Here is a 72,089-nt window from a genome sequence, read left to right as displayed (position 1 = left end):
GATCGCTTTACAAGAATTATAAATGGTACACTCGTGTGTGGCTGATGGGGAAAATGGATGGGGTTTGAGTGTTGGGGAGGGGAAGGCATGGCAAGGAAGGGTGATAATCTTAGGTTTTTTCGGTAAAGTCACGTAGGTAAAAAATTAATAACTAAGTAATAAAATAATAATAAAATATAAATAGTAGAAATAATAGAAATAAAATAATAAATCACGACGTTTCGGAGGCAACACAAGTCTCCGTCATTAGGTGGGACCGTCACAGCTAAATTTACTGTATCACGTGAGGCAAAATTCCAAGAGACAAGCTCTTAAATACAAGTTAAGGGGGGAGGAGGGGGGAGGGGCTTATCTGAATGGAACGTGTTGGGGGGTTGGGGGGGCTGAAAGAGAACAATAGGTGCACATGCTGTTGTACTACCCGGTGTTGGTTGACAATGAAATACAAAAAGGAGAGTACTGTTAAACGCTGGGGATGTCAACACTCGGTAAAGTAGAATAGTACCTGTGAAATAAGATGGTACAAATGTGTAGTTAAAACGTTTTTTGCATGGTTAATAAGGGTGATGATAGGTAAAAAGACGATGGCGAGGTTAGGGAGGGGAAGGGGGTGGGGGGTTAAGGTTTTAAGAAAGAGGACAGCAAGTAGGAGAGGGATAAGCTATTGAAAAGCGATGAGTCTTAAGGCAGGAACGGAACGTCTTTCGTGGAGTTGCCTGTTTGATGTGGAGTGGAAGTTTATGCCAATGGAGGGCAGCCAAGAGGGAAGAGCAGCGGAAACGCGACTGAGTACAGGGAGGGGAGAGGGGGCGTAGTGAAGGAGACTCCGATGGTATTACCTAAGGCTAATAGTGCCGACTGCAAGTCAGCCTAGCAGCGTTTTGAAAGGAAATATCGATTGAGAAAAAAAATCTCCTGACATCACCCTACCATACCGCGTGTATGATTATACAAACTCAACAGAGGACACATTGTGGCCACATTAGTTAGTGTGGCAGGATGGCGATACGACAACTGCATACTCTGTGTCTCTACAAAGGTCGCATGCAAGAGGTTCACGGTTCGGTTTCCAGCGGCCGCCCTGATTAGTACTGCCGGTGTAGTAACCATGGCAACACTACGCGCCGTCTGCTTCAGTGACGTCATTCGCAAAAAGTGGGCCATTGCGTGCCAAATTAGCGAAATTCGAAACAACCCCAAAAATTACTCGATTTGGGTTAGACATCGCCCCCTACTGTCAGACTTATGCCCCAGGTCACTGTTGAAAAATGAGTCATCGCCTGGATAAGCACAGAACAATACAATTAAAACATGCAGCGGGGTTCACGCCGCTACAGCCAACAGAGGCGCTACTGAAAAGAAAAAATAAATCGACACTTGAGCCGAAGAGTGACCCTGAATTCATGGTAAGTGGGGAATCGTTCCACCCTTTCACACCGAACGCAGACCACGTGCAGTCCACGTGTGCACTGAGTTAAATTCACCATCATCACAGCGCCCCAATGTATTGCACACGAGCACACGTGCACATGCGTCGCCAGTGTATGATGCTTGCAAAATGAGATTGACATTCCGTGATCTCTTGAGGTCTCACCTGGTTAGACAAAATCAACTTAAATTAGTTCGGGAATCACCGACGCTGTGACCACCACCAGTGGCGGAGTGACGACATTTTCAGCTCAGGGGGTGCGGCAATCGGTCAGGTGCCCCCCCCCCCCAATATTTGATTGTCTCGCACGGTCGCACCTAGAGGCTATTTTCTATATCGCGGCTTCTCTTGTCTCATCACATCGTCACGTTCACGGTCTCGAACACTTAACGCTGTAGGGGCGCTCCGTCTTCACATAATAAGTGTTTGTTCCTGTACATTGATGTTGAAAACATGTCTCACGGTGATTGTGAAGGGGGCCCCAACTCGTTGCTTTGGCCACCAGAGGGGGGGGGGGGCAAGGCCCCACCCTCGTTACGCTACTGACCACCACCCCCGCCTGTGCAGGTGTGCGCCCCTACAAGTGCCAGGCGTGCGACAAGGCGTTCACGCAGCGGTGCTCGCTCGAGTCGCACCTGCACAAGATTCACAGTGTGCAGCAGCTCTACTCGTTCAAGGAGCGCCGCTCCAAGCTGTTCGTGTGCGAGATCTGTGGCTTCACGTCCAGCGACCCGGAGTCTTACCACGACCATCTGCGACTGCTGCATCCCGACAGCGCCGCGCTGCGTAAGCATCGACGCAGGGCAATTATCACCTCCTCCTCTTCCTCCTCCTCCTCCTCCTCCACCACCACCGCCACCGCCTCCCCTTCGCCCCCCTCTTCCACCACCGTCACCGCTGCCCTGGATGCAGAGTACACCGGCGCGCAGGCGGGGAAGTGACGGTGTTCGTTTCAGCGAACGATGTTCAAAAAGTGAAAAGTCAAGAGAGATGATATTTTGCCCATGTCCCGTTTACAGCTCCCCTGAGCCGGTGGTAGAAATTCCACGTTTCCTATGGTGGGTGGGAGCGAGTTTCTGCATCCGAGCAACCACTGTTGACTTTCCCACAAAGTGGTGCACACTTTATCACACGCGGAGAAGAGCCCACGCGTGCGAGGGGGTAACGCTCTATCCCACACAGACGGGACAGATGATATAAGGCCGCGCGCTCTGCTGTAACCGCTTTCTCCTGACGGGCTGCGCGATAGTGGCTACTCGACGCCCACGGGGACGGGAATTTCGCAACATCTTTGTGTGATCCACTAACCCTGGTCGCATGCTGCCTCCACAGTGCTGGATTACAGGCCGCGTGCGACGTAGCCACTGCCGCCCGGCCAACCAAGGCTGCGACTGAAATATATTTGCAAAACAACAAAAAAACCGATGCTGACTAAAGTAACACTAACGCAGCGTGTTTGCCAGTTGGTTTCATTTCGGGTCGAATGATGCGTGCGTTCGGAAACGGTGCGGGAGTGGCTGTGGCATCAGCTGGCGAACAAGGAAGACACACGTGTGTGTCGGTGTACGTCAGTCCACTGCTGGATGACGGCCTGCCTGCTTCTCTGCACGATGTGGGTCGTGGGTGATGCTCGACTATACGCTGGACGGCACGGGGTCGGGTGCAGTGGTGCCCAAAACCGGCTCGGAAATCACTCACCACTGATGGTAGCCGTGGTCAGCAATGGAACTCAGGGAGCCGGCCTTATGGTGTCACCGCGCCATCCTATTTAATGTCATGCTGTTCATCGTAGATGCTATGTAAATACAAATTATCGTGTATTACATACGAGATACACAATACACATGTTTACAGGTGTCAACACACTACTGGCAGGAAGGGAGCATAGACGTGGGGACATAGTACAGTACAACAATGGATTTTTCTTTTCCCGTAATGATCTTCACTTTCCATAACGTCGCCCCGCGTGTAACGCATGGTGCTCATCCGCCCAATCACTATTCCAGCCTCAACCTGCTTAGCTTTTGACGAGATCTGGCGCACTTCAGGTGATCCGGTGATGAACAAGCACCCGAACCACACCTCACACAGCTCGTATATTATTACAGGTGTCAAATCAGTGGAATGTCAGTACAAATTATACTAAGTAAGCCAATAACGTCACGAGGCCAAAAGTAAATGTTTGGATTATAGATAATTATATTCCACCGTGTGATAGTTAACAACAATGGGTCACGTTTTTGGAATCCCCACCCCCCCTGCCCCCTGCTTCTGTCCACCCAGCAGGATAAGGGGGTACATCTCAGTCGGTCGAGTTACACGGCACGTGTGGTGGAGAGAAATGTGGGTACTCCTACGTCTAACCAACGTGGAAGAATAGGCCAACTACCTACCAGCGGAGGCCCTTCCCGCGGCAATGCTGGGGAAAGTCGTTATGTAACACACGCGCGCGCGCAATTATTTTATTTGTTTTTGGAACTTCAGCATTTTCGTCCATCTATAACTTATGTAATGATTGGCACGTGGGTATGTTGCTGTGTTTCATTAGTTTAGCTTTCGGCTTGCTATGTGGCGCGAATCAGAAACATAGACACGGACAAAGAAAGTGGAACAGCATCTACAAAGTGCGGCAAGATTTGCGAAAAGTGCATCTCGTTCGAATCACACTGAGACGGGAAGGGGAACACGTGCACGGGAGGACGACATGCCTAAGTTAGAGACGTAGAGCTTGAGACGTGATATTGGGAGTCAGGAAAAGGGGGTTTGGGAAGGACACGCGAGACGGGGGTGATGGCCGGTAGTCGAGACTAACAACGGAGTGACTACCAAAGGAGTGAATATGCCCGAGAGGACGTCAGGCAGGCGTGCAGATAGATGGGATTGTTAAATCGCATCACCGTGAAAGATGAGACATTAAACCAGGAGTGGCTAGGACCGCCCATGGGGGGGGGGGGGGTGATTGACGGTGCGGGGCCCGGGGCGAATCCCACCGTGTGGGGCACCCTGACACCTGCAAACTAAACCGAAAGTTTCGATTTGAAGCTTTCGTGACTGCAGGGATTCATCTTCTTGGTTCTTTCGGAAAAGTCACGTAGAAGGGAAATAATAAAATAATAAAATTTTTACAATAAAATGCTCACGACGTTTCGGCCACAACGCAAGCAGCCGTCCTCAAGTGAAGAACAGGGCTGTCGGAAATTCGGACGCTGTCTTTCCGACAGCCCTGTTCTTCACCTGAGGACGGCTGCTTGCGTTGTGGCCGAAACGTCGTGAGAATTTTATTTTATTGTAAAAAAAAATGTCTTTTATTGTTTCCCTTCTACGTGACTTTACCGAAAGAACCAAGAAGATGAACCGAAAGTTTTACATCTGCTACGTTTGCGTCAAAGTTCGGGCCCCCCAAAGCGTGGGCTCGGGGCGGTCGCACCGATTCGCCGTGCCCTCGGGACGGTTCTGATGCCCGATAAGAAATAATATATTACTGTTTAAAAAAAAAAATCTAAATCACAATCTGATGTACGGCGTGATCACCCATACAAGCTTTATCCAGGCTCAAAATCCTTGCTTGGCTTTCGAGGTCCGTCTAGGTCGGGCGCATTTCAGGTGCATCGATCACCGGCGCATCATGCGTTCGTGCAGTTATCTAAGAATCTAGATTCAACGATTTCCTCCAGGGCTCGTGACGCGATTGGCTCACATTCCGAGTGAGACAACCGTGCCAGGGTTTTGGGGAGTACGGAATTAATTACAGGGTTTTATAACGCTTCTGGCACCAGGTTTGTCCTCTCCAAAGTGGTGTCGTGATCGACTCTATCGGCTATCCACTCATCATCATCATCATCATGCAGATCGATACAGTTTGTTACCGAATGCAATTCGTGTCAACCGATGCCACAAGCTCTATTCACGTAAGTCCACGTACAACGATGCCAGCGACTCGTGTTCGACATCCAACGCGATCGGATAAAATGACAGGTCACGATCCTTGCTCACGATTCGAAATCAATAATCGATTCCTGCGGTAGAAAATTAAACGAACCCTTTGGTGACGCTGCATTGGCAGTGGCGAACACAAGAATATAACCAACAAAGAAACTACGCAGAAAGGTCATAGCCCTGTTTTATGTCTTTCCTTTTGGAGGCTGGCTTACTGACGGGTGTATTGAGTTTGTTTTTGCTGCTTGTGTTTTTGTGTGGTTTGCCGTAGTGTGGTGCATCCACAGGTGTTTTCAGCTGCAGGTAAACCCCACTGAGCCATTCGTTTATTTTCAGAAGCCTGGCCACGAATGATCGCTCAACAAAGTGGCTTATCACGTGGGGATTTACAGCAGCCAAATCGTCTAAGCGCATGTTTCTCAATGTGGAGGGGGAAACCGAAGGAACCTCAGAAAAAAAATCTATGTGACCAGGGGGGAGAACATGCAAACTCCAAATATACAGGCATCAGGGTCGGGATCGAACCACCGACTTCCTGTAGACCAGGCGAGGAAGATGACAACTCGTCACTGTGCCGCTCCTTAAATAAATGAAGAGTATATAAGTTTAAATTCCACAAGTACATCAATTTCCAGGCTTAAGAAAGGAAGTAAAACAACAGCAAAAAGAGTCCCAGACCACACCAATACAACACGAAGTCCCTCAATAAAATACTACTTCTACTACGATATCACTATCATTGTAATAGCTGTTATAACACATGCAAGCGAACGGGGCGATGATGTGAATGTTGTTTCACCATTCTAGATTTGAAGCTTTCGTGACTGCAAGGAATCATATTCTTAGGTTTTTTTTTAGGTTTTTTTCCGGTAAAGTCACATAACTTTACCGAAAAAACCTAAGAATTTGTTTCACCATCATCGACAGCCATCAAGTAGTTCGCCAGCCTTGCTCTACTCGTTGCACGTGGCAAGCGGGCGAATGGACAGACGTGTACACTCTGAAGCTCGTCTGACACGCGCGCGTGAAAGCGTGGCCGAAAGGCGCACGTGTCGTAAGAGTTAAAATATGTACTCGATTACACTTTTTGTTGTTTCAATTTTTGATATTTCTCCAGCTGTCCATTTGCTGTATGCACGATAAGAAATGTATATTTTTCTGATGGATTATATGGTGATACTGCATGAGCCAGTGGTGCAACAAAAACAACAAACGAAAAATCTAAACTTTCATCAAAAATATGGAACAGGTGACGTTTCGGCCAATGGCCCTTCTTCATTGGAAATGCATTTCATAGTAAATACATGCCCGAAACGCAAATCATATATTAGCCATGGCAATAGGGCCATTACGCGGAACGTTCGTTTCCCCGTTCGTTTCTCAGTCCGCAAGGGTCGCGGCGGCAGCGTGTTGAGTAGTGGCGGTCCACACCTCCCTATCCCTAGTGACGGGCTCAAGCACTACTACATACTATCTTCTTGGTTCTTTCGGTAAAGTCACGTAGAAGGGAAATAATAAAATATAACAAATAAAACATAATAAAATAATTCTCACGACGTTTCGGCCACAACGCAAGCAGCCGTCCTCAGGTGAAGACCAGGTCTGTCGGGGAGACAGCGTCTGAATTTCGTCGTGAGAATTGTATTTTATTATGTTTTATTTGTATTATTTTATTATTTCCCTTCTACGTGACATTACCGAAAGAACCAAGAAGATGAATCCCTGCAGTCACGAAAGCTTTAAATCGAAATTTACTACATACTACTATACACGATACACGACTACACGATACACTACACTATGCACGACTATACACGAAACTATACACGACTATACACGACACTATACACGACTATACTACTATACACTCCACTACTACACACGACACTAGACACTGCTATACACTACACTATACACTACACTGCTGGTGCCGCTCAGGGTGACGGAGGTAACATTTACGTCTCATTTACAGATTACGTTATACCGGTAGGAACCCACTGGTTCCACCAGCCCACAGGGGATTATTGTGTCCGTCCGTCGTGCAGGGAGGGGCTGGGTGGGGAGGGGAGGGACTGGTGGGGAGGGTGGGGAGGGGCTGGTTGGGGAGGGTGGGGAGGGGCTTAGTGGGGATGGTGGGGCTGGCTGGGGGGTGGGAGGGGTAGGGCTGGGTGGGGAGGGGCTGGTCACCCCGTGGTGCCCTTATAAAACTCAACGTTTAACCTGCTCACGCCGGCTTGTGCCCGCCCTGACAATCGGGCATATTTGCGGAATACACCACGCCGCCGTTGACCCTGGCCATTGACCAAGCAACCCAACGTTACTACCAGCTCCCTCCGCAGGAATGTGTTTCATCTATGAGGCTGGATCGTCAAACACAAAGCTTTGAGCGACATTGTATGCCATTCCATATCAGTCGCCAGCCACCAGAGGGCGGCACACGCGTCTTAATACTTTAGCATCGCCAATGCCAACCAACAATAATTGTTGAACTTCTTTTGTGCCGTACGTAGCCACACCGGAATGGCTTGCTGGCTTGCCGCTGTGATTTACTGTGATTATGATCAATCGTACATTTGGACAATTCTTTACAAATACGAAAGGAAAGGCCCTTAAACGACGTGCCACTGCCCATGGTGCCGATGAGAATTCAACAGAGTTGGGGTCAGTAACTCTCACTGATTATCTCTGCGTAAGAGCGAAATGCCCACGCGATAACACATTTAACAGTTGCGCGCCACTGCACTGCGATGCTGTGTACATGTGTATGCACGTACAGCCCTTTGACAATCCACTGCTGGATGAGGAGTCTGCCCACGCTGTATTTGGCGGTCATGGGGGGGGGGGGGGCTACTTGACCGTACTACACCACGTGGTGTCAGTGTGGGTTGATGAAGGCTTGCGAGCTCAAAACGTTGCAGCACAGGAGTACAGTGCCGCAATGGTTATTGCTGGCCGCATCGCCCTGCACTACCATGGTGTGTGGATATATGGCTTGAAAAGAAGGCAATTGTAAAACGTCATGAAATATTTATAATTCATAACGTAATTTAGATTAGATATTACCGTCACCAAATGTTCAAACGTTTACATGAATACCGCGGCACGCACTAAAGTGTGTGTGTGTGTGTGTGTCTTTTATCACGTTAAATATTTGAACGAGTTACCACTTCACGTCTCCCGATGCAGCCAATAACGGAACTTGGCCATTTCCAACGGTTATAAAATCTTAATAATGCCACGGTCGGCACGATTTCTCTAAGGTACCAAAAGAAAAAAAAAGAAACCCACCGTACATCGTGCTGTAGTTACATTTTAGTAATGCTGAAGCAGCTGCTCTCTTAATAGCCACAGCAGACACCCTCACGGCCTTGGGAATATTGATGACGGACAATGGATATGCTTCATTATTGCCGGATTAAATCTCGTCGCAATGTACACCAAGCAAGTAAAACACGCCGATGACCCAATCACCCAGCACCCACGCGATTGTCTTCAGTGTCGGAAGCTAAGCGGGGTTGAGCCTGGGCAGTGCTTCGATGGGATGATTGCCAATCACAGTGGGGTCTGCGTGCCTACGTGTGTGGCCAATGTGGCAACATCCAATGTCGTGCTGTTCTTCTATGCGTCCATGTCTGCGCTGCCCGCCTAAGCACACCCGTGCCTGTCGGCGTGGCGAGGTATGTTGTCGATTTAGAGCTTTCGTGACTGCAGGGATTCATCTTCTTGGTTCTTTCGGTAAAGTCACGTTGAATGGAAATAATAAAATAATAAAAATAAAACATAATAAAATAAGACAGAGTCTGACTCTGTCTTATCGACAGACCTGTTCTTCACCTGAGGACGGTTGCTTGCGTTGTGGCCGAAACGTCGTGAGAATTATTTTATTATGTTTTATTTTTATTATTTTATTATTTCCATTCTACGTGATTTTACCGAAAGAACCAAGAAGAGGTATGTTGTCTTAAAGCCCCCGCGAACAGCACGGTGGTGTGGAGAGGCCCTCATCCAGCAGTGTGTTGACACTTGCAAACCAATGGACACAAATTTTGTCAAATGTTCATAATTCCTTTTGAGGAAACGTTCTCTCTCTCTCTCTATGCTGACCACGTTCTGGAACGCGTGAGGTTGTTCACCGATCAATCGGACTGTGGCACCCGCCGAAAATCAAGGAGGCGTTGCGGACGGATTGCAAAAATCAAGGGCATTTGGAAACAACGATTTGTAGGCAAAGAGTTGAAAAGTAGTAGAATATCGTAATCGGTTATAGACAGATGGAAACTGTTGAGAACACGCACTGAAAACAGAGAATTAATACGTAAATATATCCACGCACAAAATACAACGGAGAGTATTGAAAAACATCCCAAGTGAACAAACGCAAGCACAACGCGGCACATCGTATGGTGAAGTCAACGGAGGGAAAAGTTACAATGATCGTGCCATTCTATAAACTACTAAAACTAAACATGTTTTTGTATATTTGACCAGGAAATCCACACTGAGCAATGTCGCTCTTTTCAGACGCGATCTGGCCACAAATGATAGCTCAACGAAGTGGCTTATCATCACGTGGAGGTTTATAGAGGCCGAATACTCGAAATGCATGTATACAAATGTCGATGGGGGGGGGAAATCAGAGGACCCGGAGAACAATCCACACGAGTATGAGAAGCGACCATGCAAACTCCAAGTATACCGCAGGCGTCAGGGTCGGAATCGAACCCACGACGTCCTGCATACCAGGCGAGGGAGTTAACATCACGCCGTCACCAACACCGCTCCCATCATGAACACCGGCGCTAGCATTTGCCACCTTGACCGGAGACCCAATCATTACGCTGCGAGATTATCGTCCGACAAGATCCGCGCGCACTCGGGCAATGAGTTGGGCGCCAGATATCCCCCTCCCGTGAAGTCCAATGAACGCATCTCCGTGGCCGGGAGCGAATGGAGGAGATTGTGCTGTGTTGGTGGCGCGATCACCACCACCGTCACCACCACCACCACCGCCGCCACCATCATTCGTTGTGTACACATCCGTCCGCTGGGGTGCACCAATTCACTTAGCTGAGATTGTTAACGTGTCCTGACCCCATGAAGCAACCCCATCAACTGACCGTGCTCGGGCACAATTGTCTCTTGACGAATACACATAGATAACGGCGTCACCTCGCCGTGCGGCCCGCGAGAGTGTGACAAGGTTGGCCGATGCCAAACGTTGACATTCAGTTACACTTTGGAGTGTGCGCCAACCTCAGTACGCCGTTTGTTGCGTAGAGACGGTTGCATCCCGGGTTTATATTAATCAAGGAGAGACGATGATCTGCGGACAAGCTTATCGGCGGAGTGGAAGCCGAGGAATGGAATTCGTTCACCGAGAGAAGATGGGAGTGGAAATGATAAAATAATAAAAATAAAACATAATAAAATAATTCTCACGACGTTTCGGCGACAACGCAAGCAGCCGTCCTCAGGTGCAGAACCTGAGGACGGCTGCTTGCGTTGTAGCCGAAACGTCGTGAGAATTGTATTTTATTATGTTTAATTTTCATTTTTGTATTATTTCCTTTCTACGTGACTTCACCGAAAGAACCAAGAAGATGAATCCCTGCAGTCACGAAAGCTTTAAATCGAAATTTAAGATGGGAGTGATGACATCAGCACGTGTGCATGCGCAAGGTCAATTGTTGCACGGCAGGATCGTGAGAGTTGGCGATGCCTTGGGGAGGTCTTTATCCAGCAGTGGATGCATCATGACCGCTGCCGCCGCCGCTGCTGCTGCTCCTGTTGCTATTAAACATTGATCAAAGCCGGGCTCTGTTATTGATCTCTTATTTTCTGTGGGTTAATGCTCACGGTCCAAGCGCGGCATTTTCATTTGTGGTTCATCGTTTGATACCGAGCATCAATAAGGAGACACGTCAATGGAGGCATGCGTTTGCTTTGAAACCAAAATTGCCTTGAAGTGGTTGTAATTGTTCTCTGTTTATGGACGTGTTGACTATGCGCCTGACTTCGCGATGCTGCTCGCCGTTCTCATATTTCACACATCTCACGCGGAACTATGCAGGCAATTTGACCTTGGGAGGAAACAAAAACTCAATTTAATAGGTGCATAGTCCACAATTACTAAGAGGGAAACAGGATGCGTTGTTTTTAGCAATCATAATTAAATCGTGACCACGTGGCCCAGAGGTCACGCCACGTGGCCCAGAGGTCAGAGTGCTGAGTTGGCACCGCTGAGATGCTGGGCTGAGACTGGGTGCAGCCACTCGCGACCAAAGCCGACTTGTCAAGTGTGCACGCTGTCGACACCGTCGCCTATCATCATCCGGGAACGCTTCGGCTCCGAAGGCTCTCGTAGCGCCAGCTAGAGCAGTGTCCACGTGTCGACGCGCTGGAGAAGGGGGCCTCTTCGTGCCGGAGTCACGACAGATCTCACGGATCCCACGAGACCCTGGGACGGACGACTGTACTGTGCTGTGACTGACACGGCCTTCATCCGCTCTCCGCCTGGATGGATATACGGTAGCGTCCTCCATAATGGCTGCATGCAAATGCCCCGTGATATTACGTTTTGTTTTTCACTTTATCTGGCTAAATTCCAGCTCGTGATTTCTTTTTTTTACTGTTATGCGGTAAACGTAATTATCTGTGTCAGTGCTGGTGGAAAAGTGTTGCCTCCTAGTGTACATTTGAGATCCCACGAAGGGAATTCAGAAGAATGTGTGTGCCATGTATGCATGCTGAACTTCTTTCGCACCGTACGTAGCCCACCCGTGCGTGTCTCCTTCAGGGGGACTGTTCTCTGTGAGGGTTTCCGATTGGCTACTTCCGTCCTCGTGACGTCTCGCCGACAACGCAATCGGGATAACATTTGGGCAAAATAAATGTATATGAGAAACTATATCCCGCGATTGAATAAGCGCTTTGTTTTTTCAAACGGATACTAATTTATATTATTTGGGTCTTTCGGTAAAGTCACGTAGATAGGTTAAAAAAAATAACAAAAAAAACTACGACGTTTCGATCGCAACACAAGCCGTCGTCATCAGGAAAAGGGTCAATAATTTCTCAAGGAACGGAAACATCCAACCAGCATAAGCTGAATATAAAGTCGAACATGCACATCTACCGCCCTTCTTCTGTCAATCCACTGCTGGATGAGGGCCTTCTGCTGACAACGCAGCCCTGCAGCAACCTATAACACGTGCTTTGACGTGCAACACAACTCCTGTGTTACACAGAAGCTGTGTTACACAGAAGCTGTGTTAAAGTCGCGACGTCTTAAAGTGTAACACGGTTTCTGCGTTACACTTTAAGACGTCGGGACTCGGTCTTTTGAATCGTGGCTGGCTACGGACGCGGCAATAAACAAGACTCTGGTTGAGGCTTCTCTCTGCCACGACAGCCACGGACCTCGCTACGTCGCGCTCGGATGCAACGTGGGAGGTAGGTAAAAATTTAAAATTAAAAAAAGTAAAATAAAAAATAAATAAAATAAAAATCACGACGTTTCGGAGGCAACACAAGCTTCCGTCTTCAGGTGGAACCGTCACAGCACGATAGCTGTATCAAGTAATTTTATTTTTTTACCTACTGACTTTACCGACAAAACCTAAGAATATGAATCCTTGCAGTCACGAAAGCTTCAAATCTAGAAGCAACGTGGGAGGTTCGCGCCCCGCCTGCCACGCATGGAAGATCAACCAAAGACCGTATGGTCATCCAGAACAGACCGGGCAACGTATGACGACGCAATAGCCGATCCACAAATACAAAGGAGACATTGCGACGCGGTTGTCTGGCTTGAACACCTGAATGTCAAAGTGCAGTTGCTCTGCATCTACACCAGCGGCCGTCACGAAAGAGGAGGGATCCGAGACTCGCCCAACTGCGGCTGCGGTGAAGCACAAAACCGTCAAAGAACGACGAAAAGGGCGCTCCATCCGTGCAACATCACCCTGACGGTGTCGCTGCGATTCACACGGCGTCGAATGCTGCTGCCTTCTCTTGGACCGCACCTCCGACTAGCACGGTCTGCTACGTACGAAATAATTTCAACGTGCGCGCGTACATTGGTTGAACGTACGTGGGAGTATTCGACTCTGAACGCGTCTCACCACCGTTGATTTTCCCCTCCTGCAATACGGTGGGGGGGGGGGCGGGGGGCAAGACGATGCAACAAACATTCTGCAGGGAAGCAAAGGTCGTCGCAAGGAAGCGGGGCATGTCCACTCGCTGTGCAATATTTCATTCTCACAATTCAATGAATCGTCTTGATTCAGGGTAACAATTTGATTCAAGGATTGATTATTTTTTCTAAACATTGTGATGAATGTAGAGGCCGCGGGGGGGGGGGGGGGGGGTGGGGGCGGGGCGGGGTGGTGGGCCGAGGGGGTGGGGCAGTCACGTGTGAACTGATTACACGCAACAAATCATCCTCAACGTCAACAGCCATGATCGACCCATCGCTGGATGATGACCTCCGCCAGCAGTCGCCGTCTCGCCACAATCTTTGGATAGAACAATCCACCTGGCCCATGCACACGAGCTGATTTCATTGCTCCATCTCATCTCCACGGTGGATCTATTCCCAAGAATATGTTTGAATCAATGCATATTCGCCGCTGTGATATCTGGTATCTCAGACGGAGCCGTTGACAATGAGGATGGCACATGCAAACAGTTTATAACATGCACAATCCGATGCATCTTGAGTACAAGTACCGGTTTTGGTCAAAGCATCGACGGCGTCGTTACGATCTGAATGTTTACTGGATGTTGTGCTTGTCCAAATGCCCTTAACGCCTTCACTGTGTGGTGGTTCGTGACTAGGCGGCACCAGGGCATCACACGCCGGAATGTTATACCCCAATTACAATATCGGGCTCAGCTTCCCCCCCCCCCCTACAATTTGCATCTCAAACCAAAACCCAGATATTATTACAATACGAGAACGCAATGTAATCGAGGGTATCCTCACCCAGGATCGAGAATATGTTTTTTTCAGCAGAGTCCTGGATTTGGGATATTTGGCCAATGCCACCACTGATTGCTCTTTTTGGGGGGTGTGGGAGTAGCCAGAGAAAACCCACGCACAGATGGATTCAATAAGCCATTATGAACACGACCAGGCGGTAGCGCATTCTCCTCTCGTTAAAGAGGCTCACGGTTTGAAACTAGCGGCCAGGCTGGTTATTACAATTTTTTTATTACATTTTTTTTATAACAAAAAATACCAGGTAAGGCCCACTGAGCTGTATTGCTCTTTTCCAGAAGCCACCTGGCCACAAATGATAGCTCAACGAGGTGGCTTATCACGTGGAAATATATTGCAGCCAAATACTCTAAACGCGTGTTTCTAAATGTGGAGGGGAAAACCGGAGGACCCGGAGGAAAAACCCACGTGACCGCGGGGAGAAAGACTCACAACATCCACATATACAGGCGTCAGGGTCGGGATCTAACCCACGTGCTCCTGCATACCAGGCGAGGTAGGTCACATCTCGCCACCGTGGCACCCATGCAAGCTTTCTCGGCCGTACAATTATTACGCGCCGGTCTACTTCACAGTGGACGTTAAAGATCGCGTGGCATCATTTGAAAGAGTGGGCCATCGTGTGGAGTATGGTCAAACACCAGGCATGACCGACGTTATCGTTTGTGGTCAGATCACTTTTGAAAAAGAAGTTAATAGCTCAGTGGGCTTCACCTGGTAAGGTAAAACATAGTTTTGTTCTATTTGTATACATTTTAAAGTGATTCGCTTACTTTTTTCTATACTTTGCACCCCTTTCGTGGGTTTATATTGTTTGTTGTTGTAACGTTCTGACCTGCCCCGAGTGGACATCTGCGAAAAATAGCTTTATAGCTCATCGGATTCCTTCAATATGAATACCTATTCTGATTCTGATTACATTGGGAGACATTACACTTCGTGTAGTGAATGTCAACAACACGATTGCATGCAAAACAAGCGACAGAACGTACATATTGAGAGCAATGATGCGAATCCCAGCGGCGAGCCCTAACTTTACTGTAATGTTTAACAATATTATTTGGCAGGCCAAGAAAGTGCGCACTTTTGGATTTCATCTTTTTTTTATTGTATTTAATCAGTGCGTTACCGTGCAGGCAATGTTTTGCCCTCGCTTGCGAAATTGAACGACTCTTCTTGGTGATGCATGCTTCCTGCTAAGCGGATGCATGGGGCGGAATATCAAACGATAGGAAGCAAGGTGGGGGGGGGAGGGGTCAGAGGGGGGGGGGGGGGGGGAGAGGGGTCCTCCCGCGTTTACGCAGCCCGCATTCGACCGCAAAGGTGCCGTGATGCATGGTTCTGACACGAGCATTAAATAACAAGCCACGGCAAATCAGTCACTTCAACTCACTTTGCGAAGAGGGCTTCTTCTTTTCAACAGTGTGGCAAGAGCCCAAACGAGATAACAAAATATCTGCTTAGGGGCCGTCCATAAATGACGTCACGCGATTTTGGACGATTTTTGACCCCCCTCCCCCTCGTCACACGGCGTCACAAAAAGTCATACCCCCCCTCAAATATGACGTCACAAAGCTCTGCCCCCTCCCCCCCCCAAAAAAAAACATGCTTCAAATCGCTTTAAACTATTGTCATTGTAGTGCGTATTTAATGTGCCGCTGCACATTTATTAAAAAGTCTATTTAATTAAGTAGAACGTGTTGTCTATAGTTATTTAAAGTTGCGCATTTTAATGTGACGTCACATTTCTCAACCCCCCCCCCCCCTCGTCACACATCGTGACAAATGTCTGACCCCCCCCCCCCCCCCCCCCAAGGTGCGTGACGTCATTTATGGACGGCCCCTTCTTGTTTTGTTTCGTGGTCGTTTGGTCCTACGCAGCCATTCGAGTGAGACGATTGATTACGATTCAACGGATGCGCGCACGCCTCCTTCCCGAATGGGAGATTGAAGACGCCAGCAAGGCACGGCAGGACTGCGTCTGCCACCGCGCAACCCGAACTACGGGATCTGTAAATAGTAGATCACAGAAAAAAAAACACTGAGAATAAATTGTGCGAGTTCATCGAAAGTTTTGCTTAGAAACCAAAAAAAAAACACGCGAAGACATTACTTCTGGGACGTTCCCCCGCCCCCCGCCGCACTTACACCTAAAAGACTAATCAAGCAACGAGTTAAATTATTCACCGTTTGCACTGACGCGACCTTTGCTGCTGAAAGGTCAAACTCATACATTACATCAAGATAAGTGCCAAGGGTCTATTCTTGGCAACGCATCCTGTCCAATTAAACGTTCTGATGCCCATGCTGGTTGATAAGCAGGAGAGGATGAATATGCATGTGAGCAGATATCGACGTGGACCTTCGTTTTTATTGAAACACTTAACCCTACACGGGCGTGCAAATTGGTAACACACGTGCGTTTATTGAACGGGGACGAGTCGATTTTCCACGAAGATGGCTTCAGACGCATTTCCTTGCGTGCACGCGCCGCGATTTAAACGCGGGGCGGTCAAATTAAACGTCAAACATCGTTCGCGTGCAAGCCGCTTCGAATGTGAACTCTGTCCACCCTGAACCTCGGCCCATTCGTAATTGCGCGACTCACGTCCGCCTGCATCTGGGAGCGCTCGGGAAGGAGGGAGGGCGGGGAGGGCGGGGGCGATTCACTCGACCTCTTGAACCTCTTCCTTGAGATCGTAAAAACGGAGGGGAAATGACGACGATTCATGCGGTGCCATTATTAGGTTGGCTACGTACGGCGCAAAAGAAGGTCAACATACGCAAAGACGTGGCCCCGAGCGGTTACAGAGGTCGATACATTCGTGAACACAATCACGGGGGCATCAAACACACGACTAAAGTTGAAATCCTCATGCGCAACATAATTTACAACAGCGACAACAACGCAATGAATCTCTGATCTCACTACGTTTCTCTTTTTCGTTCGCCCATCTCTCATCACTCTCGACCTCCATCTCTCGCTTCGACGCGGCTACGTACGGTGCGAAAGAAGTTCAACATGCACGCGTAAATTTCACGACGTGTCTGCGTCATCCGTATCTCTCATTATCTCTCATCTCACGACATACCCGCCTCGTTTGTCATCTCACGATGATAACGTTAATTGAAATGAGTGTCGGCGATTCTTCACTCTTCCCTCCTCCCCCCCCCCAAAAAAAAATATAATAACATCTGATTACCCCTCCACCCTCCTCCATCCCAGTGCGCCAGAGGTACCGCTGGCGATGAGCAACTCGGTGCATCGTAGAGCAAAGGGTGCTCATCTTTTATTCAAACCGCCTGGGCCGATACGCGCGGCACTCGTTACTCATTTCTCCAGCGAATGAATAAATTACGCCCGGACCCCCCCCGCTCCCCGCCCCTATCCTCGCTAAGAAAATACTGGCGGCGAGAAGTTGTGACGCAAAGAAGAAGAAGCGGAGAGAAGTGCGCTCGCGATTGATTGCGCGGAGAGACAGAAAGAGAGGAACGCATGGGAGTGGAGCGCACACGGAGGTGAAAGACGTTGATGTTGCATTTGCATCGCGGGCCTCTCTGTGGCCTCTGAAGAAGGGCCATTGCTCCGAAACTTCGCCTATTACATACCCTTTTCTTTTTAAGGCCGCGGTGTTGTTGACGATTTTTTTTATTTTGTGATTGTGTTCCACTGCCCACGCAGCAGAAGCACCGATTAATTTGTAAAGAAAAAATGGTTATGGTTTTGCATTAATAAGGCACTTGAATTTCACAGCATCCCAAAGCACCATATGTCCCATCTCAACATAACCATTTTATTTCCCCACGCGAATCTCGCCGATGGGGACCTCCAGTGGCAGCTGTCCCTACGTAGAACAAGATGTACGCAGCAGCGGACGGCTTGCAAATGTGTGCACGGAACGTAACTGGGCATGGGCAAGACACATCGCTCAACGGGATCGTGACTTAGGGGCGAGAATAACTGCAGTGGTGCTAACTGGTAGCCAAAGGAGGAAATGCTCCGATGAGGACGTACACTGTGGAGATTTACCAATGAGATCATGTGCGAGATCAATTGTCGCATTGCGAGACAGGTGAGGATTGGCGACAGCTAGGGTAGGCCTTCATCCAACTGTGGATCGATCATGGCTGATGATGATGATGATGCTGCTGATAACATGAACCGAGCGATGTCCTTGACACTTTAACAGGAACTTTCTTCAGTGCATCTCTGCGGCAATGACCACATCGTGTAAAGTATTGCTTCACAGACAAAACAAAACCTGGCCGAATTTGCTTTGATCTCTCTTTTTTTTTCTCTCTGCTTATCAGTTCGCACGCTGAAATGTTCCACCGCGGGAGGGCTCATTGAGACTCAAACGTCTTTCGTGTTCGAATTGGGAAGTAGGTTCATCATCAGTCGTGGTTTAATCCACTGCTGGATTAAGGCCTCCCTGATCAATTGGCATCTCTAACGATCCCGCGATACAATAATCCACCCGATAATCCACTTTTTGCTGGCGATAACTTTTCCAAGGGGATTAAAATCAATGTCAATTCATCGGCTATCGATCCTTACTTTCACGGCACATGCATTTGATTGCGTGCGTTGGAATATATGTGCTTTCGTTTAATGTGCGTTGCACCCTGCATCCACTGGAGGCGGCTACACCTACCACGATGTGAGAACAAATATCGATACGTGAATTAAAGCGTGACCTTGAATTGTGACAATTTATCTTTTGTGTCACGCGAAAAATACCTATCTTGCAAATCTTAAGCAAATTGTATCGATTACACTACTTTCTTTACTTATTGTATACGATGGAAAGCCACTCAATCATTTGTCCACATGGAGCAAACAATTGTCATATTTTGTCGGCATTTAATACAAATAAATCAATATCATTACTTTACAATGTTTCTAATAACGGTTTTCAATATTTAAAACTCTGGCGAAATTTCCATTTGCCCCATGGAAATTCGGCCAGGCACCGTGCGTGTGTGCGCGTGCGTGTGTTTGCGTGCGTGTGTGCGTGTGTGTGTGCGTGCGTGCGTGCGTGCGTGTGCATGTGTGCGTGCGTGTGTGTGCGTGCATGTACGTGCGTGTGTGTGCGTATGTGTGTGTGCGTGCGTGCGTACGTGTGTGTGTGTGCGTGTGTGTGCGTGCGTGTGTGTGCGTGTGTGTGTGCGTGTGTGCGTGTGTGTATGGGTGTGTGCGTGCGTGTGTGTGTGTGTGCGTGTGTGTGCGTGCGCGTGCGTGTGTGTGCGTGTGTGTGCGTGCGCGTGCGTGTGTGTGCGTGTGTGTGTGTGCGCGTGCGTGTGTGTGTGTGTGCGTGCGTGTGTGCGTGTGTGCGTGTGTGTGCGTGTGTGCGTGTGTGTGCGTGCGTGTGTATGCGTGCGTGTGTGTGCGTATGTTTGTGCGTGTGCGGCAGTGCAGCGGTCAGCGCGCTGCTCTACGGAACCAGGCGACCCCAGTCCGATGCCCGCTCACGGCCAACACCGATGACGATTATCTGAACCGGCCTTGGGACACCCCTAGGTCTACTCAGCCTCAAATGAGTACCTGGTGCGGTGTGTAAACATCAACACGAGGTCGACAAATGCAACCGGGCGTGGTGCTGTCCACCCACTCCCTGGCGTGCTGTTCCGGCCTTCATAGGTGCTCGCTAACCGCACTTCCCGCAAAAGTGTGTAACACAATACGGGGTATCTTTGTATTTGTGCTCCATAGATCTGTGTTGACTGCACTGCGAGAGAACCAGACGACCACATTCTTAGTACGCAGCTCTCATTGGGGGGCGGGGGGCATGAGAGAGAGAGAGAAGGGGGGGGGACGTGAAACGAAACGGCGATGCACATTTCATGACACCTGGTTGCTCCGGCCCATAGGACACGCCCCGCCTCGTTGGCCGCCTATCGAGGCCACCCGCCGGATGGGCCACATCAAACAGAGCGGGCCTGGCCGACGGGCGTCTGCGTGCGACGCATCGGAGACGGACGGAAGGCCGCTTGAAAGCCCCGAGCGCGCCTCTCAATGCACGTGCTACGAAGAAGGGACATTGCCCGAAACGTCGCCTATTGCACACGAGCGTGTGTGTGTGTGTGGATGTATGTTGAGCTTCTTTCGCGCCGTACGTCGCCAACCGTGCTAATCGGAGGCGCGGAGTGGACTTTTAAGGTCCTGCTGCTGACCAAGAAGGCTCTGGATGGGTCAGCCCCACGTCATCTGCATGAACTGATCCGTTTGTATTCTCCAACGAGATCCTCGGCTCGTCTTGTTCGAAGTGCTCACACGTCGATGCACCCTGTTCATGGGGTGGCCAGGCCTCTTTTTTTGCCAGCGCAGTTTCAAAGGCTGTGTAACGCCTCGCCTTTGGCAATCAGACAATTGGTCACTCGAGATACGGAAATCTGTCTTGTAAACTCACCTCTTTAAATTGGCCTTTACCCCGAGTTCTGGTCGTTTGCATCGGTTCCGTGTTGGTTTCCTGCAGTCTATACACGGCGTTTTTGGACCTACGGATGAAATCCACCGTACAAATTAAAATTATTATTATTTAGAGTGTATGGCACTTTTGCACCAAAGCTCGTAACATTTAATTTGAACGCGGGACGCATAAATATTGATCTTTTTTTTTATTGCAATCTCCATGACTCCATTTGCGCGCTACGACGTTGAGTGGCATCGCCGCCCATTCAATGCGTCAGAGACTGCTAAATTAATGTCATTGTCATGCAAATCAGGGCCCTCATTCCGCGCGGTCAGTGCAGGCAGACGGGCAAGCAAATGGACCCGTTCACCGTGTGTGCGAAGGTCTTGCGGGCGTCACGCTGAGGTTTAAAAAAAACTTAAACATTTTTTTTTATTTTATCAGGTAAGGCCCAGTGAGCTTTCCAGCTCTTTTTCAGAAGCGACCTGGCCACAAATGATAGCTCAACGAAGTGACTTAAGATGTGGAAATTTATAGCAGCCAAAAACTATAAACGCGTGTTAATTCTAAATGGAGGGAAAAACCGGAGGCCCCGGAGAAAAATCCACGCGATCACGGGGAGAGAAACACCATAAACTGCAATATGCAGCAGGCGTCAGGGTCGGGATCAAACCCACGACCTCTTGCACACAAGGCGAGGTAATTAACATCTCGCCAGGGGTAACACGGGATCACAATAAAGGAAAAAAATATTTACGACACATTTAGATTTACGCGATCTAACCTAAACAAACCTATATTTTGAATTATGTGATAGTTTATAACGTGGTTTGAGCCAGCTGGCTGGGATTGGGACAAACGTATCCCACTACTGTTCACGCAGGCATTGCAGAGAGCAAGCGTTAAAGAAGACAATGGTAACAAAGGCGCGATAAAGGAGAAAGGGGGTTGCAGCAAACCCAAAAGAGAGATAATTACCACAATGGTGGGGAACATTTTTGCTGCCAAGGGCCATTTGGATATTTATAACATCATTCGCGGGCCATACAAAATCATCAACTTAAAAAATAGCCTGTTATAGTTGGTCAAACATTGAATTAACTCACCCCTAATGTGATGGCTGGAACTGCTTCTCTTTGGTGAGGCGTGTGATGTTAGCTGGTATTGATGATGTTGCTACTCGCAAATGCTTTTCCAGATTTGCTCCTAGATTTATTGAATTTCGAGTCCCGCCTGCGGTTGCCTTGGCAGGGCCACACCAAATTATTTCACGGGCCCTATACGGCACGCGGGCCGGACGTTCCCCACCCCTGCCTTACCAGGACGACTTGCGTGGACTCTCTTTCACAACCGGCGATCTGAGTTTGATTCCCGGCCACGGCCAACATCAGCGACGAGTGATATTACTCGAAGCGCATTGACCCAGCGGGGTTAGGGCATGCTCAACGAACCCCCGATACCTCAGCCTGACAAAGCGCTGAAGCATACCACATTCTACAAGTGGCTGCTGCATTGCGGATTTGAGTTTTCGACGGCCACGCATGGGTTCTCAAAGCTAAGCGGAGACTTCCAAGCCTGCCGGGCTTGCGAGGCAGCAACAATGTGGGCACGTGTCTTGAATCCATCTGTGCGGAGTTTTAGCTGTTAACCCCCCTAGAGTGGCGGTTCCCATTGTTTTCGAGTGTGCGGACCCCTTTTTTCAAACCTCCAACAATGTCGCGGACCACCACATCCTAAACTAGTTATTTTAAAGTCGTACATTTCCTTGGTGAGGATGTTATTCATGTTTCTCAACTACGGACCCCCCCCTGCAGTAACATTGCTGACCACCAGGGAGGTACACGTCAGAGGTCGCAAACGGGTTTTGATTCCTTACTCGTACCCATACCCGGCCGCACCAGGGTCGCAAATGGGTACCCGTACCCGTACCCGGCCGGGTACGGGTACCCGTTCCCTACCGGTACCCGTACCCGAAATGAGTGACAAACGGTTACTCACCAGTGACTCACGGCCTACCCGTACCCGGCCGCACCAGGGTCGCACACGGGTACCCGTACCCGTACCCGGCCGGGTACGGGTAGCCAGGTATCGGGTATCGGGTACCCGGTTGCGACCTCTGGTACACGTGACCACAGGTTGCAGATCTCTCGGGCAGCGGTTCTCATCCGGGGACACGCGGACCACAGGGGGTTACACGTGGCAAGCTATAAATGTGTGAAAATTATATCGTGCGTGAGAGTCGTTGGTTAATAATCGCGTATGAATCTGCCAATGTCAACTAACCACCGTAACGTTTTAATCCATATGATAACCTAGAATGATATAAAAGACCTTTCTAAACTCATTGATCGCGAACAATGTGGCTCGAAGAGGAAGCAGCGAGCGGGAACAAATCACGTTGCGCATGCAGAGCACCCGATGAAATGTTGTTGTTATTTTTCTATTCGCTTGCAGTTACCAGCCAGTTAGGATATCTCACAAAAATGGACGATTGATTACATTATTGACAGTCATTGTTCACGCATTTATTTCTCAGAACCATGTTGGGTCAGGCAACAAAAATAAAGGGGAGTGGCGGTGAAACAAAATTCAACAAGGGGCGCGGGCAGGAAGGGATAACAGCAGCAGCAGCCAACAAAATGTTGAGAATCCCTGGCCTCCAGTTTGCGTGGTGGATTATTCTCTCTGGGTTCTCCGTTTGTTCCGCACACAAAGACAAACGCCCGTTCGTGCAATTGGCCGAACGGTCCCAATGCAGCGGGAAACGTCCTCAAAGAGTCACCCCCCCCCCCCCCGTAAGGGTTTTCACGGATTACCGAAGAACATTGTTATTAATGTGCATTGTTATCCGCTGCGATGGGCAGCGCTACCGATCGGTGGCTTTGGAGAAGCTTGCTCAGCACTTGCAAAGCGAAATCTTGCAAAGCAGATGTTTTGTTGTTTTATTTATTTTTTCCAGATTATATATTTTTTTGGCTTACGGTGCCGTTTCACCTAATACGACAGACAAGGCGGAATTTCACTTGCTTGTAGTATTTAAATTGGGCGGCTTCTACTGCATCCTCGGTGTAATTTTTTTCATCTCGTAAATATTCAGATTTCACTGGTGTGGCGTGGTTAGCGCACTACGACTACCACGCTGTGTGTATTGAGTCAGCACAGCTGAGAACCTGGGTTGGAATCCAGGATTCAGCCACCCTTAAAAATAATAATAAAATCATTATCTAGTGTAGTGACCAGACGGTCCCAATGCCGCCATCAATAACTTCAAAGACAAAGATTCCCCGTATAGTCTCAACAGACTGTTGGGGCAAGTGCTGTTAGCGAGCACCTATGAAGGCCAGCACGGTACACGAGGGGGTGGGTGGCCATCACCACGTCCTGGCCGCCTTTGTCTCCCTAGTGGCGATATTTTTACACATCGCACCAGGCACTGGCTGAGCCGACCTAGGGGAGACCCAGGACCTGTTCAAATAATCGTCACTGGGGGTGGCCGTGAGCGGGAATCAAACTCGAGTCGCCGGTTTCGTAGCGCTGCTTGCTACTGCTCCCACACACACGAACATCATGTCACATCTGGAATTTTACTTAAGTTGGCCAAATTCTCAGCTCTGAGAATGAAACAGTTTGGTGTGACCGTCATGCAACGTGGCTTTTCTGCACAGCAAGCCACACGAGAAAGTGCAGCGCCCTCCATATATACTTAGGCTTTTTCGGTAAAGTCACGTAAGTAAAAAAATAAAAATAAAATTAATAGAAGTAATAATATAAATAAAATAATAAATCACGACGTTTCGGAGGCAACACAAGCTTCCGTCTTCAGGTGGAACCGTCACAGCACAATTGCTGTATCAAGTAAAGAGGTGTCACTTGAAGTGGTCTCAGAAGTAGTTCTGTGACATCTACTTTCGCAAAGGTCGTTCTCCAACACACGCATTACCACGCCGCTCCACGAGAGTTCTAGTCCAGTGTCTTCATTTATTGATTTGACAATTGGGAGAAAGGTCTCGGGGAAAGGTAAAAAAACATGTTTTTCTTGCCCAAATCGTATGATGCAATCGTACACGTAGCAATGACCCCCCGCCGTGCTGCGGTAAAAGCTGACAGGACCCTCATGTCAAAGAGCCGTGAGACTCGGGGAGGCGTTGCTGGGTACACGGGTACATGAATGTCGTCGATCGATGAAACCTGGAGATTAGAGAAAGCAAGAAAAACACACATGGGGGGAAAATTAGCTTTTAATTGAGCAAAACTTTGTGAATAATAGACGGTTGTTAATATTGACAGAGGCTTCATCCGAACGCGAAATCAGCTCGTTCCTGCGCGGCGCACACAGAAGCGGAGCCAGCGGATTGATTGGTAATATCCATCGTGAAAACTTCATTAGGTAGCAGGGGGAATTTTTTTTTGCAGTTTTAAAAACACATCGATTTCCTACACTTGGGTCCCAGCACCCGGATCAATTTAAAATCGTTTCTCAGATAAATAAATAAATACAAACAGTGCTATTATTTCCTCCGAGGATTAACAGCACTGTACTGCAGGTCCGATGCGAGTCACTTACTCGCGATTCAGTCACGATCCGATTCAGGCATCGCTTCTCAAATAGTCGTTCGTCTAGGAACGCCACGCCGAGTCCAATTTCTCTTTCGTTTCAGGAGGGGTCCTGCTGCTGCTGCTGCTGCTACAATTGCGTTTTATCTTTCCATTTTAAGATGGTTCCAGACAATAAATAACGAGCGTCTTCATTATCCACGCGGAAGGAAAGCGGAGCACCCGGAACAAACTCACACGCGCGAGCGAGGGGGCAACGCTCTATCCCCGTAGAGATGGAAACAGATGTAGATTCGTCCACACACTTAGCTTCTAGCGAGCCACGGTTACGGCACCTCCTCGACGCCCAGCCACGGGTGGAAGGGAGTTTCACGCAACATCTGTGTGCGGCGACCCACAAACCCTCGCTGCTGCCCTCCGCGGTAATGCCGGATTACAGGCGGCCACGTGCAGCGGCGTAGCAGCCACCGTGGCCCATGGAGATCGTGAACGATGTCAGTGGCTTTCTGTTGGCTCGAGGTCGTGTGAATCCATTAGATGCGACACGTACGAGTCAAAAAGCATCGAGCTCCTCCTCTGCCCTTCCCTAAACCCTTACTGACCAGCGTGGTGAAGTATGGTTACACAACCTCCATGACTGACTGACACAGCGTGGGGAGCCCTTCATCCAGCGGTGGGTTGACTGCTGTACATTACACAGCACGACATTCATATTAGATAAGACGCATGTGTTTTTTGTAAAGCAACTAACACAAATATAAAACGATGCTGAGAGAAGGAGAGAGGGGGAAGAAACGCACATTAACAGAGGCGGCAAAGAGATTTGCCTTCACGCAATTCTCTCCATCTTTCGTTTCAAGCTCAGGCTCCAAAAGAAAGAAAAAAAAACCTCCGAGCGAGTGAATAAATAACCCCTGGCCAGCCAGCCAGCCAGCCGGGGTGTTTTGTATTCTGGGGACGGCACGAGCTTGAGATGGCGATGGTCGTGGCTACAGCCCCGTTACCAATACACGCTGCTCGGCGATGAAGATCAAAGGTTGATCTGCGTGCGTGTGTGTGTGTGTGTGCCGTGTGTGTGTGTGTGTGTGCCGTGTGTGTGCCGTGTGTGTGCGTGTGCCGTGTGTGTACCGTGTGTGTGTCGTGTGTGTGCCGTGTGTGTGTGTGTGCCGTGTGTGTACCGTGTGTGTGTGCCGTGTGTGTGTGTGTGTCGGCCTTCATTAGGTGGACATCTGTGAAAAAGAGCTTTACAGCTCATAGGATTCCTCCAGTATGAATTCTGAGGTGCTCACGAACAGCAATTGCACCCAACAAGTATGTTAGGCGATATGGGGGGGGGGGGGGGTCTTTGTCTTTGGAGCGGGGATACATTTAAATTCGCCAAAAAACATATCTGCCTGATGTCTCGAGACTCATCGTGGTTTTTGTTGGGTAAATAAAACAGAGCAACGATATTGTTTTTTCGTGAAATGTAGTATTCCGATTGAGTGGTGTCAAAATACCCACGTGTGCATCATAGATTGGCCCAATTTAGCAAAAATGATTAAAAAAAAATAGGCAAAGTATTATTTTTTTTGCTGCATTTTGTTACGTTATATTTAAGCCGAGATGTCAAAGTGGCGTGGATATTCGGCTCGTTCCCAGTACGAATTGATTTGTAAAGATCACAGTGGAATGATAAAGATCCCTCGTTTACGCGTACAGGCTTGCAGGGCAAGTGCTGTCAGCGGGCCAACTTAGATGCATGGATAGACGCACCAAGACAAAGATCCCCGTATAGCATCCACAGACTGTTGGGGCAAGTGTTGTTAGCGAGTAGCACCTATGAAGGCCGGCACGACACACGGTGAGGTGGGGGTGGCCAGCATCACGCTCAGTCGCCTTTGTCTCCCGAGTGGCGATGACTTAACACACCGCACCAGGTACTCATTTGAGGCTGAGTCGATCTAGGAGAGGCCCATGACTGGTTAAAATAATCTTCACCGGTGTTGGCCGTGAGCGGGAATCGAACTCGGGTCCCCGCTTGCATTGGGCGGTGCGCTAACCGCTACACTACCGCTCCCCAAACAACAACAACAACAACCGCCATTCGCCACTAAGTGGCGGTGACGTCACCACGACGCTTGTGCCAGGCCATGTGCACCTTGAGGCCACGTGAAGTGTCGAACGCCCGCTGGCAGGAGGTCACGGGGCAGACCCAGGTGCCACGGGTCGACTGACCGAGATGACCGAGATGACTGGTTGATGCACTCCCCACACACATTCACACACACACACGCACACGTGACGCATGCACAAAGGGCACAGGCTGACTCATTACATCTCGCAGAGGATAGCTCCGCTGAACAAAATAGTTCCGCGGTTCAATTTGGAAGTGGGTTCGCGTAATAATTCAACGTGAAAGAAGAACGTCATGGAAGCTTGTTCGTAAGTGCGGGTGTTCGTACGTCGAGTGTTCTTAAGTCGAAGAGCGCCTGGATGGGATTTTTTCATTTATTTTCACAAATGTTGAAACCGACTTCCCTGCACATTAATGCATGCTGCATGAAATATTGTTTGAAATGAAAGTAGGATTTTTTTTTAAAGATTACAGCTGCCTTCTTTCGCGTACATAACACCACGCCTTCTGTACCGGTGGCTGTGCAAGGGCCGTCTCTCCGTCTTTCTCCCAGAAACCTCCCGTGCTTTGTACGCAATTACGTTGAACTTCTTTCACACCGTACGTAGGCAACCGTGCTCGTCGGAGGTGCGGGGAAGGACAGCGAAAAATAAACACAAAATGCTTCATCCTCGACCCCATTACTCAAGATATCTCTAAAACGAAACTGAACAATCTCTTTGTTACCGGGTAGGGCTCACCGAGCGATGTAGCTTTTTTTCAGAAGTGATCTGGCCGCAAATGAACGAAGTGGCTTATCGCGTGGAAATGTGAAGTCGAAAAATACTGTAAACACGTGATGTTGATTCTGAACGAGGAGGGGAAAACCGGAAGACGCGGAGAAAAGCCCACGCGACCACGGGGAGAGAGACACGCAAACTCCAAGTATACAGCAGCAAGCGTCTGGGTCGAAATCGAACCCACGACCTCCTGTATACCGGGAGAGGTAGTTAACATCTCGACACCGTGCCACCGAATGTTCTGTTCTCTTTCTTCTGCGCTTGTTCAAGACCAGGCTCAAGACCGCATTGCTTCCTCTGCCGACGACGGACTGACCCTTCCTCCTCTCGCTCATCCATGAAATAAACATGCCCACTGTTTGTCGACAGCATCCTGGGATGCGGTCGCATTTAGACGCTATATAAATTCAAATGCGAGGGTGTTGTTTTAAACACCAACCCTTGTTACTGAGCCACACACACATATATAATGCACACCAACTCGCACACACACACACACACACACCCCACCCACATGCCCACATGTTCACAAATACACTTGTACGTACATGAAAAAAAAAACAAAGCTCCCCCGTATAACCTTAACGGACTATTGGGGCAAGTGCTGTTAGCGAGCACCTATGGAGGCCGGCACGGCACGCGAAGGCGTGGGTGACCAGCACCACGCCCGGTCGCCTTTGTCTCCCTAGCGACGATGTTTACACACCGCACCAGGTACTCATTTGACGCTGAGTCGACCGAGGGGAGGCCCAGACCGGTTCAGATAATCGTCACTGGTGTTGGCCTTGAGCGGGAATCGAACCCGGGTGGCCAGGTTTCTAGCGCAGCGCGCTAACCACTACATTAGCGCTCCCACGTACATACACGCACAACCACCCTCACACACACACACACCCACACCCTAATCCAACACACAAGCCACGTTCTCACACGCAAGCAAACACAAGATGCCTCGTGCACTTGCACCCACGTCTTAACCCACTCTCACAAACGCACACACGCACATACACCCACGTCTTAACCCATCCCCACGGACATACACGCACATACACCCACGTACACACGAAAGGCAAAATCCCCCGCGTAGCCTGTTGGGGCAAGTGCTGTGATGATGGTCAGCATCACGCCCGGCCGCATTTGTCTCTCCATTGGCGATGTTTACACACCGAAACAGGGTCGACTCATTTTAGGCTGAGTCGACCTAGGGGGAGGCCCAGGACCGGTTCAGATAATCGTCACCGGTGTTGGTCGTGAGCGGGATTCGAACTCGGGTTGCCAGGTTCGTAGCGCAGCGCGCTCACCGTTGCAATACCGCTCCCTAAAACCATTCACACACACGTACGACAAAGACAAAGATCCCCCGTATAGCCTTTAACACACTGTTGCGGCAAGTGCTGTTACACGTGCACACATATACATACATACACCCACGCACGCAAGTACACACGCACAAACAACGCGCTCACACTCCCACACACACACGTCCACACAAACGCACGTCCACAAACACACACACACACACCCACACACGTCCACACACACACACACACCCACACACGTCCACACACACACACACACACGTACACACACACACACGTCCACACACGCGCACACGTCCACACACACACACACGTCCACACACACACACACGTACACACACACACGTCCACACCCACACACACACGTCCACACACACACACACACGTACACACACACACGTACACACACACGCACACGTACACACACGCGCACGTCCACACACGCGCACGTCCACACACACACACACGCGTCCACACACGCGTCCACACACGCGTCCACAAACACGTCCACAAACACGTCCACAAACACACGCACGTCCACACGCACGTCCACACGCACGTCCACACGCACGTCCACACACACGCACGTCCACACACACGCACGTCCACACAGATGCAGCAAGGCGCGCTCTGCGTATGAATGGTTTCGGAGCGCGAAGCTCCTTGGGCGAGAATCGTGAAACCGGATCAGCCACCTCCTCCTCCTCCTGCTGCTGCTGCTGTCGCTCGCGAGGCAGTGTTCATCAGGCAGCAGCAGCAGAGGCAGCGATAGGAGCCAGCAGTCGCAGCAGCAGCAGCACCAACAACAGCAGTAACATCAGCATCAGTAACAGCAGCAGCAGTCACATCAGCAGCAGTAACATCAGCAGCAGTAACAGCAGCAGCAACATCAGCAGCAGTAACAGCAGCAGCAGCAGTCACATCAGCAGCAGCAGTCACATCAGCAGCAGCAGTCACATCAGCAGCATCAGTCACATCAGCAGTGTTATCAGCAGCAGTAACAGCAGCATCAGTAACAGCAGCAGCAGTCACATCAGCAGTAGCAGCCACCACTGCAACAGCAGCATCATCATCATCATCGTCGTCGTCGCAGCAGCAGATGCGACGCATCGCCACGCTCCACTTCGCTCTTCAGCCCGAGGCGGTGTCAATTCCAGCTCCCAGCTACGGATTCAGACGCATCTGAGTGAGGCGCCTCCTCGCACAGCTGCCCGCGCGGCGGCATTCCCCGCAACGTGGCTAAACTAGAGGACGCTGTTCCGCTGTTGGCCATGCTGACGATGAATCTGATGCTGGTGCTGGTGGCGAATGATGGGGGGCGGATGGTGCTCATCGCGATAACCCGGTAGCCAATAGCCCCCCGTTCGTCATCTCCTGCAGCCACGTTGCCATCGGCGTCTTAAAGAAGTGAGACCGTCGCCGGGGGGGAGGGGGGGGTAGAGCTGGGTGGGGGAGGGGGTGTCTCGTTTCTTTCATCTGCGCTATACGGGCACGAGTCCATCGTGCGGCTCGCACCGCGAAGCTCACCGCGAAGCTCACCTCGAGGCACCCCACCGCGGCTCCTCACTCCGACCGTCATCTCGACCGCGTGCGCCCGCGAGCCTCGGCAAGGAAAACATCGCGCGGTTGCGTCCCGAAGGTGGGGAGCGGATCAACGGGGGGGGGGGGTGGGGGAGGAGACGCGGGAGAGGAATAGCGAAGATAGGACGACGCGATCACACGATCCGGCCGTCTCCTCCGTTGCCCGCTCCTTCTCCACCGCGCGCCTGCGATTAGCGCTGTTGGCTAGGTACGGCGCGAAAGAAGTTCAACGTACGTACGTCGCAGCCCCCTCTGGGCTTGTCCGCGCCGCACTCGGTAACGAGGCACGTTCCTTCGCTTGCCATGGCGCACCACAACAGCACCACCACCACCACTCGGAGCGCAGCACTGGGCCATAATGGCAACCACCATCCTCATCAACAACAACAGCAACAGCAGCAGCCCCACCAAGATCACCGCAGCTTCTGCTCGGAGTGCGAGGCTCTGGGCTCGGACCAGGCGCACGCGGCGCGGTACCCTGCCCCTCTCTACAAGGAGCAGCCGCTTCAGCGCTGGCGGCAGGAGGCGGACGAGAAAACCGTGCAACCTCTCGACCCCCGCGCCCTGCAGAAGGCGATGGAAGCGTATTACTACGGCCCGGGCTTCGCCTCCTTTGCCGCTCATCGGGCGGCCGTAGCCACCGACCCAGGCGGGGGGTTCATGGGCACGCGGCCGCAGCAGGGGCCGCCGCTGCCGCCGCCGCCGCAGCTGCTGCTGCTGCACAAAGATTCGGTGGCCGAGTGCTGCGAGACAACGTTTAGCGAGGGACGGGTCAGGCCTGCCGATGCGTTGCCCGAGCCGGACTTTTGCGGGCTGGCCACGAGCGATGCCCACGTGCACACGGATTCGTACGACACGGACGAGGAAGACGAGAACTTCCACGAGCTCGACGTAAGGCCACCATCGCCCCAAATTGCTCTCTCGCTCTCTCTCTCTCTCTCGTTGCGTTAACGAAGCCGTTTCACCGCTGCGCGTTGTTGTCGCCTGCACCGTAGCACGTCACGCAGACACACACACCGCGCTCAGGTGGGTTCTCAATTTTTGAGGCTGAGTCGACCTTAACGGGAGGCCACCACGACCGGGGTCCAGTTATGTTCTCGCTCGCCGTGCGGTGTTCGCGCTGCGCGGTTTGGAACGTGACGGTGCAAAGCGGTCGGAGCCATTGGAACGCGAGACGATAATTCAGAGATTTATCTACCCGGCGCGGCAAGTTTGAAACTCTTGTCAGAATGAATGCGTCGAGCACGCTGGGACTGTCAGTTCCCGTGCACGTGACGGGGTGTTTACAAGGCGCCTGGCCGGCGTGGAAGAGTAGGCCAAGGTCGGAGCCATTGGAACGCGAGACGATAATTCAGAGATGTATCTATCCGGCGCGGAAGAAGAGGCCAATGTGCCATCTTAGAGGAGCGCTCTCGAGCTCCCGGCGGTGGCGTGAGCAGGGAATTGGATGGCTGCGCCTAGAGCACATTTGAAGTGAATTCAGAGCTGACATTTCTTTTTTTTTTACGGGTTTTTGGTCCCGGCGAATAATTGGGGAGGAAATTCCGTCTCCCGAGTCGCGCTCTCGACGTTTAAACACTGCCATGTCGTGAATATGCATGCGTTGTAAATTGTTAACTTATTTATATTATTATACACCGCGTCCAGTATACATCTCGATATTGATATTACTCGCATGGCTACCCCACGCAGTCTACCAGCAGCTTGGAACACACTCAGCGAGAAATTAAGCCCTCGGTTAATTTGCCACGATTACTCATTGTGTTGTTCCGCTTTTAATTGAGACGAATTACGACAGCTGCACCACGTGTTGTTGTTATCGTAGTGGTAGTACACACGTACGGGCAGGCTCCCAACCCTTGTTTGTCAATCCACTGCTGGATGAGGGCCCTCCCCCCACCCCACCCCCCACATCGCAAGAGCCCCAGCAAACAGCACGGGAGCGGTGACGCTGATGACAACGCCACCCAGATGTATTCCTCAATGAGTTCGGAACGCAGAGACCGCACGCGGCTAGCGTATTCCTCCGGATTATAAGACGCTGCGGAAAAAAAAAAGAAACACCCTCCCCTCCACCCCCACCAGAAACTTGTGCTGCGGTGTCAAAAAAGTTTTACAAATCGGCTCTGTCACACACAAGACAAAGATTCCCCGTGTAGCCTTGACAGACCGCTGGGGAAAGTGCTGTTAGCGACCACGTATGAAGGCTGGCACGGCACACGGGTGGTTTCGTGGCCAGCACCACGCCCGGCCGCCTTTGTCTCCCCAGTGGGGATGATTTCACAGACCGCACTAAGCACTCATTTGAGGCTGAGTCGACCTAGGGGAGGCCCAGGACCGTCACTGGTGTTGGCCGTGACCGGGCATCGAACTCGCTTCGCCCGGGTTCGTAGCGCAGCGCGCAAATCGTTACACTCCTGTCACAAACACCACGCACGCGCACGCTTACCGGGATCTAAGGCTCACACCCCCCCCCCTTTCGTTCTAGTTCCAATACAGATTGGGAAAGGTGCGTCCTATAACCCGCTTTGGAGCCCCCCCCGCACCCCTCCACACACACACAGAATTAAATAACAATGTACCGTTCCGTTTCAACCGCGTGGGAGTTAAACGCCACCTGCGCACGCTCCGCCTATGGTGTGGGTCAGATGAATGTCGTAACTCAAAAGCAAATGATTATAGTATTCTATTAAATTGGAAGATGAGCTTCCTCCATCACGATACTGATAATTACCATCCACTTAGCAAACCCGACCGTGCTCTATCTACAAGCACAGCCCCTGTGTTAATCCATTGCTAGTTTGAGGGCCTTCCCCACGCGGTCGTGGTGGTGAGATGGTTAACCATACTTCACCCCGCTGGTCAACGTGGCAGCACAGTACGGTACAACAATGCGATTCGTGCTTCAGCACTGCCCTCTGCTGACAATGTAGCCTGTCGCAGGACTAGAACCCCTGTTTCAAAGCGTTGCGGTCGCTCAAATTAAAGCACTATCCAGGCTAAACGCCTGCTTAGCTTACAGCATGTGATGAGGCCGGGCACACTCCTTGTGATTTGGTCACTCGTAATTTCAGCCGGCAGCAATCCAGAACGCTGCTCCGGGGAATGACTGCGTTTTGGCACCCAGCCCACACATCCATCTCGCAAATAACGTCGGCGGAGTACTCGCGACGTCGTGTGCCTTGTGCTCCGAGTGGTAGTGCCTTACGTCGCCTATTACTACTCCACATCATCCTCGCGTCGTTCCGGAAAGAAAACAAATATCGCGTGATGAATGACGCCCGAGGTCACAGACACCCCGCATATGTCTCGGACAGCGACACGCCGATTTACGTCTCGCTCTCGTTAACGTCGTTACTTTGTTATTCACACCGCTACTTGATTTGCGTCGCCTCACCACCCTCCCCCCACCCCAGACACACTTACGTTGCTGACGGCATCGTCATCATTTTCATCGTCGTCCGTCCTTTCTCGTTATCTGTCACCCTCTCAGCCTTCGTCCTCCTCCACCTCACTGCTCCTGGACATCGCCTTTGATCGGACGTCGTTTCGATATACGTCGTCGCGTCTTTCAGGAACGCATTCCCCGACGTAAATCGGGGTATTGCTGTCAATCGTAATAATGTTACTCGCAGAGCGCTAATATCATTGGTTTCAATTGTGCGCTCGACTGTCTGCTCACAGAGCGAGTGGTTGATTAAACGAGGGTTCGATGCCAGGAGTATGCGATGATGCCATTAACGCGGTTTGTGAAGCACAGCGAGATCAAAGGGACTTTGGCTTGGAGAGAAATCTGATTAATCCACGGCACGTCCGACGCAGTTGCACCGCTCAGTGGGCAGAGCACGCGACTTGCAGGGTGGGAGAACTTGAGAGTGCAATCCCCCGTTCGGAGAAAGCGATCCCACCCCATCATGCTTTCATGGGCGATAAAGCGAGCAACGTTCACCTCTCTGTAGGAAGTCATCACGGGTCGTACGATGATTAGTGTACTAACACTGACAATTTATCTTTAATGTAGTGCCCTTTAGTCAAATCCACTGCTGGATGAGGGCCTCCCCAGGCCGTGCAGGTAGTGGTGTTCATTTGACTATACTACACGCTGGCCAGTGCGGGTTGGTCAAGGTGGAGAGCATAGACGCCGGAGAATAATACAGTACAACAGTAGATTCAACTAAAGTAAAAACACAACTTATGTTTACTTGGTAATAGCGACTGAGCTAGACAGCTATTTTTCAGAAGCGACCTGGCCACAAATGATAGCTCAACGAAGTCGCTTAACGCGTGGAAATGTACAGCAGCCAAATACCCTGGAGAAAAATCCACACGACCACGGAGAGAGAGAGACACGCAGACTCCGAATATACAGCAGCAGGCACCAGGGTCGAGATCGAACCCACGTACCTCCTGCATACCAAGCGAGGTAGCTAACAACTCACCACTGCGGCACCCTCGCTTCTGCACCGTCGACCCGACGACACTCTCGCCCCATTGCTGTTGTACACAACGGCCCAGTCAACACGTGAACGTTGTTGGGCCAACGGTTCCAACCACGTGCCAAGGTTGGCGCAACGTTGCATGTTTGCCGGGAGTGAGAATGTTTCTTTTAAATAGGGACGGAAACTGCCATAGGCAGAGTGGGTGATTGGGGCGGGGGGGGGGGGCAAAACACCTGAACAAGGAGAAAGGGAGTGTGCAGCGTAGATGCCTGCGGTAAAGGAAGCTCCACGCAATCTCAAATGCCACAGATGTCAATGAAATGTGTACAGGTGACAACGGCTTGTGGCGGTGACGTGAAGCGGCCTGGAATGATCGTGGTCGTTCGGTCACCGGTGGTCAGTCACCCGCTGTATCACTCTTCTCTCGCTACTACTGCTACTACCACCATGGCCACTGGTCCCGTGAACGCCACTCATTGATTCCTCCAACTACGATGAGATCGCGGTCTACCAGAACACTGCGTTCGACCACCAGGTCACAACAGTCTCACTCGCTCATTCACACACTCGCTCGCTCGCCCACCCTGCACCTACTCATTCACCCACTCACCTATCACAAACAAAGACCCGCCCCCCGTATAGCCTTAACAGACTGTTGGGGCAAGCGCTTTTGGCGAGCACCTATGAAGACCGGCACGGTACACGTGGGGGCGGGGGGTAGCACCACGCCCGGCCGCCTTTATCTCCCCAATGGCGATGTTTACACACCGCACCAGGCACTCATTTGAGGCTGAGTCGATCTAGGGGAGGCCCAGGACCGATTCAGATATTCGTCCCTGTTGTTGCCCGTTAGCAGGAATCGAACTCGGGTCGCCGAGTTCTTAGAGCAGCACGCTCATCGTTACATTACCGCTCCCCATACTCACCGATTCACTCGCTCACACCCTCACCACACTTCACCCACTCATCCACTCACCAAACTTCACCCATTCATCCACTCACCACACCTCACCCACTCACCAAACTTCACCCATTCATCCACTCACCACACCTCACCCACTCACCAAACTTCACCCATTCATCCACTCACCACACCTCACCCACTCACAAAACTTCACCCATTCATCCACTCACCAAACTTCACCCATTCATCCACTCACCACACTTCATCCACTCACCCACTCACCACATTGCGGCTCACCACGATTCTCATCCCTGTTTCCCCCCCCCCCCGACTGCTCCACTTTGAAATTCCCTTCAACCGTAACATTTTCTCACGTTCTTACAGCAAGCCATGCTCAATTCCAACTAAATAATCTTACATCAATCTAAATTGAAAACTCATTTCGTCAGAACTGCTTGTTGTTGGTGTGTTTAGTTTGTTGTCCTTCCTCCCACCCCACACCTCCGATTAGCACGATTGGCTACGTACGGTGCGAAAGAAGTTCAACACACATACGTGCAACATAATACAACTGTAACAGTACTGGGTTGTTGTTAGACAATTGGGCTTTTAGGCCTGTGCTTGGGATTTAGAAATCACAACCATTCATTCAGAATTCGGAACTTTGTTCCCTGCGCCGGACAGAAAGCGGATTCGTTCCACGGCTCGGGAAGTGTCTGAAAGAAACAATATTTCCACGTTTTTTTGTGTCGCGGGAGATATTTATATATTTACATATTTTTTGTAATTTGAAGAGCGCGTACGAGGTGCGTGCGTGCGAACCCCCGGGGTGCGCCAACCTCGTGACTCGGCCCTCTGTGGCTCGCCGCTTGCGCCGATTCTCCGTTGCCCACGAGGGACCGCGGTAGCAGCAGCAGCTGCGGCGACGAGGAGGAAGAGGAAGAGGAGAAAGAGAAGGGGGCACGTGTGATGCGCTGCCTTCAAGCGGAAACGTTCCCATCGCCCCACGCGCCGGGGAAAATTCCGCTCAGCGTTGTTTAAATGTTGGGCCGCGATTCACGTCGGAAGGTGCCCCCCCCCTCTCCCCCACCGGCGGAGAGACAATGGGCGTTTTCTACGACGGGAGTGGGACACAAAATAAAGTTAACAAGTAATGATACTCTCACAGCGCAATTACGATAGCCGCAGATGTTCACGGGGTTTTAATTTTACCGGCGCGTTCATCATCAACGGTTGGCCCACGTTGATAAATAAAAGTCGGGTGCCGTGTAAAGATTGGATTACCGAGACGAGAGAAGGCATCGCTTGGATTGGAGTCACTCACGGCACATTACGCAGCGTGACGTGTGTTTAGTGGCTGTATTATACCCGGAGGGGGGAAAAAACGCCACTTCGAAGCCAGAAGTCCCAATGACTGCATAGGGACAGGCTGCTCGCAGCTTCCTGCTCCACGAGCTTCCACTCTGTGCCTCGTCTCATCCGCTGTCCTCGTTCCACGGCATCCTCCCCTCTCTCCCTCCACTCGTTCTCTGCCCCGGTGGCATCCCCATATCCCTTCTAATATACGTGATCATGCGTGAGTCTATGGGCCTCTGTGCGAGTCTATGGGCCTCTGTGTGAGTCTATGGGCCTCTGTGCGAGTCTATGGGCCTCTGTGCGAGTCTATGGGCCTCTGTGCGAGTCTATGGGCCTCTGTGCGAGTCTATGGGTCTCTGTGTGAATCTATGGGTCTGTGTGAGTCTATGGGTCCCTGTGTGAGTCTATGGGTCTCTGTGTGAATCTATGGGCCTCTGTGTGAGTCTATGGGCCCCTGTGTGAGTCTATGGGTCTCTGTGTGAATCTATGGGTCTCTGTGTGAGTCTATGGGTCTCTGTGTGAGTCTATGGGCCCCGGTGTGAGTCTATGGGTCTCTGTGTGAGTCTATCGGCCCCTGTGTGAGTCTATGGGTCTAGGTGCGAGTCTATGGGCCTCTGTGTGAGTCTATGGGTCTCTGTGTGAGTCTACGGGTCTCTGTGTGAGTCTATCGGCCCCTGTGTGAGTCTATGGGTCTCTGTGTGAGTCTATCGGCCCCTGTGCGAGTCTATGGGTCTCTGTGCGAGTCTATGGGCCTCTGTACGAGTCTATGGGTCTCTACTCTCCATAGCCCTTCGAGTTGCATGTTCTTTATCTCTTCTCAACGCATACTCAACCATCTCAGTCTACAGTCCACTTCCTGCCTTCTTTAGAATATTATTAATCCCTGCTAAGGGTCCAGCTTGTTCATTCCGCCTCCTTTCGCTTAAGATATATTCCCAACATCCATCTCCGTAATCTCATCTCTTCCGTCTCAAGCCACTCTTTGTTTCATTAGTGCACACATGTCTCTGCTCGATAGATATTACACAAACACGGCGCAACTGTGTTCAGGTGAAGTGCTTTCTTTTGGTCAAATCCCCACGTATCTATTGCGACGTTCCCATGATTTGGTTCAAGCAGTAACCACCGAGCCTATGCCTCGTGGACAGCATGTGGCCCATGGCTCCGTGTCAGCTGATCGATAGATGCCAGAAGTGGCAGCCTCCTTGTCCGACTGACAAGTGACCAGAGGAGAACGGTGACCGCTGGAGGTTGAACTTGGCTCGGAGAAAGCGTGCTGCATATGCACGTACCTTGTCTTCTAACTCTATTGATGACCTATTTATAAATGTCGTATTTCGTTATTACGATGATGATCATATCGACATGTTTGTACTCTAATTATTAATGGTGATGATGTTGAGGATATCTTGTTTAAAATATAATTAGGATGCCCTGCTCAAAATGACGATGGTTGTGATGGTGGTGCCCTGTTCGTAATCATACTAACGACACATTATTCAGATGATGATAAGAATAATAATAACCTGTTCACGGTGATGGCAATGCCATGTTTAAAATCACGATGGTGACAATTGTGACGACTACAATGACGACAACGATGACGTCGACGACGATGACGACGACGTCAGCGATTCCAAAGCGCGTGACGCGTGCCGATGTGTCCCCCCCCTCCCCCCGGGCGCGTGCCCCGCAGAGCGACTACTCGAGCGACACGGAGAGCGAGGACCACTTCATGGCCCTCCCACCGCGCGACCACCTCAGCCTCTCCGTCTTCACCATGCTCTGCTGCTTCTGGCCGCTAGGAATCGCCGCCTTCTGCCTGTCCCGCCGGGTAAAATCTGCCAGCACGACAACACGAACACGAGCGAGTTCGATACCCGCTCGCGGTCAACGCGTGCGGCGATTATCTGAACCGGCCCTTGTCCAATTTCTCCCTCCCCCCCCCCTCTTCGTAACCCCGGTGCCCGAGCCTCTCTGGCAACTGCGGGCCCTGGTTAGTTTGCACCGCCACCTGCACACACGATGGCTACGCCCACCATCGGGTATTGAACGTGATCGTGGGGGAACAAAAAACAACAGTTTTGACCTCCTGGCACTCATCGGTTGCAGGCCAGGCTTTGCCGACACTGTTTGCGTGATGGTGTTTTTCTCCGTCTCGCACGCGCCACACAGACGAGCAGGGCGATCGTCAAGGGAGAGCTCCACCAGGCCAGCGCGTCGTCTCGCCGGGCGCTCTTCCTCGCCGTCCTCTCCATCACCATCGGCACGGGCATCTACGTGGGCCTCGCCGTCGCGCTCATCGCCTACCTCTCCAAAAACGGTCACTTCTGACGCAGCCCCTGGGGCCCTCCGCCTGCCTCCTCCGCCCGCCCGTCCGTCTGCCCGCCCGCCCGCCCACGGCTCGCCTTGACCCCGCGGCTCGCCTTGACCCCGCGCTCACCTTGACCCCGCGCTCGCCTACTGCCACCCCCCGCTGTCGCCTCGTCGGAGGGGCAGCGGAGGGTCAGGTCGAGAGCGAGCGGTCGCGGCCAAGGCGATCGGCAGTGGCCCACACGACGACGGCGATGGCGCAGCCGGACCGAGTCTTAAGCGCAAAAAAAATCTAGTAATAATAATAATGAAGATAATTTTAAAAATAATAATAACGTCGCCGTCTACAGACGCGGCATCTTCTCCAGCGTGGTTCCGTCCTCGTGAATCCGAGAAGAATCACACAACGAGACGGTAACGAACCCCTCCCCCCCCCCTCTCTTCCACCTCTTCCCATTCATGCCAAAGGACATTCTGCATGGGATGCAAGTTAACGCTCGTTCGACCACTAGCGCAGCTTTTCAATGCGGGCGCTCCTCTCTTTGTTCGATTGTTCGTTCGTTTGTTTGCGTGTTTGTCGCTCTCTCGCACCCCCCCACCCGACCCCCAATATGGTGCGAAAAAAAGGCAAGACGGTGGTTGATGTGCTGTGAAATTACCTGCTCAGAGCCTGGCCACAGTTGCAGGGACAAACGTAGCAGAGAGAGAGAGGAGAGAGGGGAGAGTTTAGTTTCTCGCTGCTAGGTCCGCGGATGACGATAACCACCGGAGCCCAAGGGAGGCTGCCTCACCCCGATCATCATTTTGTAACCAACCATTTGTGTTGTTGTTGTTGCGGGGAATTGTTCAGCAAAGGGGCCTCTGGGTAACCGGAACGTTGACGATGGTAGCGATGATTTTGCGGGATTTTATAGCAATATTCTACGTTACCCGATGCGTGCACTAAACTAGAGGAAGGTTATTTAAATGAACAAAAAAAAAACCGCGGTTTGTCAGAGTTTATATACGTCATTTAATATAAATTATTCAAAGCATATACGATATGAAATACAAAATATATAACCGGCTATGTGTACGTATATGTATGTATGTATTCGTGTATGCGTATTGCATTTTGTTATCAAAAATAAAACTGCATTACACAAGGGGGGTGAGTACTGTCAAGACCAAAGGCTGTTGAATGTGTGTGTGTGCTATGGTCGTATCTTCACGTAGCAGCCCCGTGTGTTTGCACCAGCGGGCAGCACTGAAACGGCGAGTTGTATCGGTCAGCACCGCGGACAGCGACAAAAACAGGCCCTTCACGACAAGAGTTGCAGAATACTCTTTGTTTTTTTCGGTAAAGTCACGTCGGTGAAAATAAATAACTAAATACAACTACAAAATTAAATCACGACGTTTCGGAGGCAACGCAAGCTTCCGTCTCATCACCCTCCCCCTCCCACCCTCCCCCTCCACCCCTCCCCCCACCCCTCCCCCCACCCCACCCCTCCCTCCCCCCACCCCCCCCTCCCCCCACCCCTCCCTCCCCCCACCCCCCCTCCCCCCACCCCCCCCTCCCCCCACCCCTCCCTCCCCCCACCCCCCACCCACCCCTCCCCTCCCTCCCCCCACCCCCCACCCACCCCTCCCCCCACCCCCCCCCCTCCCCCCACCCCCCCCCTCCCCCCACCCCCCCCCCTCCCCCCACCCCCCCCCCTCCCCCCACCCCCCCCCCCTCCCCCACCCCCCCCCCTCCCCCCACCCCCCCCCCCTCCCCCCACCCCCCCCCCTCCCCCCACCCCCCCCCCCTCCCCCCACCCCCCCCCCCTCCCCCCACCCCCCCCCCTCCCCCCACCCCCCCCCCTCCCCCCACCCCCCCCCTCCCCCCACCCCCCCCCCTCCCCCCACCCCCCCCCCTCCCCCCACCCCCCCCCCTCCCCCCACCCCCCCCCCTCCCCCCACCCCCCCCCCTCCCCCCACCCCCCCCCCTCCCCCCACCCCCACCCCCCCCCCCCCCACCCCCCTCCCCTCACCCCCCCCCCCTCCCCCCACCCCCCCCCCCCTCCCCCCACCCCCACCCCCCCCTCCCCCCACCCCCACCCCCCCCCCACCCCCCCCCTCCCCCCACCCCCCCCTCCCCCCACCCCCCCTCCCCCCCCCGAGCGCCGCGCGTGTGTGCGCAATCGAACGCTGGCAGCCTGGCGACCCTGCTGGGAATGTTCCTGTCGCCCGCACCTCTAATTTCGAAATTGGCGACCGAGGTGACGACGCGGAGCCAGGTGGTGGTGGTGGGTGGGGGGCTTGGTCTTGGGATGGGTGGGCTCGTGTGAGAGTGGCTTGTAAACTGTCTTGGCAAGTACAGAAGGGACTGAAGCAGAAGGGAAGGAAACGATGACAGGGCGTGCCAGAATCGGGCGACACCTCTCCACGACGACCTTTCGTCACATGCCCCACGTGCTGCCCCACGTGCTACTACTTCTACAAATGCAGCTGCTTCTGATGATTACAATGATGCGTTCCATCTCTGGTTGTGATATGATGATTATCACACCCGTCTCCGTCTAATCCATTTCCCCCCCCTCCCCCTGCCCTTACGTCTCCACCACCAACGAGACATCCCACCCCCCCTACCCACCCACCACACCAACCTCCCGTAGCCAGGCAGCAAACATTTTAATAACAGCGTCGCTCCGGTTCCCAATTTCCCCGCTGCTAAAAATATCAACACGAGTCACCCGACAGATAATCAGCGATGAAGTCCTTGCGGCCAGCCGATTGAGAAAGTGCTGCCTGCCGAGTTCGTCGTCGTCACGCCCAGAGGTTGCTGGATTATACTGGTAGGAACCTCCTGGTTACACCAGCCCACAGGGGATTATTGTGTCCGTCCGTCGGCCGTGCATCCAAAAATGGGAGGGGTGGAGTTGGGTGGAGAGGGGAGGGTGGGGAGGGGCTCGGTGAGGGGTGGGAGGGGTGGGGCTGGGTGGGGAGGGGCTGGTCACCCCGTGGTGCCCTTATACAACTCAACGTTTAACCGACTCACGCCGGCTTGTGCCCGCCCTCACAGTCGGTCATATTTGCGGAATACACCACGCCGCCGTTGACCCTGGCCATTGACCGAGCAACCCAACGTTCCTACCAGCTCCCTCCGCAGGAATGTGTTATAATCAATTTGGGTGCGATGGGGAGAGTGGGGCTGCTGTGAACGTGCACCGCATTCTCTCGATGATAAGAATCTCGGGAAGAGTAAGATGCACCCAAAGCGCGTGCCCGATGCCGATACTAAACGGTATGCAAATGTGGTCCCACGCACACACACACCGACCATATTATTATAAGACGCATCCCAACTCTTAACTTGAAATAATCCAGAGCGTACAATATCTCAGTTAAGAGGACAGAATATAAGATCTGGAAAATGCAGCAGGCCCACAACTCACACAATCCTCGGTTCGATGACTTCTCACAATCCATGGCTGGTCTCTAATATATTTAAAAATATCAATAAAAGTAGAAGCCCTATGAAGGACCACCCCTCTTAACGACCAATCGCTTCACGATGGGCCTCCATGGAGCCCAGCGTGTTCGCTTACCGACCATTCCCCTGTTGACGGGCTGTTCGATACAGTAAATATAAATTGATGCATTGATTAACCATGTTTCTTTTAATATGATGTTTTATAATGTTGTTAGTATCTGTGTGTATTCATATCCATTGTTTAAATATTATAAAGTACTTTTTTGGGTGAAAAGTTGTATCTTTAGATGCTATCGGAATGAATTAAGCCTCTAACGTATATTTCCTATATTCGCTTAACGACCAAATTACTGAACGACCGGTTTCGTGGAACCAATCACCGTCGTTAAGAGGGGTTCTACCGGATTCTTTTGTCTCGTTTCTCATTTGTACCGTCTCGTTTGTGCTGTTTTTGTTAATCCCAAATTGCTCTCGAGGTAACATTGCCATGTGATCAGCACGTAATTGGCACTCATCGTAAAAAAATCGATCCTCAGACGCTTTATTGCACGCACGCATCACGGAGTGTGAGGATCTATACTAATCGATTGATTTATCCATGCCAAGTACCTGTGGTTTATTATCAAGTCCCTTAATGGATCTTGCTCGTCTCAGGCCATGTCCATGATGTGCCGAACATTTCTCCGCCAGCCACCCACGGATTCGATCTGACGTAACGATCACCCCCTTCCCACCACACCTGAGCGAGCGCCATTCAGAGGTTGAAATTCCTTTCGAGAAACAACCACATGTCGCGTGTATTATTTGTTGACATGTCGGCGAACATAACGGCCTCTGGTCGCTGGTGGGGGAAGGGGGGGGGGGTCAAGTGAACGAATTGAATGGACGAGTATTCCCCGTTTTACGTCGGGGATGCGTACCTTAAAAAGGTGCGACGATGGAAGGACGTAAATGAAAAGCAGTTTTCTTGTTTTTCCACGTCACTAAAAATTAACCCGTAAAAACAAAGTTTTTCACTATAAATCCTTTATATGCGTGGCGGCTAGAGTCTTATCGTCCTCTGGCTGTAAATGGCTGCCACCTATGGGTCAGATGATTGCATTGCACCATTAAGCAATTGGTAATTACATATAATATTTTTGTCCTAAAGTGTAAAATTTTGGAATTTTTTTTTCACGAACATTAATTGTCACGCACAACGAGTCTGTGTGGAAAATGTCAGCTCGATTGGATAACGGGAAGTGTGTTAAAAAACGACCGAAAGATTTACACGGTCCTAAGCAAGCAAGCGAACTTAATATAAAGGATTTAAAAAGCGTCATATTACTCAACATACCGGGGCATGACCAACAACTCCTTTTATTCAGCCAATGGTCTTGAAATAAAACTGCATGAAAGAACATGCTCTTTACTGGGGGTGGGGGCGAATTGGTGATGGCATTTTGAAAACCGAGGCTTTACGCCCCCAGCCCCTCCCCTTGTGTCTGCAATGTCCCGCTTTCACGTCGAACAAACACTGCCGTAGAAGCACGTTAAAACGTGTTTTAAGTAGCTCGTTATTAATGTTTAAATCTGTTAGATTTATAAGAAAAACGTCAATTGGATTCGCTGAATTAATGAGACAACTCGCTATGTTGAAGTGTTAATGCCAGATGTACTCTTGCAAGCTTTCTCTAGGGGGTTGCCACCTGTCCTGGTTTACTCAGGGATGTGTCATCTTATAAAGGTAGCTGCTGCCCTTGGAAATCTGTGAAGTCTTCCGAGGGTATTACAAGTCCCAGTTGATAAGAGTTGCGTAATGACACAACCCCCGATGACTACAGAAACTCGACGAAATGCATTCAATTGTCATTCTACCCTCTTCAGGCGTTGTGAGATACTGTATTTCCCTTCTCACACGTCCGAGGTTGTGTGCACAACAGATGTGGGAACCCGAGCTTGGGGCTGGCTGATGGGAGATTGTAAAACGTATTGATTCAGACGCGGAACCCAGGTGTTTAAAGCAGGCGAGAACTCGGGTCAGGTGTTCTCTACCAGGTGACAACTCAGCTGTTTTCTTCCAAGGTGAGATCCCATGTGTTTTCGACCAGGTGAGAACCCAGCTCAGGTGTTTCCAACCAGGTGAGAACCGATTAAGAGTGCAGGCCTCTTTTTCATTCGAGACGAGTGACAGAAGAAAAGCACGAACGTAAAAAGGGGCAAATGACACGGCAAGAAATCACAAATAAAACAAAGCAAAGACAAAACTAGTAGCGGAGATGGAATGTGCATAAACGCAGATGAGATGAATACGAATTTCAAGCTCAACAAGATAAAACAACGCAATGTTAAAGTAATGAATGTAGTTCATCACAAAAGACTCCGTTAGTTCAGAGCGCGAATGTGATGTTTAAATTGCATACGTGTCTTTGGTCGTCTTCCCGAGGTATTTAAAAAGCACGCCGCACGTCTCTCTCCCAAGCAGCTACATTGCTTATTAATGCTGCAGTTGAATGTAATTCAAGTTGCTAAGTGCGTAGTGTGACCATTTGGCTTTTATTCGGCGGCTAACTTACATTAGATGTGTTTGGCGTACAGGAACAGTGGGCGCATTTACTTTGCAGAGGCAGTCAGTCATAGACTGCAGGATTAGACTCTGAGCAGCAGCTGGGAATCGACAGCACAGACGGCTGAAGGGGGGGGGGGGTCCAGGTTAGGAATCTTTGAAGGTCTCAGCCGGGGGGGGGGGGTCGGGTCTAGCAAGTTAATTGCTACACACCTAATTTGAATATATTTTAACTCTTACTTCACGCGACAAATATTATGTAAGATTTATATTAGTTTTTTTGAGCGGGGACGGGGATGTCGGAGCGGGGGGCGCGGGCTGAGGTGGTCAGATTGCATCCAGGAATAAAAATGTGAATGCGAGTATAGTTTTCACCCCGGCGTCTCAAGACTCTGCCTCTTTCACGAGGGCCCCCCGCATTGGCACGGTCGGCCCCCATTATTCCGCTTTCATAGCGACCTGGAACGAGCAAAGCAAAGACTGAAGGGCGCCTCATTAATTTTGCTGGAGCAGTCAACACCGGATCACGGTTGCTTATGTTGCTTCCGAAACGTCGTGATTTTATTTTTATATTCTTTTACCTCCGTGGTCGCGTGGATTTTTCTCCTGGTCCCCCCCTCTCTCCACATTTACGATCAACATCACGCGGTTAGAGTATTTGGCCGCTTACAAATGTCCACTTGCGGAGCCACTTCGCCGAGCCATCATTCATTGATGGTCAGGTCGCTTGTGAAAATAACGTTACAATACAGCTCAGCGGGGCCTTACCTGGTAACACCTCCGGCTCTGCATGCAGCCGGGCAGTGTGAAGAATATGGGCAGCGCCGATTGAAGCCTCCCGATTAAAACGCAATGCGGAGGAGCACCCCGGGTATGCACCGCCCAGGGAGTGACCGTGCGTGCGTCTGCGCACTACCAGCCGTGCCAAATAATATTCTGAATAAAAAATTTAATAGGCTCCTACTCATTTTGTCCCTGCGAGATCGTAGTCAGTTCGACCGGCATCGATTCAAGCAAGCACGGCCTCTGCTGTTGAGACGCCGTGCGTGCGCGTGTGTGTGTGTCGACACCGATATCAAAGGGTTGTCTTGACTCGTCACTGCTGAACGTACGCACACCCACAAACAAGGCCCGTGCGACACGATTGGCGGGTTGTGTAAGATTTCTTACATATTTTGTTCTTTATTGAGAGACGGATACATGAAGGGGACATGAACGGGACATTGTCTGCCTTTCGTATGTTGCTAAATTAACGGATGAACAGCGCGAGTGGTACGCGGAGGCGATGCGTGTTGGCAGGCGGGGGCAGCGAGTGGTGGGGCGTTGTGGTGGTGGCATGTGACCCGTCTGGTGGGGTTGGTTGCTCTCAGGGAGCAGCAGGACGCGTCGACAGCGACTGTAACCGGTTGGGCAGCGCCAACGAATGCGGTTGCACGCAGTGCCGCATTAAGCTCGTGCGGGACCTGTAGCACGTGTCACGAAGGGGCCTGCAACGGTGGCGTCCTCTTGGGGCAATGCTTTAGCTGGTTTCGGTCGATACCCGAAACCCTAGTTAGCATCACTGTTGTTTAAATTATGGTGGGGCCCCTATTTCACGCGACGCCTCAAATGACCGTGTGCGGAATATAACCAGATGTATAGTGTCTACTTAGAACTTAACCTCGAAACAAATCTTACATTGTTAAAGGGCAACAGGCCTACTACTTATCCGGAGGAGTGCACGCATCACACGCCACTATGCCTACCAAAATGACCCTCGCAACAAACGCAACAACCAACACAGTCACGGCCTCATCGACTTACTCCACCACGAACGCTGGTGGGAGAAAACTGCCGAGCAAAACCCCGAAGGCACCGCACGAAGCATCACCTGGCTCTGGAACAGACCAAAACAAATCACTCCAAATGCCACCTCGAACCGGATTGGGCCCAGCCACCTCGAGCCAGATCGGTCCCAGCCACCTCGAGCCGGATCGGTCCCAGCCACCTCGAGCCGGATCGGTCCCAGCCACCTCGAACCGGATCGGGCCCAGCCACCTTGAACCGGATCGGTCCCAGCCACCTCGAACCGGATCGGGCCCAGCCACCTTGAACCGGATCGGTCCCAGCCACCTCGAACCGGATCGGTCCCAGCCACCTCGAACCGGATCGATCCCAGCCACCTCGAGCCGGATTGGTCTCAGCCACCTCGAACCGGATCGGGCCCAGCCACCTTGAACCGGATCGGTCCAAGCCACCTCGAGCCGGATCGGTCCCAGCCACCTCGAACCGGATCGGTCCAAGCCACCTCGAGCCGGATTGGTCTCAGCCACCTCGAACCGGATCGGTCCCAGCCACCTCGAGCCGGATCGGTCCAAGCCACCTCGAGCCGGATCGGTCCAAGCCACCTCGAGCCGGATCGGTCCAAGCCACCTCGAGCAGGGTCAACAGGCCACCTCAGGGGATCAGTTCCAGCCACCTCGAGCCAGATCAGCAGGCCACCTTGAGCAGGAGGATCAGTAGCGGAATGAAATCCCCCGCCCCTCGTCCTTGGTTCCCCGCGGCGGGGCTCTCTGTTGAGTCACACCTCTGGGCCCTCCCCCCATCTGATGATCACGGCGTGCCCACGAGACCAAACCCCCGTGCCCACGAGCCAATTCCACACAACCTGCAACCACTTTCACACACAGCCACCCCCAAAGCGAGTCCCTCGCTTCTCCCCAATCAACGAAACACCCTGCCCCCAAAGCTATCACTCCGATTGCCACAGGCCCTCAATTAAAAAAAAAAATTCGTGAATATTAAAACACACGAATTTTTCACTTGCGTAGTAAAGTAATTGTGTGTTTTTTTTTACTTGCTATACAGACAGATAATACGGAAAATCGCTAACCTTAAACACCCAGTCGTTAATAAAAGTTGAAGGCGGTATAGTACTATAGTAATAGAGCAAGTGCAGAATTACTGAACCGGAATTGATAGTCTTAGGTTTATTCGGTAAAGTCACGTAGATAAGAGTATGAATCCTTGCAGTCACGAAAGCTTCAAATCTAGAACGGAATTGATAGCTTGAAAGCATTTAGCGCGGGGCCCTTGAAAGTGCGGGGCCCGTAGCATATGTAGCAACTTGTGCTACGAGGATAATCCGACACTGGTTGCACGAGGTCTCTGCGCGATACATTCACGAATGTCGCGGCTCGGCGCGGTCTTTGTTTTAACTCCCTGCACGAGAGGAGCGAGAACGCTTCACGAGGCACGGCCGAACGACAGAACGGTCCGTTGCCACCACAACGATTGCCCCAAGCTCCGCGAGTCCCTAACATTGCGGATGTTTTTTTTAATCATCTCCAACGGTCGTTATATCATTCTACACTCACAAGAAGGGGAGATTGGAGGCGCGGGGGGGGGGGTTGAGAGGAGGCGGTGGGCAACGTATACCAGCATCACATTTTGACATTATTAATATCCATGCCCTTTGACCGCAGGCCAGCAAAGGTCTTGGCTTGGGTGGGGGGGGTTTGTATAATCGCTGCAACCAATTCGCGTTGATTTATTGTGGCTGGCAGCAGCCACGCGCGCGGGTGTCGGTAGGCCTGCGTCCATTCTGGTTAATGCGACCCAGGGCTCTCTCCGAGTTGATTTGAAGCCACGGGCTCTGGGGCAAGAGGTGCGCGAGTCGCCTTCGATGAAGCCGAGCACGCCGCCGTTGCCCTCATAGGCAACTGGGGCCGGGTGGGGTCCAGTGAAGACCGTGGAGAAGTGTGGAGTTTACACCATTGGAACCTCATTTGCCAGTAAAAATATGATAATTGTTTTTTTAGCCTTCTATCTGGCAACAAAACTGACACCTTTTTTACAAGGAGTCATGTTTACATAGACCACAATACCTGCAGTCATAATGCAAACAAAGAACATAACTCTGATAATGTGCACTGTCCTTGAAGTTGATTGGTCCACACCCGAGACAGCTTTCCTTAAAGCCTAGTCTCACATGGGTTGGACCAGATGACGCCAAAAGGCGCCAATCAACTTCAAGGACAGTGCACATTATCAGAGTTATGTTTTTTGTTTGCATTATGACTGCAGGCATTGTGGTCTATGTAAACATGACTCCTTGTAAAAAAGGTGACAGTTTGGTTGCCAAATAGAAGGGTAAAAAACCAATTATCTTAGTTTGGAGTTGTTGTGGCTTGGCTCTCCAACACACCGGTTAGTGCTGTACTAGTGACTAATTAGCCACGTTCTGTTGACGTGACAACCCTTACTAGTTGGCCGTGCCGGGTGGTGGCGGGTATTGACGACACATTTATCTATTTACGCGATCTAACCCAAACAAAAACTCTATTATGCTGGAGTTTCATTTGCAGTTATTTTTTTCCCCAATGTCGGGCTTATTGTTGCCTCCGGTAGCAGTCACATTTGGCTCAGTACTGGGGAATTCATTGTTTTGGTAGGAGGGAGGAAATTAGACTGTTTAGAGTCGTCAAATGAGGATATACAGCATTTGCAAGCTCACTTGTAACATAATACCACATTAAAAAAAAATCATTAAACCTCATTCACGAATCCAGTAACGCTCAGCTGAGTCTTATGGCCCTATTCCAAGATCGTCCTGCTATGGATGTTTTTGTTTTGCGAGTTCGTTTGTAAACCAGATTGTGTTATATGAATAATGATGGTAATGCTTGTAATTTGAAGCATTTTATTAAAAACACACTGCCGGTTGAAGGCCATCCCTCGCCGGTCAATGGGGTTCTCTGACCATAACTCACCCCGCTGGTCGATGAGCGCTGATTGTTGAAGGGTTTGGATTGGGCCTGGAGAAGTAGATATTAAACATAGGGGGAACATAGACATGGAGTAGGAAGAGAGAGGGTACAGAGAGAAGGAGGGTAGAGAGAGGGGGTAGAGAGAGAGAGAGAAGAGGTAAGGAGAGCAAAGCGTGAAATCTTTTGTTAAATCTTTCATTTAAAAATGGGGGGGGGGCACATAAAGCAAAGCATTGAAAAAAACAAAAACAAATCGAAATTATGAACGAAGCAAAGTGCCGACTACACCGAGCATCTTCTTGTTTCCTCTGATCGTAAAACATAAGGAGAGCACCGTTTCGGGCATCACTCGCACGCAGTTCCTGAGCCACGGCCCGGAATCAAACTCACGCGACCGGCTTCGTGTTTTCAGCGCACTCGCCACGGAGACCAGCTTCCCCTTTTCACACCGAGTGTTTATTTGTTTCTCTCCTCGTGTTATTGCAATAAAAAATACACACACACACACACCAGCTCCAGATTATTCTGCAAGAGTCAAAACCTCGGGGCCACCAAAGCTCGCAACCCACTGGGACACGCGCCGCTGCTACAAACCAACCTCACGCACTGTCGCGACCGAGTAAATACATGTGCGCCGTACGTCAACGGCAGCAAGCGTAGAAAATAACCCCCGTCGGTCAGAGGACGCGGATTTCATTTCCTGTGCTCCGGGGTGAGGAGGCGAGGCGGCTCCCGCTACGCGTGTCAGAATGACCTCGTGTGAGAGGAGAGGAGGCGGGGGAGGGCATGCCTGTAATTACGTCGCTCCCCTCCGCACCATTAATCACACCAGACGTCGTGACGCAAATGCGACCTCGGGCCCCGGCGGACGAGGCTTGCTCTGGAAGCAGGAGAGAGGTCGTGGGGGCTGCCGGAGAGGCGAGGCGTCGGCGGGGAGGAGGGGGGGAAGAGGGGCCGATGTATTTCATTAATCGAGCGTCTATCGCCACAAAACACCTCCATCCCGCTCGACCTTACAACAGAAACCCGCAAGTCGGATTTGTATCATTGTAATAAAACAAAAAAGTCTCATTGCGGGCGCTGTGGTGGCGATGAGATGTCATCTTCCTCGCCTGCTATGCAGGAGTCGGTGGGTTCGATCCCGGACCCTGACGATGCCTGTTGTATATTTGGAGTTCACGTGTTTTCTCTCTCCCCGTGGTGGTCGCGAAGATTTGTCACTTGGGCCTCCGGTTTTGCCCTCCACATTTAGAATCGTGCGTTTAGATGATTTAGCTGCTGCATTGCTTACACATTCCCACTGTGATGATGATATTAGCCACTGCGATGAGCTGTCATGTGTGGCTCGGTCGCCTCTGAAACAGATCTCATAGCTCAATGGGCTCTACCTGGTAAATCAGTTTAGTTTAGTTAGCGAAGCATGTATACGCTGCTAGTACAACATGAGCATTTCATTTAGGACATAATAAAGGGAGTGTGTGGGAGGGTGGTGAGGGTGCATTCTGGACACGAGTAGGAGTGGATTAACGGAGCAATTATCTCATTCGTGCCCGGCTTTTAAAATTATTCGTGCCCAAAAAACAACATTGTACAACACTAGTAAGGGGCAGCAGGGCTATGCTACGCCCGCTGCTCTCTCTCTCTCAGCCTTACCCTCGCGATCTGCAGGAGCGACGAACGTTGCTTGGGCCACCGATTATGAGGGTTGCACAGCAATCGCACGTGTTGGGCACATGCGGGTTTTATTTTCTCGAAGAATCTTTGTTGTCACGGCGCCGTCCAACCATCACCCCACGCCTCCCAGCACTGTCTGGATTGAATCTGATGACGGGTGGCACACGTGTGCAGGGTGGAGGGCAGCAGCTTACCGAGACTAGCATCGGAGTGGCACCCAAAATTCGGCGACCAAGAAGGAAGAGAAGACCTAAAGCCTGGTGGTGCTGGTGGTGGTGGCGGTGGCGGTGGTGGTGATAAAGATGCGTTTCGTGTGTGACAGTTGTGAGATGGCAGAGCAATGTTCATTTGCAGGCCAGGTGCCGAGTCACCTTCTGCCCACAGGGACAGCTGCGACTGGGAGGGGGTGGCGTTTGAAATGAGTTCACACGTGATGATGTGAAGCACTCCGAGATGCCGCGGCCGTACAGGAGGGGGCCGTATCAAACACAAATCGTCACGAATGTTATTCGTCACTACGCTGTGGAGGAAGCCATGCAATAATGCGGCGACAGCACTGGCGTTCGCCACGATGACCTCTTGAACTTTGTTTCAATCGTTACAGATTCAGAAAGGTCACATCATTACAGCAAACACATTTTCGTACGAGTTAACAATTTAGAACAAACCAAAACGTGGGTCCTGCATGTGCGAGCGAATACAACGTGTGCGTTTGTGTCAGTGGGTATGTGTGGAGTGGGAGGATTCATCGGAGGCGCGCTAGCGCAAAGGTTAGCACGCTGTGCTACGAACCCGGCCACCCGAGTTCGATTTCCGCTCACGGCAAACACCAGTGACGACTATTTGAACGGGTCCTGCGCCGCCTCGAGGTCAACTCAGCCTCAAATGGGTACCTGGCGCTGTGTGTAGTAAACATCGTCACTGGGAGACAAAGGCAGCCGGGCGTGGTGCCGACCACTCACCCCCTCGTGTGCCGTGCCGGCCTTCATAGGTGTTCGCTAACAGCACTTACCCCAACAGTAGGTTAAGGCTACACGGGGATCTTTGTCTTTGTTCCTGGAATATTTTCCAGAGATTTGGCACGGACAACTAACTAAAATTAAGCCCTGGTTTACGTTGCCCATATCCTAAAGTGAAACAAAATTAACTTCTGAATATTTTTCTTGAACTTCGGTCGCACCGAGCGAAGACAACCTCATATCTGGGAGCCCAAATGTTAAAAAATTAAAAATGAACTGTACTTATCTTTTTGACTTACAGAACATAACTATAATACACCACTATGGGAATACTCTGATGGTGCATTGTCTTTGAGTTGTGCGCCTTTTGGCGTCATCTGGTCCAACCCATGTGAGACTAGGCTCTAAGGAAAGCTGTCTCGGGTGTGGACCAATCAACTTCAAGGACAGTGCATACATTATCAGAGTTATGTCTTTTGTTTGTATTATGACTGCAGGTATTGCGGTCTATGCAAACATGACTCCTTGTAAAAAGGTGTCAGTTTTGTTTCCAGATAGAAGGGTAAAAAACCAATTGTCATATAATACACCAGTCACTCAATCGCGTAGCTAAAATAATCGTCTACGTACATTACACATTCATCTGCGCTTGTATATTAGCTACAAGACACATTTGCTCCCCTTGTGGTTCCAGGTGTGGGCGGTTGCCAAACGACCCCCCGGCAACCGTGCACTTTTCGAGAGAGGGTGACAATGTATCCATTTATTTAAATTAAACTTGCGGCACGAGGGGGCGCAAAGAGGCTTTGTTGTGCTCTCCCAGGCTGAAATTTATTCCCCGAGCTTTCTCTTGCAAACGCTCCACTCCCCCTCTCTGCAAGCGAAAGGCTGGCCAACCAAGTCCGTTCTCCCATAAACGTCCGGTGCCTGGCTCAATATCATCAATATTCATTCATTACTTTGCCAGTGAGCACGTGGTGGTGGTTGTGGTTTTTTTTTTTAGGAGCCTTCTACATATTTCATGCTTTGAACCAGTGCCGGATTAAGCGAGTGTGGGAAGTGTGGCATATGTTATAAAGGGGCCCTAAATACATAAATAAACACATAAATATTAAAACACACATTTTTTACTTGCATAGTAAAGTAATTGTATTTTTTCATTTGCTATACAGCCAGATAATACGACAAATCGCTAACCTTAAACACCAAGTCGTTCATAAAAGTTGAAGGCAGTATAGTACTATAGTAATAGAGCAAGTGCAGAATCACTGAACCGGAATTGATAGCTTGAAAGCATTTAGCGCGGGGCCGTTGAAAGTGCGGGGCCCGTAGCTACCTACACATGTAGTACTTTTGCTACGAGGATAATCCGGCACTGGCTTGAACGAGGGCACAGACGGGTCGTCTGCTGCGCTACGAACCTGCCACCTCGAATTCAAGTCTCAGCCATGGCTAGCATGAGTGGCGAGCGATACCTCAACCGGTCCTGTGCCTTCCTGTCACCAACTTGCCTTGACCAGCACGGTGAAGTATGGTCACACAACACCCGTGACTGACACAGGAGGGAGGGCGGGGTGGGGGTGACGGCATCATCGAGCAGTGGATTGACAAAGGATGAACATTTTTTTTTATTATTATCATCTATGGTGGTGTACGGTGCTGGTAAGGGAAAAGCTGCAAAGTCCTATGGGCTTCCAGGGTGTATATAACATGCAAATCATTGTGCGCGTGTACTATAAAAATGGCACGGGAAGCTGCGACAGCATCTCGGTAAAGCAGCGGTGGGCAGAGCAGAGGGCATGGTCGCGTTGCAGAGAGAACGAGAGACTCGTCCATTGCACAGGTCAGAGGAGGAGAGCCAAGCTATTGAGAGCCTGGGTTCGAACAGGGGACAGGGAGTCAACAGCACAGGTGGCTAGGGGAAGGGAGTTCCAGGCGATGGGGGGGTATTAAAATATATCGATTGGTACGCATGGAGCAATTCGATCGCACAGCGATTCGGTTAATTGTGACGATTATGAAGTTACGATTTGGATTAAGAATCGATTATTTTTCGTCTCGTGCGTTCGCTCCCGTTCTGCTGTCGTCCGTGCTATTATCCTAACAAAGGTACATTGGCATGCGATGTGCAAATACAGTTCTAACTTACGTACACTATAAATACACGTACGTGATATTTAGGTGTGTGTGTGTGTTTCAAGGCGTGCATTGTGAACGCAAGCATCACGAATCGGTGCCATCCCCTCTATCTTCCCACACCTCCGATTAGCAACGGAGTGCTACGTAGTGTGCGAAAAAAGTTCAACATACGTACACGTTGCGTCCGCCTGTCGTCGAAACACGCAGCGAAAATGCCCAACCAAATCCTTTTGGTTGGGCATTAAATGCACTCAATTAATTATCTGTACTGAATTGTGCACAAGTGCACACACTCGAGAGACCCAGAAATAAACATCACGGCCATAATCACGACGATCAATCAACCCCCATGCATCTCCAAAGAGAACGCCTGCAATGAATCACGGGCGGTTATAGAATAAATAAGTACACGCATTTACTCCCGAGCACGGTTCGTGCATTATCCTCATTGAATTTGCTCACGTCAAATATCTGAAACAACGTCCCTCCGTCCCTCGAATGAAATGCGAACACGTTCATGGCTCCTCATCTACTTTGCGATTAAGAACAACATCGGCGGAACGAACGTTGCTTATTATCAAGGCGTTGCTGTTTAACGTCCTTCTGTTGTTGTTATATTTTTTTGCTCAGCCAGCGGTTTGTCCGGTTTATAATGAAGGTCTTGGGGCCACCTCCGTTGAGGTTTGTTTATGCATTTGCCAGCACTCGTTCAGTCGCTGTGCACGACAGGGCCGCGGTGATGTACGTATGTTGAACTTCTTTCGCACCGTACGTCGCGAACCGTGCACATCAAAGGTGCGGGGGAAAGACAACTCAACACAAAAATCAGTTCTTAAGAAATACGTCTTCAATCTAGACGATGTAAATGTATAGTTCTAGTGGCTTCCTTACATCCGAAGGAGGATCGTTCCAGACGGCCCTGAAAGCGCATCTGAAAGCGCACGATGCAGTGGTTTATGCTCCTTGACAGGATCAGTAAGGTATTGTGGTCAATTTGTGGCAAGCACTTTGTGCGTGTAGTGAGTGCGACCTTATAATGCATTCGTTTGGCAACCCCAAGCCAATGCAGCAATGTCCTGATGTTTGCCATCAGCGAGGAAGAAGAGGTGGCCTCGTAGGCTCACATTCGGAATGTTGCGAGTATCAAATCCGGGTCGATAAAACGAGTACGGTACTCTACGTTGTTGTGGGGGAAGTCCGCGGCGGTTGCCCTATGGTGGAGACTCGCTCCCGTCGCAGTAATATTCAATTTTCACCACCGACTCAGGGCACCAATGCCCCTTGCAGGAGATGAGCATCAATGCTTTTTAACGCTTATTTGAGCAGAAAAAAAAACTTTGGCCTTTGAATTATTTTGCTCTCTGCTATGAAGAACGCCCATTGCTTGAAACATCACCCGTTACATATCTGTATTTATTTTACCTTTTAAGGAAGTGTTATTGAATAATGTTAAGGTTTCTGGTATTAATTCTAGATTTGAAGCATTCGTGACTGCAAGGATTCATATTCTTAGGTTTTTTCGGTAAAGTCACGTAGGTAAAACATTAAAATTGGTGATTAGGCGCTCCCTGTCAATGACAAATACAAAGATCCCCTCTATATACCCTCAACAGACTGTTGGGACAAGTGCTGTTAGCGAACACCTATGAAGGGCAGCACGGTACACGAGGGGGTGGGTGGCCAGCACCACGCCCGACCGCCTTTGTCTCTCTACACCGCTCTAGGTAGTTTTTTGAGGCGGAGCCCACCTAGGGGAGGGCACTAGCACAGGGTTCAGATGATCGTCACTTGTGTCGACCGTGAGCGGGTCGCCAGGGTTGGACGCGTAGCGCGCTCTAACCGCTGTCCCACCGCTCCCATCGCCGTGGCAGCAAAAAAAAGAGAGTGGCGCGAGTGAAGAGGAGGAAATTAAAAGCGTAAACAATGGCAGCAAAAAAAAAATGAATGATTGATCGTGTCAAGGACAATGCCCTCTCAGGCATTTTTCTAAAAACAACACACGAGCAAAACAACTAACATTTGTTCAGAAAGGGAAAATGCTGTCACTGTCAATAATGTTAAATCTGATAATTGTTTTTTTACCCTTCTATCTGGACAACAAAACTGACACCTTTTTTACAAGGAGTCATGTTTGCATAGACAACAATACCTGCAGCCATAATGCAAACAAAAAACATGACTCCTTGTAAAAAAAGGTGTCAGTTTTGTTGCCAGATAGAAGGGTAAAAAAACAATTATCATATTTTTTACTGGCAAATGAGGTTCCAATGGTGAATGTTAAATCTGTTTATATGAATAAAAAAGAACGTCTCCTAACGTAATTTGTTTCGAGGCTTTTGATGCCGTAGCCGTCGTTTCAGTTTTGGAGCGGACTGATGGATTTTGTAGGGAGAAGGTTTGGTACATTCCAACCAAAAGACGCGAAGTGGCATGAAGAGGAGGGTCGGGGGGGGGTCATGCAAACATTCCCCCACTACAAGATGTTCATTGGCCTAATATCCTGCACCATATGTTCATGTGTCCCGTAATTGCACCTTGGTGCGCTGTAAATATTTCATTTGGCTTATCAGCAATTCGCGAATACGCTGAAAACGGAGCTGTATCATCTTTTTTTCGTGCGCGAGCATCAACGTCCTTGCCAAACCACCACTTGTCCTTGGTTGTGATGGACAAAATATGTTTTTATTTTATTTCTTATTCTCATTCGGGTGACAATGCGAGCCGACCAATCCACATCGGGGACTTTGTCATGAAACTGCAGACGAGTCTTGTTCATTCGCTTCAGCGCATTAAACACGATTTGAAAGTGGAATGCATAAAAGCTAGAGTCAATATTCAGTGTGTTTTTTTGTTATATTTGTGGGTAAAATCGCTCGTCTGCACCACTTATGAAATTGCAATAGGGTGACTGCTAAATTATTCGGCTTGGGAGGCGCATTCCACGAAACGTTGCGACTTCGCCATCAAATAGGTGCAGCAGTTGCACACCACCTTCGCCAACCCACAGGAACCAGAATGGTGAAGTATGGTCACGCGCACACCCCCCCAACCCACCACCCCTTCTGTGGAGTTTTAGCACTTGCTGTGAGCTTTGTGGTGACAACCCATGCCGCGAAATAAAAGGAGACTCACATTAAAGAGATCGGACAGAGTTCCTCGAAATTTGGGTCGATTCCGGGGTAGTGATTGGATGTGCGACCACAGTGCGTAACGGTCGCTATCGATCGCTGTGTATGTAGAACTTCGTTCGCACCGTACGTAGCAAACCGTGCTCATCGAGGACGCGGTGGAAGAACAAACTAAGACGCAAAAAAGCAGTTCTAAAGAAACTCGTTTTCAATTTAGACTTAAAAGTGCGTATGGCTCCAGTGGATTCCTAATAGCGAAAGGAAGAGCATTCCAGACGGCCGCAGAAGCGCAATCCGACAGCGCACGATGATGCGGTTACCCGCCTATGTTCGATGGCCAGCCAAAATCCGCTGCTGCGAGGATGAACTACGTTGTTACACGGACCACGTTGCCAACAGAAGGCATCGCAGGCCAAATCCATTCTTGTACTGCACTACACTATGCTGCCACGTCATGTAGCTCGGCTTCCGGATCCGGGCAGCGCGGTGAATTACCGCCAACATTGCTGCCCCGCGCGCCATCATCCAGCGCTGGAATTGACGGACGGGAGCCGTTGACGAGTATGGACACGGGACAAGCTGTGGGGTAGACAGCGGCGGCGGTGGTGGTGTTGGTGATAACACAGTGCGGGGTTGGACGCAACGCGTTCACCCGGAATGCGTTCACCCGCCGAGCAATGAATCGACCCGAGGCGCCCTGTCGCTCCCACGGTGCCACGCGCGGGTCACGGGGTCCCCCACGCACCCCGCCTCCAATATTCACCGATTTACGACCGCTATTTGAGCCGTGGACCGCGTAAGGCGGCGGCGGTGGTGGTGGCGCAGCGAGCTGTGTTTGGGCGTTCAGCGCACACTTCTCATGCCAGCAGAGACGTGGCGGGGTTTGGGGGCGAAGAACGTGGTGTCTGCAGCGTGGGTCGTGTTCCCTGGATGTGTCATCCACTTTTACGCCGTTGTTTGCTGTCGCTGTTGTCGCTGAAAGTCGTCACGGGCGCCATTAATTTACTTTTTTTTACCCGCTGTTTGTAAATTAACTGAATTGCTTGCATTTCAGGTCGTCGCGTATTCTGCCGTCGGCGAGGTCCAATTTATTCGACGACCGTTCCAAACTATGGGCCGTGTGGTGCCTCGCTCTTCATGGCAAGGCCCGCGGGCCACTGTCAGCCCCTGGTGGCATTTAGTGAGGCCCCTGACAATACACACCACGTGACAACATATCCTCCCCCCCCCCCCAATCATCATCGTGCTGTCAAAGCCCAATAGATTACAATGTGTGGCGGCCCTCGCACACTGATGTCGTCTTACCGGCGACAGTGAACCCTGAACCACGTGGGCTGCCATCCTACACGAGACCAGAATATCGATTTAAAGCTTTCGTGACTGCAGGGATTCATCTTCTTGGTTCTTTCGGTAAAGTCACGTAGAAGGGAAGTAATACAATAATAAAAACAAAACGTAACAAAAAAATAATATAATTCTCACGACGTGACTTTACCGAAAGAACCAAGAAGATGAGACCAGAATAGTGGGGGGGGGGGGGGGGGGGGACTGCTCCATCTCCGCTGGGCGGCGCGCGTTGTCGCGGCGCCGAACCCAAAGCGTCATCTCGTCGTCGCAACCGACAGCCGAGGGAATTGCAACGCGTCGAAGAGAGGGTACGGCCAACCGAGGAGATGGAGCGAGGGGATCAGTTCGTGCGCAAGCTGCCCGGTTGCATCGCCACAGGGCGCGACTCGCGAGAGCCGCCGGTAGTTTTGGAAAGCAAATCGTCCAGCGGTGGATTGACGATGGCTGACGACCACGAGAACAAAATAATTCGGACAAATATTTTTTTGTACGTAAATTGCTGGACGTAAGCCTCTGCTTGCATGGATGACTTCTCCACACATCTGGCTGTCGCCTGATGAAGCTAGTTGTATTTACTGGCGAAACGTCGTACTCAGATTGTAAATGTTGTGGCTTGGCCCTCCAACAAACCGGTTAGTGCTGTACTAGTGACGAATTGGCCACGTTCTGTTTACGTGACAACCCTTACTAGTTGGCTGTGTCGGGTGGTGGTGGGTTTAACGACACATTTATCTATTTGCGCGATCTAACCACAAAAACCTGTTTTATGGTTTAATGGAGTTGACGATACATCACCGTGCTGGTTAGTGTGGCTTGCGGAAGTCCGTTGCCCATGACCGGTTCAGAGATGAGAGTCAAGCTAGCCCGACTGCCGATGAGACACTGCGTGCCGAAACCTTTCCAGAGTGTTGCTCGTCTTGAGAAAATGTTTCTGAAATCATTACACTTCCAGAAAGCTGTGCGGCTGATGGGAGTTGTATAAGAAATACGTTCATGTCAACGTGGAGGAGACATTGTCCGCTAATTTGTTTGACTTTAAAAAATGGTTCCCGTGCAGCGATGGCAGCTTTTAGAACACTTGGCCAGGGTCGTGTGCGGAGGAGGCAGATCTGCAGCCTGGCCTGTTCACGCGACTGTTTTTGCAGACGAGTTCCAAGGGCGCACGCACACCCACGCCCTGTCCATTACCACAAATCCTCGTCGGGCCCAGTAGCCAGGGAGACTCGCTGCATCTTCTGGTGCGCGACAGAAGTTGTCCAGCAGCCGCGGAATGGAAATGCGCACTTCTTCTTAACCAAAGATAAAGATCCCCCCGTGTAGCCTTAACAGACTGTTGGGGAAAGTGCCGTGAGCGAGCACCTACGAAGGCCAGAACAGCACACGAGGGGGTGGGTGGCCAGCACCACGTCCGGCCGCCTTTGTCTCCCCAGTGGCGACGTTTACACACCGCACGAGGTACTCAATTTTAGGCTGAGTCGACCTCGGAGAGACCCAGCACCAGTTCAGATAATCGTCACTAGGTGTTGTCCGTGAGCGGGAATCTAACTCGGGTCGCCGGATTTCGGAGTGTAGCGCGCTCACCGTCATCCTACAACAGCTGCCCATCATTACCATCAACTGCAATCATCATCCATGATCCATCCACTGCTGGATGAGGAGCTCTCACACCCTGCGATGCCGTCGCCATCTCTCACGGTATCAAGGATCTGGCATCTCGGCTCCACGCCCCTTGCAGTGAGAGATTGTACCTCTTCAGAGTTGTTCTCCGTCCTTTTGGGATGCCACTCGTCTCTCGCACTCTGCCGCGGAGCTTGACACACCAGCGGATGTTGCCCCTGGCCCAAGGCCACTTTTCTCAGCGTTCATTAACGACGTGTGCTTAACTTGCGTCTTGTTCGCTCCCTCCTCCTCCTTCTCTCTCTCTTTTTTTATTTTTTTTACGATCAGTGGAAACAAGAAGATGCTCGGTGTAGTCGGCACTTTGCTTCGTTCATCATTTCGTAATTTTTTTTTTTTAAACTTTGCTTTATGTAAACCCCCACCTCTCGCTCACTCTCTCGCTCACTCTCTCGGTCACTCTCTCGCTCACTCTCTCGCTCACTTTCTCTTTCTCTCTCTCTTCGATGTCTTGCGTATGATGACGCCACGCTCGCAAGCTAAACATGGCAATGCCGAGGTCTAGAAATAGCCAGGACGAGAGGGCCTTCACGAGGAGTGGTCCGTGTCTCGTTTTTGTTGTTGTTGCTGTCGTTCCTCCTCCGTTGAAGGAGCGCACACTGAGCCACCGCGTTCCTCTCTCCGCAGTCCCTCGCGTCGTACTTCCAGGCACGCGACTACTCCACCTCTTGTTTTGCAGATGACAGCTGATGAGCAATTCGCAAAACTGAGCTTATTACCGCCGAATAACACGCACACGCGCAGTACTAATGTGGCTTAAGAAAAAAAACACTGTTTTATTTTAATCTGTATCGAATAGTTGCTCTGACTATAGATTCGAAAAACACGGGTGATTGGCAAAATAAAATGTAACAAAAACGCGCGCTTGCGTTCGACGCGTTTGTTGACGGCACACATTTCGGGGGTCCCCACTTTAAGATGAAGAAATTTGAGCAAAGGTTGTGCGAGTGGGCGAGGGGGAAGGGCACTTCCAAAGAAGGGGTGATTAATAAAATAGCTACTGAACGCTGGCATGGACATTAACATCTAATGAGTGCAAAAATTAATGTTGTGTTTTATTGGATTCGAATAATGTAATAAGCCATTGGGTGCATAGCTCTACACATACGCTAATAAAATGAAGAACAATAATTTAAGGGTGGTGATAATCATAATTTACTGTTGAACACGACGCCTTTCGTGGAAAGATTTCGAAGCGCTGTACAAGAGACAAGGGTGGACGAATCGCACCGTGGAACATTCGTCGAGTGAGCTACTTTGTCAGTCCCAAGCTGGATGGAGTCCGCACGCCCCGGTGCCGTGTCACCACGCTGGTGAACGTGGCTGCCCGATTATGCTAAATTATCCACTGTTTTGGCGTCATCTGGTCTAACACCATGTGAGACTAGGCTCTGAGAAAAGCTGTCTCGGGTGTGGACCAATCAATTTCAAGGACAGTGCATACATTATCAGAGTTGTGTTTTTGTTTGCATTCCGACCGCAGGTATTGTGGTCAATGCAAACATGACTCCTTGTAAAAAAAAAGTGTCAGTTTTGTTGCCAGATAAAAAGGTAAACCCCCAATTATTAGTATCCACCAGAGGTGGGACAAAGTCATTGTTATGCAAGTCCAAGTCGAGTCGCAAGTCATCAAATTCATGACTCGAGTCTGACTCGAGTCCAAGTCACATGACTCGAGTCCACATCTCATAGGTGGGACAAAGTCATTGTTATGCAAGTCCAAGTCGAGTCGCAAGTCATCAAATTCATGACTCGAGTCTGACTCGAGTCCAAGTCACATGACTCGAGTCCACACCTCTGGTATCCACTGTGTTTATACGCGTTTGTGTGTGTGTGTATTTCTGATTTAAGGATTTTGTCTCGTGTTCTCAGGGCAAGGCATTTGATTTCATCGCCTCTCTCCCATCCTTGTCGATATGTAAATGGTTCCAAGGACGGGGGGGGGCGATACCGAGTCTATCAATTATCATCGGGGAGGGGATCAGGCATGCTCGCCGAGAGAGAGAGAGAGACGCACAGAACGTGCCTATGTAAGGGCAGTAACCATGCAGGTACTGTACACTTTGTCTCGTGAAAAAAAAAAATCTGTATGCACCACGCAGCCACACAGATTCCAGACTCCGCGCTCTCTCCCCTCCCAGGCAGCACCAATCAATTTCATGCTTCAGCAATGTGCGTGATTGATTCTGTTGGAAGCCTTTATCGAAATGTATTGGGGATTACGATTCACATTAAGGGCAGGCATAATACGGGTGACGGAAGCACACCCAGCTTTCAGGCGCAACTCAAAATTGGAGCTGGCAAATTTAACATAAAACTGGAACTATGGAGCCAATTTCATGCGGAAAGGGTCCGTTGGCGAAAACAAAACCCAAAAAGACACCGGTATTGTTTGAAGCAAGCCTGACACTGCTGATGAGACCACCGAATGTCTAAACCAGGTGCAGAATTTGTAGGAAACCAGTGCGACATTATATACGCTTTTCAATTACTACTATTGGGCAGCATGTCCCGATATTGTAGCGAGAGTGGGTAGGATGTTCAGCGCTGTACAGTGGCACTGGGAAGAACGACATCAAAGCAAGCAGAACGCATTTGTGGCAAAGCCCTTTGTCGTGGTGGGAACATCGGGTTGTAGCAGCAGAACGTGCGAGCCCGCATTTGTAAATTAAACGGACGTGAAATCGGTAAAACATTTCTGAAATTCAGGATTAGTGAGCCGAGACATTAATTAATAAGTGTTTTTTTTTGGTCAGGAGCCATTACTCTGTGGACACAATTTTTTTTTATTCATTGACTGCCAGCAACGGAGTGGGCTGCATGAATGAGTGATTCTGTGCGCGTTCATTCTTGTGGCCAAGGCAAGCGTTTCAGCTAAGGTAAAGGGGCGGCCCTGCAATTACTAACTCACGCCACTGCCGATGGAAGGCTTCCCACTATAAAGAGGCCAAGAGAGCCCCTCTATATATTAAAAAATAAATGGATATTTGGTCTACTTTCACGTTTGACCAGACGTATTAGGAAGCCACTGGAGCTTTGCCCTTTTACGTACAGACTTAAAAACAAATTTCTTTAGAACTGCTTCTTGTGTTTAGCTTGTTGTCCTTCACCAGCACCTCCGATGAGCACGGTTGGCTACGTACGGTGCGAAAGAAGTCCAACATGCATGCATATCGCGAGCGGTGGAAGTACCCACACTTTCATCTTATTGGTTCTTTCGGTAAAGTCACGTAGAATGGAAATAATAAAATAATAAAAATAAAACATGATAAAATAATTCTCACGACGTTTCGGCCACAACGCAAGCAGCCGTCTCTGTCTTCTCGACAGACCTGTTCTCCACCTGAGGACGGCTGCTTGCGTTGTGGCCGAAACGTCGTGAGAATTATTATTTTATTATGTTTTATTTTTATTATTTTATTACTTCCATTCTACGTGACTTTACCGAAAGAACCAAGAAGATGAATCCCCTGCAGTCACGAAAGCTTTAAATCGAAATTTACCCACACTTTATCCCACCGCACGTGACCTGCCAATCGACTAACCGCAGTGTTGCGGTTGTCCTGCTGCGTGGACGGAGGTTTGGTGGTGGTGGTGGGGGTTGGGCGATTCACTAACCCTGCCCATTTGATTCAACCGTCGCGCCCCTTAGATTGCAAGATCAGAGCGATAGCCGCCGTTACGCCAAGGCAGCCTGGACACGTACATTCGGGACACATTCGCAAGCACTGCAGAATAAGTAAATACTCACTCCAGCGAGCCGATTGCCGACTGCGTGACACTTGCTCCCTGACGCACCTTGTTTAAATCACCGCAGGCAGCTGACATCCTCTACTCACCCATTAGCTATATATATGGATTTTTTTTTGCTTGACATGTCATTCCAATTTCATTTCCATAACCGCAGTCCCAGCCTTTTGCGCTTTGCCGTGTGCCCACCGAGCATTACTCAGTTGCGTATGAGGTCAGGTTAGACTGTGGTGTTCACCTTTGCATAAACTCTACGATTTGTCTTCTTGGTTCTTTCGGTAAAGTCACGTAGAAGGGAAGTAATAAAATAATAAAAATAAAACATAATAAAATAATTCTCACGACGTTTCGGCCACAACGCAAGTAGCCGTCCTCAGGTGTAAACCAGGTCTGTCGAGGCGACAATGTCTGACTTGCGTTGTGGCCGAAACGTCGTGAGAATTATTTTATTATGTTTTATTTTTATTATTTTATTACTTCCCTTCTACGTGACTTTACCGAAAGAACCAAGAAGATGAATCCCTGCAGTCACGAAAGCTTTAAATCGAAATCTACGATTTGTTTGAAGGCGCATGATATGAGGGGGGGGGGGGGGGGTCAGAACCGGCCCTGGGTTTGCTCTAACGCGCATTGACCAGCATGGTGAAGTATAGTCAAGTAACCCCCGTAGAATGATACGGTGTAGCAAGCAGTGGATTATCAACTGGCCAGAAATATTAAAATAATAATTCCATTAAAAAAATAATATTCATTTAATTGATTAATTGTAACTTTTAATTATAAATGATATGAAAGGAATATTTATATATTTTTAATGTAATCCAATTTCATGGTCACGGCGGAGAGTAACATAAGATACACAATTAAATAACACATGAAAGCCATCTGTGCGTGAGATATTTTTGGCGATGATGATGATGGTGGTGGTGTCAGCATCGGGGGAGACAAAGACAGGCCGACGTGATGATTTCCACGCCAACTCCTCCCGCGCCAGGCTAGATTTAGTCGGTGTTCTCAAACATCACTTGCCCCCCCCACCGTCTCTAAGGCTACCTGGGGATCTGTGTCTTTTGAAGCGTCGCTCTACCCCTCTACTTCTCTGGACTGCGTGATGTGAAAGGGGCGTTGCCCGAAACGTCGCCTTTTTTATTTTAGGGGCCGTCCATAAATGACGTCACGCGATTTAGGACGATTTTTGCCCCCCCCCCCCTCGTCACACGGCGTCACAAAAACCAGACCCCCCCCCCCCTCAAATATGACGTCACAAAGCTCTGCCCCCCACCCCACCAACGCCCTATTTCCATTTTGAAAATAAAACATGCTTCAAATCGCTTTAAACTATTGTCATTGCAGTGCGTATTTAATGTGGCACTGCACTCTGATGTTGTTGGAGAAAACATTAATTAAAAAGTATATTTGATTAAGTAGAACGTGTTGTCTACATTTATTTAAAGCTGCTCATTTTGGTGTGACGTCACATTTCTCACCCCCCCCCCCCCCATCGTCACACATCGTCAAAAATGTCTGACCCCCCCCCCCCCCCGCCTAGGTGCGTGATGTCATTTATGGACGGCCCCTTGATGTTTATTTTAAGGTTGTTGACGAGTGCGCGTCGAGTCGTTTTTGTTGTTAGAATTGGGGATGCGACGTGGCGCGTGTGGTTGAGATCAGGGTACCGAGGCTGGCACCACCAAGCTCCCTGGGTTCGACTCCAGGCCGCCGTCTTACCTGCGATTGAAGCGGGTTCCTCCAGCTCGGTGGGTCACTGCTCCGTTATTATTTTTTTTAAAACCCGAAACAATAAAACTATCGTGCTCTATGTGGCGGGCGTTTATTTCATTCGACTAAAATTCCAGCCCTCCGAGAGACAAAACGCGTCCACAGTTAGAGCGTCACGCAGGGGAACACGTGGGCTCTGTGGCGAGGGGTGGGTGGGGGAAGGCTGCCCCCTCCTGTGCGGGCGAGGTAACTTGGAGAAGGTGATGGAAACAAAATAATAGAAATAATAAAAGAGGATCGACACCTCCCGCCTACATTGGTGCGGGAAAATGTGAACACATCATTCCTGCTGCGGAGGGAGCTGGTAGGAACGTTGGGTTGCTCGGTCAATGGCCAGGGTCAACGGCGGCGTGGTGTATTCCGCAAATATGCCCGACTGTGAGGGCGGGCACAAGCCGGCGTGAGTAGGTTAAACGTTGAGTTTTATAAGGGCACCACGGGGTGACCAGCCCCTCCCCACCCAGCCCCACCCTTCCCACCCCCCACCCAGCCCCACCCTTCCCACCCCCCACCCAGCCCCACCCTCCCCACCCAGCCCCTCCCCACCCTCCCCACCCAGCCCCTCCCCACCCTCCCCACCCAGCCCCTCCCCACCCTCCCCACCCAGCCCCTCCCCACCCTCCCCTCCCCACCCAGCCCCTCCCTCCCCACCCAGCCCCTCCCCACCCTCCCCTCTCCACCCAGCCTCACCCTTCCCATTTTTGGATGCACGACGGACGGACGAACGGACACAATAATCCCCTGTGGGCTGATGTAACCAGGAGGTTCCTACCAGTAAAAGATGTTCAAACAACGAATAGACACCTAACAACAAGAATCATTCTCTCCAACACACCGTGACAAATCCCTTACTTTTTGGCTGTCGGGTGGTGGAGGGTTTCGACACAATTATACTTATGCGATCTAACCCAAGCACCTTTATTATGAATACTATTGGTCGCGAAAGCCTACGTGTTAAACTTGTTTGGAATAGTTGATTAACTTCAATATATTGAAAAATAAGCTGAATAAATCAAGAATGGTTTTTTTTGGCGTGGCTCCGTCCCAATGCCCCAGATAAATCAGCCGTCACGAATCGTACGTACGCTGAACTCCTCTCGCACCGTAAGTAACTCACCGCGATCAACCGAATGCTGCACGAACATTGCGTTAGAAGACAGCGTGGTTGACGGACGAGGAGAGTCATCGTTCGAGTTCCCCTGCTGAATCACCGCCGATGCAGCCCCTTCATTCAAGCTCTGTAGCGAGCGACCATTTGAAATTAGGATTGAGATCTCAGTGCTCGCGCGTGTGAGCGCGTGTGTACGTAGTCACACGCGTGCGTGTCCACGTGTTCCTCGTTTGTGCGTGCGCGCGCACGTGGCCCACGTGACGCGGACAGGGTTCATTGTTTAGCGCGTCACGTGGGACGTGTTCAAACAATCATCGGGCGCGCGGAGTAAATCGGCAGACAGGGAAAGACGAAGCAGGGTGGTGTGGTGGTGGGTCGACAGGACTGGCGTTTGAGAAACGCTGCCTTGACCCAGTCGCATAACTAGCGTGGGGGGCAGGGGGTGCCTTGCCCCCCACGGTGGTCAAAGCTATGAGTTGGGGCCCCCTTAACAAGCCACCATGAGAGGTTTTCAGTGTTATTTAAAATGCGGTTCAAATAGTTTTGTTAAATACCAAAATGCTTTCATTTACGTGCCACGTTTTAGTTTAACTTAGAGCCGTAACGTTGTGCTTCCGCAAATTGCACAAATTAAATTTTGGGGGGGCTCCCCACCTAACTGATTGCCGCACCACCTGAGCCGATAATCTCGTGAGCACGCCACTGATTGACTGTCAATCAGCGTTTGTTGGATTCACAACCGCTGTTCCAGCAGCAGAGGACACTGCAGTGAGACGCGTGATATCAACCACAAGCCCCCCCCCCCACCCACCCAGCCAGTGGGAGCGATGTGCATACCTCTCCTGCACAGCCTGGTGACAAAAGGTCGCGCACCGGACCTTGCAATCCAAAAGTCGCCGGTTCGATTCCATCTCCCGGCGCGATCCTACAGTATGAATGGGCCCACCACAGTTAGTCCATCGTGAGTTCGCGTGTGGTGGGGGTCAGGTGTGGGTACTCACCACACCTCATCTTGCCGACAAGCCCCTACTGGACATCTGTGAAAAAGAGATTCCAAAGCTCATCGGATGCCTCCAGTCCATAGTGGTAAATCCAAGGCTGCAGTGCTCCTAATTTGCCACATGGTGACATCCTATGCCCACGTGGCGACCCGAGTTCCCCTGCTTCTCAGCCATCTAAAAGCCGACTCGGTAGCAAGTTGCCGCAGAAACTCACCATTGTAGAATCTCATAACTCGGGTCGGCAACTAAACTACTTGGAGAGCCGCAATGCGCGTGGATGCGAGACGGCGGGAGTCCTTAATACATCGCATCACGAGGCAGTCTCTTTACGCAGAGCCGCATGCGCCCCAACAGCGGCACGTTGCCGTGCCCCCGTCTAAGGCGAAGAGAGGGTGGTGGCACAGAGGTTGAACCACTTTGTGTCCGGTAGCAGTGGGCCAATGCCACGCCCGGTGGCCACCCAGTCCCTCGTGTGCCGTGCTGTGTCTTGTTTGCGTCGTTGGTGGTGGTGGCAGTTACATTGGTTGGAAATGTATTTTAGACCATTGGTACCTCATTTGCCAGTAAAAAATATGATAATTGATTTTTTACCCTTTTATCTGGCAACAAAACTGACACCTTTTTTGACTGCAGGTATTGTGGTCTATGCAAACATGACTCCTCGTAAAAAAGGTGTCAGTTTTGTTGCCAGATAAAAGGGTAAAAAAACCAATTATCAATGTATTTTAGGTTATTATTACATTCAATGTAATGGAACGTGCTCAACATGACACGCGCCAAGGAGATGGATCGATTAACTCTTACTGCTCTGTGCAGGTGCTAGATGGATTTCTACATCGAGGGAGGTTGCCACGGCTTGGGGAGGCCTTCATCCAGCAGTGGATTAACCATGGCTGATGACGGATAGGGACTTTCATGCCACCAAAGTCTACTTCCACTGCATGCACCTCGACGGCCTAGACGTCATAGATGGATCCAATATAGAGATATCCCACCGATGTCTAACAAATATCGTAAGCGCGATGTGTCTCCGTATCTCGCAGAGGAAAGTGTTCAAGTGTATTGAGATTCGTGGGAAATGCGGGCGAAGCGTTGATGTCGTCCGCTGGCCGAGTGACCCTTGAAAAAAATAGCTCATTAGCTCAATGGGCTTTACTTAAGAAATAAAAAATTCGATTCTAAAAACAAACTTGCATACTCGCTTAAAATGAAAGGTTAAAGCCTCACCTCTTCTCAATTGCCCATGCAATTCCTGTTACCTCCCATCGCCCCTCCACTCCGTCGCATCCCTCCCCTGTAGCTTTTCCATGACTCCCCCCCTCCATGTGCCCCCTGTTATGGTCACTAATTCATCGGCTCTTGCCATCTAAAAATCACTATTTTTGTTACCGCTTTCAAACCATGTAAAACGCCTTGAGCTAAGGCTCTCCGATTAGCATAGTTGGCTACGTACGGTGCAAAAGAAGTTCAGCATACATTCATCATCAGCACGATACACGGGCAGACAGCTCGTAAGTGTCCACTGCACATGTCGCCATTTATCCACCCTTCCCTGTCTCGTGACGACGTGCTCAAGTCGTGCGCCACATCTTTCTGGTATCGATTTCTCACAACGGACATAAAGACACGTGAAATGAGATGCTATTTTTTGCTAATTATTTCAGCGGGGTTATCTATGAACCGCCTGCACTTTCGCGATGGTTGTCGAGCAACGTTCGAGCGGCTGTAGCCGACGAGTGAATTCCACACGAGGGCATCATCGGTGCACATCGCCAAATTGTGCCGAGCTTAGCGCTTCAAGGTGAAGCCGCGTGTCCAAATATCCGCCCTCTCACGCACGCAACCACGGGTGTGAGATTACGAGTGAACCATCAGCAGAGGGCTGTCTCTGTTAGAGCAAGCACATGCTCGTGTATGTATGCGGCATGTGACAGCGATAGTGTAGCGGCTAGGGCGGTGCGGATACGAACCCGGCGACCCGAGTTCGTATTCTCGCTCACGGCCAATAGTGACGATTATCTGAACCGGTTCCTGGACCTTCCTTAGGTCGGCTCAGCCTCACATGAGTGCCTAGTGCGGTGTGTTAACACCGCCACTGGGGAGATAAAGGCGGCCGGGCGTGGTGCCGACCACCCACCCCCTCGTGTGCTGTGCCGGCCTTCATAGGTGCTTGCTAACAGAACTTGCAAAAACCATATCTATTAAAGCTATACGGGGAGGGGAGGGGGGGTAAATCTGTGTTAGTCACACAATCGCCCCTCCCAGCCGTCCCAACGATTTCACGTGTGTTTTGTTGTTCCTTGTTCAGGGTTCAAGATTGAATTCAAGGAGAAATCGTTGTGAGTTTGGTTTGTAACCGATCTAGACCAGGACCGTGGCCGCTGCCGGCCGTCGTTCCTCCTCCTCCGCAGCATCAGCGCCGTCGACAACGCTGCTGCTGCCGCTGCTGCTGCTGCGTGTTCACAGCAGCAGCGGCGACGTTCTCCCCACACCGACTTGGAAGAGAGACCCTTAAGCAGTCCGCCCCCCCCTCCTCAACCTCATTTCGGCCCCCTCTCAGAGCTCACGTCTCTTCCATCGTCCGTTCTCTTCCTCTTGAATCTCCTCGCCCCTCCACTCCTTCTCTGTCCCTCC

At 50.6% G+C, this 72,089-nt stretch overlaps 2 protein-coding genes and 1 long non-coding RNA gene across 3 annotated transcripts in view; 2 read left to right on the top strand and 1 right to left on the bottom strand.

The window, feature by feature from the left end:
• The window catches only part of LOC144723734 (putative transcription factor Ovo-like 1), a 3,357-nt gene extending 987 nt beyond the window's left edge, over positions 1-2,370 (top strand). The window contains exon 2 of the mRNA XM_078602669.1: positions 1,997-2,370. Within this exon, the coding sequence (XP_078458795.1) occupies positions 1,997-2,370 (374 nt within the window). The remainder of the gene's footprint in view (positions 1-1,996) is intronic.
• A 28,872-nt stretch (positions 2,371-31,242) lies between these two features.
• On the top strand, positions 31,243-41,286 carry LOC144723712 (synapse differentiation-inducing gene protein 1-like). Its single transcript, XM_078602653.1, has 3 exons — positions 31,243-32,019; positions 39,524-39,661; positions 40,003-41,286. The coding sequence occupies exons 1-3, from the start codon at positions 31,432-31,434 to the stop codon at positions 40,159-40,161; spliced, it is 885 nt and encodes a 294-aa protein (XP_078458779.1). The 5' UTR covers positions 31,243-31,431; the 3' UTR covers positions 40,162-41,286.
• A 6,000-nt stretch (positions 41,287-47,286) lies between these two features.
• Positions 47,287-48,746, bottom strand: LOC144723711 (uncharacterized). The gene is made up of 2 exons (XR_013586268.1): positions 48,105-48,746; positions 47,287-48,054 (listed from the first exon to the last, which is right to left on the bottom strand). It is a non-coding gene; the product is annotated as an uncharacterized LOC144723711 (long non-coding RNA).
• Between the last annotated feature and the right edge of the window lie 23,343 nt (positions 48,747-72,089).

This window comes from Lampetra planeri, chromosome 18 (genome assembly GCF_965212315.1).
Source record: "Lampetra planeri chromosome 18, kcLamPlan1.2.h2, whole genome shotgun sequence".
NCBI classification, from domain to species: Eukaryota; Metazoa; Chordata; class Hyperoartia; order Petromyzontiformes; family Petromyzontidae; genus Lampetra; species Lampetra planeri.
The sequence above is the reverse complement of the archived record's forward strand: the minus strand, read 5'-3'. Positions and strand labels throughout refer to the sequence as shown.

Bases quoted from the DNA above. Each gene is read 5' to 3' on its own strand.
- LOC144723712 (XM_078602653.1), top strand. From the start codon at position 31,432: ATGGCGCACCACAACAGCACCACCACCACCACTCGGAGCGCAGCACTG. The intron at 32,020-39,523 runs GTAAGGCCACCA...CGTGCCCCGCAG, and splicing joins AGAACTTCCACGAGCTCGAC to AGCGACTACTCGAGCGACAC. The intron at 39,662-40,002 runs GTAAAATCTGCC...CGCGCCACACAG, and splicing joins CCTTCTGCCTGTCCCGCCGG to ACGAGCAGGGCGATCGTCAA.